At 43.6% G+C, this 72089-nt stretch overlaps 2 protein-coding genes across 2 annotated transcripts; one reads left to right on the top strand and one right to left on the bottom strand.

Moving 5' to 3' along the window:
• The first annotated feature begins 31385 nt into the window (after window positions 1-31385).
• On the top strand, window positions 31386-33008 carry LOC144693918 (actin-like). The gene has a single exon (XM_078564135.1). It carries the CDS (start codon window positions 31871-31873, stop codon window positions 32990-32992), a length of 1122 nt encoding a protein of 373 aa, XP_078420261.1. The 5' UTR covers window positions 31386-31870; the 3' UTR covers window positions 32993-33008.
• A 17216-nt stretch (window positions 33009-50224) lies between these two features.
• On the bottom strand, window positions 50225-63500 carry LOC144694084 (EEF1A lysine methyltransferase 3-like). The gene is made up of 3 exons (XM_078564445.1): window positions 63357-63500; window positions 55918-56029; window positions 50225-50637 (listed from the first exon to the last, which is right to left on the bottom strand). Exons 1-3 carry the CDS (start codon window positions 63498-63500, stop codon window positions 50225-50227), a joined length of 669 nt encoding a protein of 222 aa, XP_078420571.1.
• Window positions 63501-72089: the final 8589 nt, after the last annotated feature.

Genomic DNA, 72089 nt, shown 5'->3' with positions numbered 1-72089 from the left:
CTCAGTTTGGGTTCCGCCAGGGCCACTCAACTCCTGACCTCATTACATGGCAATAGAGCTGAACTCAAGAAGTGAGGTGAGAGCAACTGCCCTTGGCATCAGTTAGCATTTGACTGAGTGTAGCACCAAGGAGCCCTAGCAAAACTGGAGTCAATGGGAATCAGGGAGAAAACTCTCCACTGGTTGGAGTCATACCTAGCACAAAGGATAATGGTTGCATTGCTGGAGGTCAATCATCTCAAACCCAGGATGTCACTGCAGGAGTTCCTCAGGGTAGTGTCCTAGGCCCAACCATCTTCAGCTGCTTCATCAATGACCTTCCTTCCAACATAAGGTCAGAAGTGGGGATGTTCGCTGATGATTGCACAATGTCCAGCACCATTCGTAACTCCTCAGATACTGAAGCAGTCCGTTTCCATATACAGCCTAGACAACATTCAGGCTTGGGCTGAAAAATGGCAAGTAACATTTGCGCCATGAGTGCCAGGCAATGACCATCTCCAACTTGAGACAATGCAGCCATCTCCCCTTGACGTTCAATGGCACACCATCGCTGAATCCCTCACTATCAACATTCTGGGGTTACCATTGACCAGAAACTGACCTGAACCAGCCATATAAATTCTATAGCTACAAGAGCAGGACAGAGGCTGGGAATTCTGTGACAAGTAACTCACCTCCTGACTCCCCAAAGCCTGCCCACCATCTATAAGGTACAAGTCAGGAGAGTGAGGGAATACTTTATGCTCACCTGGATGAGTACAGCTCCAACAACACTCAAGAAGCCTGAAATCATCCAGAACAAAAGCAGCCCACCTGATTGGTTTCCTTTCGACCTCCACTCCCGCCAATGCTGATGCACAGTGGCAGCAGTGTGTACCATCTACAAGATGCACTGCAGCAACTCACCAAGGCTCCTTTGACAGCACCTTCCAACCCATGATCTCGACCAACTGGAAGGACAGCAGGTGCATGGGAACACCACCACCTGCAAGTTCCTCTCCAAGGTGCACACCATCCTGACTTGGAACTATATCGCCATTCCTTCACTGTCGTTGGTCAAAATCCTGGAACATAGGATCCTTCCCTATGCTGTCAGCTCTGTTTCTCTCTCAATAGATGTTGTCAGACCTGCTGAGGTTTTACAGGATTTTCTGTTTCTCTTTCAGATTTCCAGCATCTGCAATATTTTGCTTTTATCCTAGCACTGTGGGTGTGCCTACACTACATGGACTGCAGCAGTTCAAGAAGGTGGCTCACCACCACCTTCTCAAGGGCAATTAAGGATGGGAAATTAAAATGTTGGCCTAGCCAGTGAAACTGATGTCCCATGAATTAATTTTTGAAAGTGTGATAATGACCAGGCAATCTGTTTTTTGTGATGTTGATTGAGGGATAAATATTGGCCAGGCCACCAGGAATTACTCCCCAGCTCTTCTTCGAAATAGTGTCACAGGATCTTTTACATCCCCCCGAGCAGGCAGATACGGGCCTCAGTTTAATGTCTCATCCTCTGTGAGTCCCTTCAATTCTGCACTGGAGTGTCAGCCTTGATTTTTGTGCTCGAGCCCTAAAGCGGGACTTGAACTCAGAATCTTGCGATACAGAGACAAGTGTGCTACAAACCTAGACATGGAGAGGAACATTTTACAGTAGGTGCAATTTAAAGGATATGGCAGAAAAGGGGATAAATATCCTTTGCTCTTCGGAAAGGTTGAAATGCTTGGTGGCCTTTGCTAAGAGGGGTGAAAGTGGAAAGGATTAAATGATGGGGAAAGGCGAAATGAAAGAAAATCCATAATGTGCCAGCACTAACCTTCAGGGAATCGGTGGAACAGCCAAACACCTGAGCTCCTGTTTGAAGGCTGTTGAAGTGGAAATTGTGCTGATACATTCCAAAATTAGATGAACCTGTGCAGTAAATCCATGCTAATGTGTCAAGATCCCCACCAGGCTAACTCATACCTACAGCTAGTTCTTACAAATGACCAGGATGGAATTCATAATCATGCAGAATATGAATGATTTGCATGAACGTCCGACCACATATCTACGCCACCACTAAGATCACCTACTTCCAGCTCTGTAACCATCGCCCGATACCACCCTGCCTCAGCCCATCTGCGGCTGAAACCCTCATTCATGGTTATGTTACCCCTACACGCTAATATTTCAATGCTCTTCTCTCACTTTCCACCCTCCATAAACTTAAAAGTTCATCCAAAACTCTGCTGTCTGCATTCTAATTCATACTAAATCCTGTTCACTTATCAACTGACCTACACTGGCTCATGGACCAGGAACACTACAGTTTTAAAATTCTCAACCCCATTTTCAAATCCACCCATTGCCTCTCTCTCTGTAACCTCCTCCAGTCCTATAACCCTCCGAGATCTGGGCACACTGCCATTTCTGGCTCCTAGCACCTCCTTGATTTTAATCGCCCCAGCGTTGGCAGCCGTGCTTTCAGCTACCAAGGCCCCAAGCCTGGAATTCTCTCCCTAAATCTCTCTCTGTCTCTCACCTTCTTTAAGACGCTCCTTAAAACCAAACTCTTTGACCAAGCTTTTGGTCATCTGCCCTAATATCTCAATGGGCTAAATCTTCCAGTCTCCGGATCATCAGAGACTGGACGTATGACCGAGGATGTGCGTCGGGACTCTGTGGTCCCTGACACGTGGACCGCCATGAGAATTACTCAGGAAGTTTCAAGTTCCAATGGGCAATTCTCCTGCACGAATATCCCAGCGCGAATGTGATTCGGAGACTTCAGACAGTGCTTACACGGGTAGTTACCCAGGAAATGTTAGACAGATTACAACCTAGTCTAGCATCTGGGTAACTACACAACTAACCGCCCAATCACTGCCCTGACCCTGACCACCCCTCCTTGCATGCCGACTACCCCAACATCCTGACTAACTCCCAACCCAACCCCACTACACCCTCAGACCCAACCTGACTACCCCCTGACCCAACTACACCCCAAATACCCGACTAACTCCCCCCCACCCAACTACCCGGCTAGCCCCTCCATCCGACGAACCCCAACCCAGCCAGCACCCAACCAGCCCCCGACCAGCCCCAGCTGCCCTCCCAAACTGACCTGATTGGCCTAGAAGCCTGACATGACTACTCACTCACCTACCTGCCATCTCACCCACCTGCCATCTCACCCACCTGCCATCTCACCCACCTACACCTCAGCCACCCAACCCAGCTCATCCACCTGCGACCTCACCCATCCTATCTACTTGCCACCTCACCCACTCCTGCCCTATCCACCTACCACTTCACCCACCTGCCACCCCATCCACCTATCACCCAACTCACCTACCACCTCACCCACCTACCACTTCATCCACCCATTTACCACCTCACATACCTACCACCCTACCCCTGCCACCCTACCCACCTGCCACCTCCCCTACCTGCGACCTCATCCACCCACCACCCTACCCACCTATCACCCCACCCACCTGCCATCTCACCCACCCTACCACATCGCCCACTTACCACCCAACCCATCTGCCACCTGACCCCTCTTATCCACCTATCCCCTACCCTCTTACCTACTTCACCCACCTACCCATTCACTCATTCAGCAATCCATTCATCAATTCACGAACATTCATTCACTAACTTTCAAACTGGACCTTTAAACTTACGGTAAAGTGGCTAGTGCTGTCAAAAGGGGGCATGTCCTGTCTTCCCCCAACTTCTACTCCACTCTGACAGAGTTCCCAGCTGAGGGATGCTGCATTTCACATTTTGAAAAGCCAGGCTCAGAAGATCCTTGAAGAAATGTGGAGCATCGTCAGGTCAGGGGAATTTGCAAGCAAAGGAGCAATCCTTGGATCATTGCCGTTGCTCAGAAGATCCGGGCCACTAAGTTGCTCGGTGCCAAATTTTGTTTGATAATGCTCTTGTGAAGAGCTTTGGGACGTTTTACTCTGTCAAAGGCACTATATAAATGGAAGTTGTTGTTGTTGTTGTTGTTGCTGAGTGATCATTTCTTCAACGTTGCTAATGACCTTCCACTAAAGTTACAGCAGAAGATCAAAGAACCCCTGTGGGAATTCTGGGTGAGCAAGAGAACTCAGAGCCAAAACATAAATTGAATAAAAAGCCAAGCAAATCACAAAAGCAAAGGCAGACCTTATTATTCAAGATAAAACTGAATGCTGTGATAGGAGAATTCATGTACAAGTGAATTTTAAATGGCCAACTAGCCTTTTCTCATCTTTGACTTCTCTTATTTTTTAACAGGAAATCACTCACAGAGACATTTACATGCTTTCTGTAATCAGTCTGAGTCATCCAACCAATAGGCTTTCACCTGTCAGCCACAGAGCTGCTAAAAACATCTTCAGTTCTTTGAATGCATTAACTTGTGAAAGAAATGTCATAAATAATGCAAAGTACTTTCATAAATTTCTTGACATTTGTGGAAAATAATTTAAATTTCTTTTTTATTTAAGAAGATTCAAGTTTCCTTAGGGGTTAACCTGCTGTCACTTTCATGGAAGATGAGCAGAATAGCCAGTTACAACATATCTCCAGCGTTTGTTTGAAAAGAGATTGGAACAACCCCCATGGAAAATCTGTACCTGAGTCTTCTGTTCACAATTTAGTAGCTGGATGACAGGTTGTTTATTTATTACGTTATTTATTCATAGCATTTTTTATCTCCTTCCCCTCTGTCTTCATCATCACACACCACACTCCAAATCTTCATTTAATCTTGAGGAGTGCAAATTCATCACTATCTCATGACCTCTACTCATCATAGATGGCACTGTTGGCATTGGTCTGTTAGACAACCAAGAGATCAGTTCCTACATTCACTGCACTCCAGTGTGGTACTGAGGAAGCACTTCACTATCGGAGGTTCTACCTTTAAGATAGGAAGTTAAACCATGGTCCTGCCTCCCCTCTCATTGGACATTGTGATTTTGAAGAACAGAATGGCAACTATCGCCGATGTCCTGGCCAACATTTATCCCTCAACCTACACCACTATAATAAATTATCTGGTCAATTTCTCATTGCTGTTTGTGCGCAAATAGGCTGAGTGCCTTACATTATGATAGTGAATACACTTTAAGTGTACTTCATTGGCTATAAATCTCTTTGGGATGCCCCCGTAAAATGTCACATATGTAAGCCAGCCTTTCCTCCTTTCCTCCCTTCTTCCTTCCTTCCATCCGTCCTTCCTTCCTTCCTTTCCACCCTCTCACCCTCTCACTCTCTCTCCCTCCGACTCTCCCTCCCTCCTTCCATCTCATCCTCTCTCCCCTCTGACAGTTCTGCATCACACAGTGCTACTGTTCCACTTAAGAGTCACATTTTAAAGCAAACAATTGGTAAGTTTTTTTTCAAAGCCTTCAAAATCTCTGATTAAATTGTTTTGAATAGGAACTAAATAATTCGTTTAAAAAAAGGGAATAAAGTGATTTTTTTCCTTCAGCTTCCATTCCCTCACTGCACCTTTACTCAGGTTATTTGCCTCACATCAACTTTATACCATCTTGTCATTACTGAAAGCATTAAGAGTGAAATAAGAACTTTACCTTGAGGTCCGCTGCATGCCAGGACTTAATGAATTTCTTTCAAAGTAAACTCCAAAGAGGCTGTTTTTTTTTGAAAGCATGTTGTTTTTAGAATACAAGATTAACTGGTTGAGTACTTTCCCAATGTAGCATTGACGGGATCTTACAGCCTTAAGGTCATAGAGTTGAATCTTGCTGGTGGTTTGACATTAACCTGATGGAAACATGCATTCAGCCAAACAGCATAAATGTCAGAAGCTATGTAATACACAGTCTGCTCACCCATGGGGAAAGGGATCAGCATAGCAGGTAGGGTTTGTGCGAAAGCAAAACAAATGGAAAGTCCAACTGTGGTTTTCTGAGTTTATATATCATACAATTTTCCAATTATATCCTGGAACTATCTGATCTGTTCTTAGTAAGGTCCTTTGCTGTGCAAGGCCTTCCTATTCAGTCAAGCACTAAAGCCCTCTGGATAAGAATATACTATTGCAACCGAGAACTGAGCTGTAGCACTTTAGCTCTTTCACCATCATATGCTATAGCATTGCCCAGTGGACACCATGGAAGGGGGAATATCTGCATTATTCTTCATGGGAGGGGAATAATTGTACAGCCCTTCATTGCAGAGGTTGGGGTAGAACAGAGAGATAATCACACTGTCTTATGTAGGAGTAATTATGTTGTTCTCCATTGGAGACTAACAGATATTCTTTAATGGGGAGGAGGCAACCTCACTGTTCTTCATGGAGAGGAGATAAACTTTCTTTTCTCCATAGAGAAAACTTTTTTTTAATAGGGAAGGTATGTTGTTCTTTACAAGGGAAAAGGCAACACAACTATTCTTGAAATTTAGAATTTTATTCTTGATTACCTTGAAATGATGCTGTTGTGTGCAACAATTAAATGGGTTGGTCGGAAATCCCTCTGCTATTTTAGTGGCGGTGTTAACCCATTTGAAATGAGGGGGTGGGAATTGTGAGCAGCTCAATTTTGAAACAGGGGCTTCCACCCGACACTTCTTACACTCGAGCATAAAGAGGAAAACTTAGCTCTGCGTGTTTCTGCATAAATATTCTCAACCTATTATGATGCCAAGGACACATAAAATGTAAAGGAACTGAAACAATAAAAAAGTTCAAATCACAAAAACATCCTCCGCCCCTGTTTGAGCTCCTTCAGACATATAGGGCAGAATCTTGTGTTCTTGCAGGTGGCGAGCTTAGAGGTGGGAAGGGCATGTACTTAGGCAGGATGGTGGCGTACCCGAACCCTATCGCCTTCCCGTCTCCGCCTGAATTAAGTTCTGGGCGGTAAGGGCCATGGTCAACCTTCCCACCCCAATGCCTATTGAGGCCCTCAAGTGGCCAATTAATGAACACTAAGGGCCTCATCCTGCTGCCATTGGGATTAACCCAGCTGTAGGCGAGCTTGTCCCCATGCAGTGTGCATGACAGCTGCTACCATGTGGGCAGCTTGTCACGTCCAGAGGGTTTGGGGGTGGGGGGGTCCCTCGATCAAAGGCACTCGGTACCTAATCGAGGGACTCGACATCAGGCAGTGTGCCCGCTGGAAACCACCTTGCTGCCCTTTCTTCCGACCCTCCTGCTCCTCTCCCCCCTAACCCTGCCCCCGCAAAACCCCACTACATCCCCCACACCGCATCCCCGCCTCTCCAAATTACTTACCTTTGTCCTGGGTCATTCCATGATCCTGGGACTCAGGGGGTAATCTTCCAGTAGCAGCCATGCTGAGCACAAGAGCTGCCAGTCTCTCAATGCTGGCAACTCTCGCTAGACAGGACTTCTGCCCCCGCAGCTTTGATTCCAGGGGAAGGCCCACCTGATTGGTGCATGGTTTGAGGGGCCTTCCCGAAAAAGAGGCAGTGCGGGTCTCTCACTGGCTCTCTAGTCAGCAGGTGAGACCCCTGACACCACAATAAGATTCCATCCCTGGAGCATTCCTTCTTGCCTGCGCGCTCCAGGTAAATTAAGTGCACAGTACAATTCCTTAATTGTATTAAAATAGGACTATAGTTAAGCAATCATACACGTCCTTCACTGATTGGAAGTTCTACCCTTGTTGTCCCAGTTATGCGTTTTACCCTCCTGACTTCAAAACATCAACCCCACCCTCTCCATTGTATTATTGTATTATTATGACGATTTCATCATTTCAGTACAGCTTCTTTGGGATAGATTTCAACCCATTGACTAAGAGCAAGCAGAAATTTATTGCCAATTAGCAGAGTGGAACAATCTTGTGCTGTGGATTTGTGAGGACTAGAAACCGGATTGAAATTCTTTAACTCATTTCACCAGAACTCGTAAAACTGAAAGAAAAAGGGAATGGAATTTGTTTCCATCACTCTGAGCAGCATTTTAACACAAGTTTCAAATGTGAAACGTTATAACCTACATCCTTCTTGCTCTCTTTCACTTATTCATTTTTTTTTAATGTTCAAATTAGAGCTCTCGCTCACTGACTGGTTTGATATGTCACTCATCACATGGAGATTTTCCTGTTAATTCCCAGTGGAAGATAAAGTCAGAATTGGAGTAAATCATTTATGACATCCAGAAAATCTTGCACAGGCAGCAATTTTGCCTCTGACTGAATTTCTATTTCTATTTATTACAACATTACGATATCCCTTTCTTCTGGGCTGCACTTCATGATCTGCTGCACTTGTGAATAGCGGGCTCCAGCCACCAGTCCAAGGAGAAGCTGCTGCCACCAGGTCTGTTGGTGATAAACGTCACCATGTTGCAACCCCACATTCAATGGGAAAACTAAGGCTACTTTACTGGGACCCAGAAGAGTATGCTTTACCTATAAGGACACTTCAGATATAATGTTATAACCGACTTGCCTGAACTCTTATGGCTCACATTCCAGCTCCTGGCAGGTTTGGCCGAATGGAGAAATCACCACCGTTCCCCTGCACAGGCCTCCAAGTAAAACAGCAGGTTGAATCCCTATTTGTACATTTAAACAAGACCCGACCAACAAAAGAGCGTGCTAAGGACATGCCGGGAAGGTAGTGGGATCAGAGAGGGCCATGTGACTAACCTTATTTTGTCTGTGCCCCCACCCTCCACCCTTGCCTGCCCAGTTTCTGCCCTGTGCTGGGACAAGGAGTTAAAATCAGGGCCACGAGGTCAACGCAAACCAAATGTGTAACTGATGCTAAAGATAAATAGCTGCACTCCGTGCAAATGTACAACTACAATGATTGAGTTAAACAGAAATTTGTAGCATTGCAAATGTGAAGTGACTATTTTTTCAAATGCTATTTGTCAGCTGCCTTGTTACCAGTGACAAAGTGCAGTCATTTTGACAGTTGATGCATATGTTTTTATGTATATTTATGAGAGACCTAGTTTTATAAGCTTCTATCTACTGCTGGACTGTGAACACAAAAATATTTGCAACTGCTGCCATCTCGTAAAAGTGTGTAAATGGGTAAAGGCATTACTAGGAAGCAGCTGGTCAGAGTTGAGTAAGCTTTGCAAACTAATTACATTAATTCTGTCTGACAGATTCAGTCCATGCATTAGATATCAGCATGGCAGCTGTGACCGGACTGTTAGTTATCTCTGCAATAGCACTTCATTTTGCATAAAATAACTATCCATCATCTGTCATGCAACATGTAAATAAACAGCTTTTTACATTACTAAGGTCTCATCACTGACCTAATTTTTTCATTGAAATAAAAAAATCATTTTCCCCCAAATAGCCTTGTTTCTGAATGGAATCAGCCTAAGCTCCGAGCTCCAGGCGAGATGAAAAGAAAATAATCAATCTCATATCAGTGACTAGTGTAGAAAATTTCCTGGAGGTTTTTCCAGCTTGTACATCAGTAAAAAAAACACCCAAACACCTTTTTCCTCACCCCGTGCTCAAATGATAGAGTCCCGTGTCACAGGAGCTTCCACCTATTAAGATAAGTCATTTGTTCGGCCTCAACTGGAGTATTGTGTCCAATTCTGGGTGCCACATTTTGGGGAGGATGCCCAGTCCTTGGAGAGGGTGCAGAGGAGATTTACTAGAGCGGTGACTGGGGTACCAAGAAACTTCAGTTATGTGGAGAGATCAGAGAAGCTGGGATTATTCTCCTTGGAGCAGAGAAGGTTAAAAGGAGGTTTACTAGAGGTATTCAAAATTACAATGGGCTTTGATAGAATAGATAAGGGTAAAGTGTTTTCACTGGCAGAAGTATTAGTAGCAAGAGGTTACAGATTTAAGGTAATTGGCAAAAAAAAAGAACAGCGGGGAGATAAAGAGAAATTATTTGATGTTATGATTTGGAATGTGCTGCCTGAAAGGGCAATGGAAACAGGTTCAACAGTAACTTTCAAAATGGAATTGGTATATACCTGAAAGAGGAAAATTTGAAGGGCTAGGGGAAAGGTGCAGGGGAGTGGGACCAATTGGATAGCTCTGTCAAAGAGTTGTCACAGGCATGGTGTGCCGAATGTCCTCCCTCCATGTTGTATGATTCTACGATTGGGCCCCTTAGCAAAGTGGCTCCTCAGCAATCTAATCACTTTGCATGGTTGGGCAGTGACATCCCTATGTCAAATTGAGCTGTTTTTAAAAATCACCTTCTCATGAATCCAGCATGCTGAGGAAAACTGTAAGCAAGGTGCCTGGAAATCCCCTACAGCTCATTCAAAAGGCTGATATTGCTAGTGAGGCTTCCATTCCACCTTGCAAAATTCCCTCTCATTTCATCGTATTGTATCGTATGTTTATAATCAATGTCTACATAACAGTGGCAGAGGTCTTTTGCTGCCTTCAAGTCCAGGATTAGAATCACCTTATAGTTCCTTCATGTCTCTACTGTATACAAAATGAGACACAATACAGCTTCTTCAATCAAGGTATTCATACCAGTTCAATCAGCATAAGTAATGGTTTATGAGTGGGAACCATGTCTGGTTCTAAATAACTGGTTATTCTCATGCAATAAAGGCAGTAAAAAGCTGGATTTTCCATAGGCAGAGTCCCTACCGGCAGTGTGAGAGGGCAGGGGTTCTACTCGCTGCTGTCATTAGTGTTGGCCCATCACCATTTCTGGAGGCCACATGATTTACATATTTAAGGTGAACTTCCGGGCGTTGGAAAGAGTTGTCGTCGGGGGCTCGGCTGCTTGAAGAAAGGAAATAGTGCAATGCTGAAGGATGTAATGATCTGCAGTAGCTCAAACCACCCACAACACCAAACTTCATTTTACTAGCATCAATGCCATTTCCTTATGTGGAATAGTCATAGGTGGTGCTGCAGGGCTCTGAATCCTCCACCTTGCATAATCCAACGTTGAAGTTGTGCTTCAAGAGGTTTAAGTTGGAGGCAGCTCATTGTAACTGACAAAAGTGGAATGCAAAGGTTAACTGCTGCAGTTAGGAAGGAGATGGTTAGAGTGCTCCATGCATATTTTACTATTTGACATATGGGGCTAGGTTTTGACTTTGTGCGATAGTGTAAACCAAGTGACAATGAATCGGCACGCCATTTTACATCTCTCCTGATTTCTATTTCCGTTTAAATCCCTATTGCGTGACTTGTACAGCATCACAATGGAAGTTTATAGACGACAAATCATGGGAGAACATTCTCCCTGGTCTTATGCCAAAATCTCAGTGGAAGGTGAGGGGGAGCCCTGGAGAAACAATGTAACTTGCCATTTTTAATTATTTACACCATTTCCCTGGGGGATCCAATGAAGATGTGGTGGGGGAGTGGGAATTCCAGATGAAAATTTACAAGCATTGTTTTCTGGCTAGCTGAATACCCAAGCCACATTGCACTGGACATATCCTTAATCGAAAAGAGTAAAAAGACGAGATAAATCAATACCCCTTATGCAACATTAGGTTTGGGCATAAAAAAGCTGTAGATTGTGGGGGAAAAGGGAAGAATAAAGGAAATAAAAATTGCACTGTTTTAAAATCCTGGGGAAATGTAACTTAATGGGAAGAATTGTCCTCCCATCGGGGGGGTTGTGCAGGGGCAGGCGGGAGCGGGCGCGGACCCGATTGGCACCCCCGATCAGGTCTGCACTGCCATTTTACGTGGGCAGGCCAATTAAGGCCCACCCAGCGTGATGTGCCCCTGTAAGCGTTGAGCGCTCCCTGTGCAGGCGGGGAGGGGGTGGGGAGGGGTGGTTCCCTGAGTCGGGGCCTGCGCTCTTTCGCGCATGTGCATGAACGAGCGTGGAGATCTCCCTGCGGCACAGAGCTGCCTCAGGGAGATTAGATTCAGTTCCCAAAATTTTAATAAAGGGAAGAAAAAATTTTAAGACATGTCCCCTCATGTGACAATGTCACTTGAGCTGGGACATGTCAATGAATTTTTTTTTAAAATTTTATTCAGTTTATAAACACTTCATGAAACCTCATCCGCCCGTGGATGAGGTTCCATGAAAAATGTGAAGGCCGCCTGGGCTCTTCGCCTGCCCCCTGCCAACCTTAAAGTTGTATGAACAATTCAGTTTATTAGCTTAATTGATATTTAAATGGCCTTAATAGGGCTTTGACAGTTCGGCAGGCACGCAGTCAACTTGGCTGCGCACCCACCGAACTGAAAATCTAAATGACGCGCGGTGACGTCCGGACCCAATGTCACCACACATCATTTTACGCCCCGTCGAGCAGGCCCCGCCCCCGCTCGCCAAGCCGAAGATTCAGGCCAATGTAATTTTACGGGGGCAGGATGGCAGACTGGGGGGGGGGAGCAAAAAATTGTGTGCCATGGAGGTGACACCATACCCACCTGTCCCTGCCCACCTACCCCCTAGTATTTTCCCTATAGCAGAGGGGGCGTCGGGCAGCCCGCTCATCCATGGGCCAATTGATGCCCTTAAGTGGCCAACTAATGGCCAATTAAAGGCCTCCTCCTGCCACCACTTGATTTCCAGAACAGGGAATATCCAGTGTCCAGGTCGCCCAATAAAACCTGATAACCTGGCGTATGGGCCAGCGAGGGTTGGGGGGTGCCTTTTGTTTGGGCACCCAATGGAGGCTCCCCTCAAGGCTCCCCCCTCCCCTCCCCTCCAGCCTGGCCTTGGCAAGACCCCGGACTCACCTTGTTCCGAGATCCTGGCTACTCTTCTTCTTCACTGCAGTCCCGGCAGTGGCCACTGCTCCTGCTGGTGCTGCTGAGACAATAGGGCTGCTGCCCATTTGATTGGCCAACAGCTCTCGGAGGCAGGTCTTTCTCTTGGATGGGGGCGGAAGTCTTACCTCAAACCATTTGAAGACCCAAAGGCAGGTTCAGCCCTGACTTTTACTTTGGTGGGGGCCGCATAAAATTCAGCCTTTAGAGTAGGAAATGATGCGGTGAATGTTAATTTTAACTTGGCGAGGATGCACGGAGGAGGATGTGCATGAAGGGTGTTTATTTGGAGAGCATTTTTTAAACAACCAGATTTTGTTACATGGTTTATTAGACTGTACTCCATTGTTGCTGATTTGGAATATCACTCTTTTGTTTAATGTTACTTGACAAAACATCAAGCATCGGGTCTCCAGACCAACATTTTAATTTCCTATGGTTTTCTTTTATTGATATGTTCTATACTACTGCATGTTTTGCCAACTTCTATCAGAAACCTGAAATAATATGTTGATTATATCTTTTTACATGACAAAACACAAGCCTAAACGCAAAATAGCATCCAATGCTGCCCTGCCTGCTGCATGTAAAAAAATGCAGGTTGAATGATAGGGTTACTCTGGGCCTAATCATCCTGTCAGCACACTCACTACACAATGACAATAGCTCCTATTTATGTGCCCATTTAGCAAAGCAGTATTTGAGTTTATATAGAGGATAATGCATAATACCAGCATTGTCAGCTAGCAGGTTCTTTACAGGATTAAAAGTTTCTTTCTCTCTCAGCCTGCAGACTTGGCACTGCTCCATCATATTCAGTTAGTGTTGCTGTATAAACGCATTCAGCAAAGCACATACTTGCATTGGAATAGCTTGTCTAACAGAGTGACTGGTTCCGATGGGTAGACATTCAGCACTACAGCTGGGATTCTGCCTTTGCTGACTCCAGTGGACTCATTTGCTTCTTAGCATCATGTGGACTGAGCTAAATAAGCTGCAGCCTAAAATCTATGATGATGGTGGCTTCAGAGGAGGTCAGGTAAGATTGTCCACTTGGCACTTTTGGCTGAAAACACTTGAAAGCTGTTGTAGGGTGGCCGATTTGTGCTATTAATGATAGAGATGATCTGCAGAAACTTCTTGGGTGGAAACATTATGTTTATTTACAATATACTCAGCAGTAACTACATTTGTGCTTTCAACTCCAACTCTATTTCTACACTGACTGCTGAGGTAGCCCGCACTACTCTCCTATTGGTTACTCCAGATCATGTGATCTTGCCTAACAAGTATTATTCTAAAAGGTACATTACACACTAAATAAAACCATAATTACTACATTCCTCCCCCTTTAACTTGGCTATACATATTATATCTACAAGTACATATTTTTCAAGAATACATAATATTTACACAGGGTAAGGAATTTATAAGTTCAGTCTTTCAGGTGGTTTCCTGGTAAGTGTGGAACGTCGCATCTCCACAACTTCATATTTTTTGTCAGAAATCTCCATTCCTGGAATTGCCTGAACATTAGGTGCTTCAGTGGGCACTTGCAGTTCTGTGTCCCCAACTCTTACAGGAACATCAGACATGTCAGTCCTGGGCTGAGTATCCTCAACAGGAAACTCAGGCCCGGTCATAGTCACTGGTGGAACCATATCTTGATGATTTGTCTCTCTCTTCCTTAAATAGTCCACATGTTTATGAATGATCCACCATCCACCTCCACGTGGTAAGATAGAGGTCCAGTCACTGCACTTATTTCACCCGGTAACCATTTTGATCCTTCCCCGAAGTTTTTCACATACACAGCTCCCCCATGGTAAATTTCCTCTCGCGACTATACCAGTTGTGTCTAGTTTTCTGGTTTCCCTGACTCCTTTCCACCTTCCCCTCTAAATTCGGCATTATTCAGCTCAATCTCGTCCTGAGATGGCGTTTCATCAATAACTCCACAGGCGTGATACCTGTTGTTGTGTGAGGGGTAGTCCTGTAATGAAATAGAAAGCGTGCTAGCTTGGTTGCCAAGGAATCGCTAGTTAGCTTTCTCATGCCTGCCTTGAACGTTTGACCAGCCCTTTCGGCCAGTCCGTTGAGGGTCTACCTGGCCACTCCCATGGGTGGATTGGAGCTGGCACTGGCAACTTTTGCAGTTGCTGACTTGCAGTTGCAGGGCTTTACTAAACTCTCTATTTCGCGATCCACCCCAGGCCAGCAGAGATACTGCTATGGTCTTCTTTCGGCAAATTCCTGAATGGGTACTGTGTAGTTGAATTAAAAGTGGCTCCCTTCCCTTTGAAGGACCTATCACTCATGCTCCCCACAATAAGATGCCATCCTGACTGGTTATTTTGTGTCTTCTGTTGACGTACGGTTTTATTTAATCAGATACGGGCTCCTGTGACCAACCATGTAGCAATTGTCCTCGTACTTGAGATAGGACTGGGTCCCGACTTGTGCAGTCTCTGATCTGTTGAGCGCATACCAGTGAGGAATTTAAGAAATTTAACAGTAAAACAAGTTCCTGAGGAACTGGGATGTGCTCATCATATTCTTGTAAAGGCAAACGACAAAGTGCTTCGGCGTTTGCAATTTGGTTGCCAGGCCTATGTACAAAAGTGTATCTGTATGCTGCTAGAATTAAAGCCCATCGTTGTATTCTTGCTGAGGCTATGGGTGGTATAGCCCTGTCCTCACTAAACAATCCTAGCAATGGCTTGTGGTCTGAAATGATTGTAAAATGAGGACCATGTATGTACTGGTGAAATTGACACCAAAGATGATGGACAGACCTTCTTTCTCTATCGGTGAGTATCTCTTTTCTGCTGTGGTGAGTGTTCTTGATATGTAACCTATTCGCTGCTCTGTGCTGTCATCCATCCAATGAGAGAGCACTCCTCCCACGCCATAGGGAGGTGCATCACACGTCAGCACCAATTCTTTCACCTGGTCATAATGCACTAATTGATTGGATGAGTGCAACAATTATTTCACCTTTATGAAAGCTTCTTTCTGGGGTGCCTCCCAAGACAAACATTGGTTCTTTTTGAGTAGAGAATGCAGGGGCCAGCACTGTAGACAAATTGGGTAAGAACCGCCCGTAGTAGTTGATCATTCCTAGGAATGATTTGAGCTCTGAGGCGTTCTTTGGTGCAGGTGCGTCTCTTATGGCTCTCACTTTCTCTTCAACTGGGTGGAGGCCCTGTGAGTCTGCCCGGTGACCCAAATAGCTTACCTCCCTCACTTGGTACATGTACTTTTCTTTTTTAAAATGCACTCCAGCTTGCAAGAAACATTTTAAGACTTTTTCTAAGTCAGCCAAATGTTCTTTTTCAGTGAATCTTGTCACCAATACATGGTCTAAATACACTACAATCTGGGGCAGTCTGTGGAAGAATAAAATACATCTACAGGTCAACTAAGGGTTAAACAGTTAGCACCATAGTGGAATACTACAGCACAGTTCCCTCTCTCGTTAGCACCATAGTGGAATACTACAGCACAGTTCCCTCTTTTGTTCTAGCAGGCACACCTGCAGCTGCCAGCTAATTGAGCAGGAGGGGAGAAAGGGGAGTGTCATGGGCAGGCTTCCTGGAATCCTTGAGACGGGGCTGGGATGTCTGCCCCCAACACAAGGAGACAGGATCAAGCAATGGTCATCTGTTCTCTAGAGTGTACATCCCCTAGCACTAAAGATAAGGTCAAGCATGGTTATCGATTCTCTGTCTCACTTTTTATTACTACGTGAGCTTCCCCCAATATCCTGTATAGTCATAAACTTAGAATAGACCAATTGTGTGACAATGATTCTCAATGTAATTGATCATTGAAAGTTAGACAGTCTTATCACCTTCAAGCTCTTTGATATGTACAACCTCTACTATAAATATGTGTGTGCTCTGATGCTTCCTCAGAGTGTCAGCTAGCTACCTTGTATGCTACTGGGCTCTCCGTGATATCACGATTAATAAAGGCTTCCGAGACAAACCTCCTGGGTCTGAGTGTTCACTCCGATTTCCGCGACAAATTGGCGACGAAGGTGGGATCCGACTGATGCCCAGTAACCTCTTACGTTGGAGAGGTGATTGAAATCCTGGGCCGTCAGATCTCTAAAAAAGAACCCTCACGGAAAAAAGGGAGGAATACCTCTCCCAAGTTAGGGAGAGTGCGAACTGCATCCTAGCTGAAAAGGGGATTACAGTGAATCAGCGTCCCAGCTGAGAAGGGGACGGCGAGTGAAAGGGTAGCTACCGACCAAAGAGACTTAAGTGACCCAAAGAATCGGAGGACCTGTTCAGGAACTCTTAAACACCGGTGAGCGCATAGGGTAGGAAACGCGCCGCGCTGTTAATTGTGTTTTCTTTTCAGAAAAATGGGAGGTCGCAACAGCAGAGCGGGCTCTGCCACTCCCCCCGCTTCACAAAGTACTAAGAACAAACCGAAACCGGCGAAACCGGAGCTTAAATCAGGAACTTTGAAGATGGGCAAGAAAACGGAATGAAAAATGGATGGAGGTAAAAAAAAAAGTAGTAGTAGTATACCCAGGGGTTCGAGTCCCATGGAGGTGTAAAGTAAGTAATTTCTGTGTTTTCTTTTGTGTATATTATTAAGTAAAATGGGAAATATGACATCAAAGAAACTCTAGGTTCCCCCTTTGAAGGGAACGCCAAATGCTTATATGTATGTCCATTACGGTCCTGAAATTGTCCAATATGTTTCTGATTGGGTTAAATGGACTCAAAGTAAAGGAGAGAGTTTCCCACCAGCTGGAACTTTTAATCGGGACAGATTTGAGCGCTTATATGTTTTAAGGGAGGTAGATAGTCCGCTACTGAATTTTCTGTAACTTAAAAAAAAAAGAATGAATTGATCTAAGTTACAAGAGCTGTTTGTGCTGAAGAGAGAGAGAAAGGGTACCCCTAGGGGGTTAATGAGCAACTCACAAGCAGCAGCAGGGAAAATGTGAGCTTTCGTCAGTTTGAAGGTCCCTATAGGTGGAGCCTTCAAGATCCCTTTATTCCCCCACTGCTACTCAAAGATTTGTTTAGAGTTAAGTTCAATATTATAGGAGTATCAATACATACCTTTATCTATGTGTTTGTTTGTGTGCAATGAAGCATTTGTATGTGAGCTTTAATGTGTTTTCTTCCCTGAATTGTCTTGTGTGTGTGTAGTTGAGCACTTTAGAGTTGAAAGCCCCATATTAGATTAAAGGAAAAGTTTATTCAAATATTCCAAAGTTTTGAGTATAAGGTTTGAGTTGAGATTTCTGGCAAAAATCATAATTTGAAGGTAGTGTAAAGATAAAACAAGGCTTGCCTTTGTTTGAGATGAACCAACCCTTGTACCACCCCCTTGCAGACTAGTAGGGAATAACCCTCATCATCAGCTTCCAAGCTGATTGGGATTAATACATTCGAGTTAGTATTCTAAAATTCTGAGAAAAAGAAATTACTTGAAATTCAGAAAGATTCTAGGAAAACGAAAAGACGTAAACACAAGGTCTAGATGGTTCCAATGGATAAAAAGGGGTTTCTTAAGAAGAGATGAATTAAATATTAAAGGAAATCTGCTTTCCAAAAGCACTGGAATTTGAATTTGGGACAATCTTGAGATGTAAAATGCAGTATAATTTAACAGGTTACTTTTGAATCACTAGGATGCTATCTAAGATAAATAATGTGTCGATAAACATACGGAAATTATAACTTGGATACAAATCGTTACACATGAAAAAGAGGTTGTTTTAATTTTGATAGTGTAAATTACAATTCTTACTAAGTTCAAAAATTTGAGGTTTGGTTCTTGATAAAGTTTTCAAAAGGGAATTTTGATAAAGTTTTCAAAAGGCTTCCGAGACAAACCTCCTGGGTCTGAGTGTTCACTCCGATTTCCGCAACACAGTCCCCGCAATAAACTTTCCATTGTTCTCTGAAAGATGGCACAAGCGGGGGAGAGACCGAAAGACAATCATGTATATTGGTACAACCCTTTGTGGGTATTAATTGTGACAAATTCCTGGGAGGCATTATCCAACTCTAGGGGCAGAATTTTGCCGTCGGCGAGCAGGGGGCGGGGCCCGCTCGTCAATGCGTAAAATGACACGGGATGACATCGGGCGGAATTCCCGACATCACCCCCCCCCCATTTAAATTTTCAGGAAGGCGGGGGCACAGCCAAATCAGCTGTGCACCCGCCGAGCTGTCAATGGCCAATTGAGGCCATTGACAGGATCATTTAAACAATTAAAGGACCTGCCCGTCCAACCTTAAAGTTGGCGGACAGGCCAGGAGCCCCGGCGGGCAATAGATAAAACATGAAACCTCATCCACCGGCGGGATGAGATTTCATGCAGGGTTTTAAACAGTTTAATAAAGTTTTACTGTAATTTATGAACATGTCCCATCTCATGTGACATTGTCACATGAGGGGGACATGTTAGGGAATTTTTGTTTTCTATTTTTAATCTTTTTAAAAGTGTCAGTGATCTCCCTGAGGCAGCACTTAGCCTCAGGGAGATGTGCGCTCTTTCGTGTGCATGCATGAAAGAGCGCACTCTCGCTTTTGGGGAAATCCCCCCCCCCCCCGCCCGCACAAGAAGCGTATAGCGCTTCCCGCCGGGCGTCACGCTGGACAGGCCAATTAAGGCCCGCCCACATAAAATGGCGGTGGGGCCCACTTCTCCGGCAGGGATTGGCTCCCCGCCCGCCGGAGATTGAGTCGGGCCCACCCACCCGGTAGACAGAAAATTCTGCCCCCAGTTGTTAATAAGCATGATAAGCTTTGTGTACGTTGTCCCACCTGCCAGCTTGGCATACAGGTCTTCGATTTTTGGAATGGGGTACCTGTCTAGCTTAGCTAATTTAGTAACCGTCAGTTTGTAGTTTCCTCAAATTCAGATGCCTTGAGGTTTAAGGACAGGGACGATGGGTGCTGTCCATTCTGAGAACTGAACAGGTTGTAAAATGCCCAGTTTCTCTAGTTTGTTTAGTTCAATGTTGAATTTTTCTCGCAGGGCATATGGCACCGGTCTCGCCTTCATGAAGTGACGTGTTGCTTCTGGATCCACATGAATCTTGACCTGCAGGCCCTGGATTTTCCCCAGTTTGTCCTTAAAGATGGCGATGTACTTTCTAAGTAGCTCTGGTAGCCCACTTGCTCTCAACTGGAAAATTTCAGCCCATTCTGACTTAATCTCCTTTAACCAGTTTCACCCCAGGAGCCTTGGCCCTTCACCTGCTACCACCATCAAGGGTAGCTATGGCAATTGGCCTCCATAATGGACAGTTACTCTGCTTATGCCTTTTACTTGAATGTATTTAACCAATCTATGTTTTTAGCTTGGCATCTGTTTCTTCTAAACTTAATGTTCACCATTATTCAAATATCCGAAGGTGTGTTCCCCAACTACTGTAGGGGGAGTTCCCATGTCCACTTCCATTCTAACAGGTTTGCCATTTAATTTCACTGTGACAAATATTGGTTCTGTCTTTCCAACTATCAGATTAAGCAATGAGTAAATGTCTGAATTTGTTGTTTCAGGCTGTTCTACGTTGTAGATTTCATTGGGCTTCTTCTTCTGTTTACAAGCCTTCTTGAATCTTTCCTTGCATTACCTCATCATATGTCCATTTCTTTAACAATAGTAGCATTTGATTTTTTAAAACTGCCAATTGCTCAAAGACTGATTGTTTCCACCTCTACTAAAATTATTCTTCAATTTCGCTGCTAAATTATTTTTCTTCACTCTTCGGCTAGCGGGGGCTGTTTGCCGCTTCTTGGTGGAGTCTCGCTTTTTCGCGCCTCCTTCAACTGAGGCTTCCCATCCAATGTGGAGGACAGCACCATTTTGCGCACCCTGTACTCCTTTAGAATCACTTACTGCGCTTTCCATGGTCAGCGCTATCTCTAGCGCCTTCTTGAAATCCAAATTCACTTCGGACAATAATCTTTTCTGACTAGTGTGTTCATTCACACTACATACTAAACAATCTCTGAGCATGTCGTTCAGTGTCGTACCAAACTTACAATGTTCCGTTAGCTGCTTCAAATTTGCCACATAGCAATTGTCTTACCTGGGGCTCTATTTCGTGAATTAAACCTGAACCTCTGCATCGTGACTAAGAGCTTTGGTTGAAAGTGACCCTTCATGAGGTCCACCAATTCATCAAAATTCTTTGAACCTGGAGCACTTGCCTCTTCTCTTCCCCCATAATCTCGTTTGCTTGAAAAAAGAACATGAGGCGTTCTATGTATTGAGACCAATCGTCTGTAGCTTGTTCAAACAGGTCAATTCTCCCAAATTGCAGCATTTTGAGAGAGGATAACTTCTTCAATTCCAATGGAGCTTGCTACTTACAATCACTGGGTGAGGTACAGTGCTGATTTCTTTCTAACTTTATTTCTTCTATTCAATTCTGTTTTACCCTCATCGCCAGTTTGTTGCACAGTGGCCAAGTTGTGCTATTAATGATAGAGTTGATCTATAGACACTGCTTGGGTGGAAACATTAAGTTTATTTACAATATGCTCAGCAGCAACCACATTTATGCTTTCAACTCCAACTCTATCTCTACACTGACTGCTGAGGTGGCCTGCGCTCCTCTCCTATTGGTTACATAAATCATGCGATCTTGCTAACATGCATTATTCTTATAGGTACATTACACACAAAATAAAATTATAATTGCTACAAAAACATTTCAGTTTTGTCTCTTGCACTCACCTTCAAGGCCCTGGCACGGATGAATTTGGGAATGTTCTGGCAGCTTCCTCTTTCTATTAGTTGCCTGATTGTCCGCAACCATTCTCAACCAGATATTGTAGGTGACTAATCCATTGGATGTTGGGTCATTTACCTCTTGGTTAATGCCTCCAACGTTTGGTGTTTGGCATTCAGATAGCTTCATTAGGCTGGTGCCTCATTTTAACGTATGCCTGGTGCTGCTCCCAGCATGCCCTTCTACATTCCCCTACACTTAGAAAAATAGGCCTGATATTTCATGTAGCCTATTGTGTTCCCTACATAGTCCATTTATCCGCTTGTTTAATAGTTATTCTCAAATCTTGAATATCTCAATTCAGATCTATTTAGACTTAATACATTCTAGGATAAGTAATCCAGCAATGGATTTAATCAAAGGACATTGATATCTACCCTTATTCCACGTTCCACACCCAAAATAAAATAAAAATGGCTGCAAGAAATAGTCACAACATGAATAAATCAAAAGTTTATATCTGACTGCTTAGTAGATAAATCTGATGTTATACTAATCCATGTAGATTAAGCAGGTCTGAGGTTCGATCTTCATTCTGTGCTGTAGTTGATATTGGTTGGTGTGACATTAAGAGCACTCTAATTGACCTCAGTGTTATGGTGGGTGTTCCTAACATTCATAGCCTAATCCCAAAATTCAATATTTTAAGAATATTCAGTCAAAAAAATATTCATCTAGTTCAATTTAAGCTGCAATAAGAATGATTATATTCATATGTTTGTGATTTTTGTTCAGGCTCTGCAATGCCCAGCGGTGCAGGTTCAGAGTTCTTATGGGAAATAATCATCTCCCATCCAATTCACAGATCCAACATTGGATTTTTCTCCTGTATCCTGTCCAAAACAGGCAGGATAGCAGTGGAAAACAGAAAGATCCAGCGAAGTCCATCACCAACAACAAACTTAAGTTTGCTCCCATGGCCCTAACTACTGGATGCCAGTTTGCCATCCACTGCACACAAATGTCATTGGGGAGGCAAGGCACTGTTATTTTGGCCAAGCACAGGGACTAACAGGACAAGGATGACTGTAGTCCCTAAGGCAAATCATTGGATAGAAGGGAGGGTCCAGTGAGGGCCTCCAGTCCTTTAACACACGTATATTTTTAGGCCTCAGGCTTAGCTGATACTTTGGGCTCTTGCACTTTCTTTAAATAGCCTTACCTTTTCAGGTGCACCAGCACAATCCAAATTTTCCAGCTTTGCAGTTGCAAGCTTTCTCTTGGTAGTGAAGATCCCACCGGAGCCAAACTGACAAAAGGCATGCATTTATACAGTGCCTTTTATGACCACCGGACCTCTCAAAGTGCTTTACAATCAATCAAGCACGTTTGAAGTGTCACTTTTGCAAAATAGGAAACAATAGTAACCAACTTGTGCACAGCAAGTTCCTACTAACAGCAGTAAACCGGATAATTTGCCTTTGAGGTGTTGGTTGAGGGATAAAAAAATATTGGCCAGGGCGGAGGTAATAACTCTCCTGCTCTTCTTTGAAATCGTCCCATGGGATCTTTTACATCCGCCCAAGATGGCAGACTGGGCCTCAGTTGAACATCTCATCCAAAAGGCAGCACCTCCAGCAGTGTAGCAATCTTTCAGTACTGCACTAGAGTGTCAGCTTTGATTTTTGTGCTCAATTCCTGGAGTGGAGCTTTAACCCAGAAACTTGTAACTCAGAGGCAAGAATATTACCAGCTGAGCCACTGTAGGTGTAAAGGTCTCTTAGACAGGATCTCAGGTGGACATCTCACTTTGCTGCAATGCTGCCAAGAGAAAAATTGAATGTGCCAACAAAAAAGTGATACATTTTGTCAGGTCTGGCCTGAAATATTGCATACAGTGAATGTTCACTCAACAGCTGCCGTCGATTTAATTCAAATGATTCTATAAAGCATTAATATTAGGCTCAGAGCACCCTCAAGTGTTAGAAACATGTTTGTACTATCAATTCCAAAGTACAAATAATACGACAATTCTGAACAAATACCAGAACTCGCAATCCATGGGAATTTATATTTAGAAGACAATAACTAATAATTTGAACTATTCTCATTTAAATAATTTGGTTTTTTTTCCCAGTCCCTGTTATTTACAAGATTAGAGTTTCAAAGTGTAGCAAAAAGATCAGTGACAAACCTTTAAAATAAAAATGAATTAAATTGATACACATATTTTTTGGTTCACTTTCCCTCATTTATGTATATTTTTTTAGAATTCATTTGCAACTCTCCTCTTCCTTAGTTCCCTAGTAATTTTGATAGTTGTCTGAAAGGGAAACTTGCATTTATATTTACAAATTTGGGTCTGCTTTATTCTACTGCTGTCACAACTGAATTCACCTCATGCAACCTGAATAGCTTCTCTATGCCTGATAATGTAAAGAATACACCACCCGAGGCCACCTTAGTGGGTTGGCTTAAATCAAAACAGAAAGTGTTGGAAATACTCAGCAACTATGGCATCAGAAACAAAAGTTAACATTTCAGGCAGATGAATTTTCAAAGGGTTTTATTTCAGATCTCCATGATCAGCAGCATTTTGTTTTGATATCAGTGAGCTGGCTTACTTGACTTAAACAGCATGACTTCTAACTATCCGACAGCATTTCTATCCTCTTTTCCTCAGCACAACCCCTTGCAGCTTTCCCATTAACAAATCTTTGCAACCTTCCTGTGTCAATTAGCTCCTCTGCTGGTAACCCTGTCTGGCCCTTTTTATTTGCCTCTTCACAGACTGACAGGGTGAAAGGACTTTCCAACATAATGGGTGTTCCTTCGATTGTCCAGATAAGCTTACAAATTGCATCTTGTTCAGTATCACAAGAAGCAACTTCCATTTAGGCATGTTAACCACCTTTCTATTAGATGCCAATGTTTAAAAAAGCTTGTAGAAACATAATTTGCTTAAAGAAACTCTTATTTTCAAATTGTTTCGGGAGGAAAATGGTCAAAAATTCTGAAACATGACAACTGCCTTATGAGATCTTTCAGGAAGAGCTGCATGGAGTTTTGTATACAATGAATTATGCTGAAGTGCAGTCATGTTGTAATATAGGCAACATCCCAACCAAATTGCACACAGCAAGATCCACTGTTTGACTGGACTTTATTTTTATTTTTTCACAGAATGTGGGCATCGCTGGCTAGGGCAGCATTTATTGTCCATCCCTAGTTCCCCATGAGAAGGTGGTGGTGAGCTGCCTTCTTGGACTGCTGCAGCCCATGTAGTGTAGATACACCCACAGTGCTGTTAGGAGTTGCTGAGGATTGGAGTGCCTAAGCCCCAGGTGCAATATTCCATAACATAGATCATTTTGAACTGTTTCACCTACATCAAAATGTGTTCTGAGAATGTTGAAAAGGCAATAGTTACTATTTCACTTCTTGGTAAGCTTTATATGTGATCGATTTACCTTACTGATCACGGGTAAATGTAAACAGAAGGGATAAAAGTAAATAATGGAAAATTGATAGAATGGATCAAACAAAGAATAACTGAGGGGATAAAAGAAATTAAAGACGAACAATGAACATATAAGCCTCTGTGATCCATTATGTGCATTTGACTTTGCCAAACAATTACAGGCAGAGTGAACTACTTGGCTTCAGAACCAGTAAACCATTAGTTCCTGCTGTTCACAGAATACCGCCTTTGCTTTGTGTAAACACACCCTCGATTCCTGAAATCACTATTCTTCAGAGGCCTCGACTACCCTGTACCACACTCATTGGCAGTCAAACTCTCCTATATTTAAAGGTGGATGCATTGTGATGGGACTCTCTTGAGCTTCATCACCCCAACATATCTAAATATAAGACTGACTAAAGGAACAAAATCCAAAGAGCAGAGATTAAACTAGAACCACCATAACAGAAAAGGAACAAAAGGAAGCAAAGGATTGGAATGAGGATAGCAAAATGAAAATTCCAGCATAGGTTTTGAATACAGGGTCTGAAATTCCTGGGATTTGCCTCACCTTCGCAATGTGGTAGAATGGGAGCCCTTTCCTGCCCAAGCATTAACACAAAGAGCCTGTTCTTAATGCCAGGGATGGGGTGATTGGCATGAGTGCGATGGGCACATTGTGCCTGCAAGGGGGCCTCAGGGATGCCCACCCCAATTCGGCTTGTCAAATGTCAGAGCGGCCCAAAGCAGATGCCCTAAAGGAATCTTGAGGCTCATCCTGAGTTCAGTGGAGCTCCGAGGGGAGCCCTAACACTGAGAAATTCCTGGGGTCTTTCCTAAAGTGCCAGCTGTCCTCCAACCAGATCTCCTCTAGACATAATCACTTGACAGCGTAGTTGTTGGTGTTGGTGTTGGGGCGGGGGGGGGGGGGGGGGTGATGATGGGTGCAAGATCTGCCCACTGACCCCTACCTGAATTTACGGGACCCAACTTAAATCAGGTTGCAACACAAATTCTTGGATCTCCAGGTGGAAATCTGGAAAACACTAAAAAGATAGGTATGAAACAGCTACCCCATTCCTCTACTGGGTAATACAAATGTATCAATGTGTATCTATCTCAGTGTCAGATGGTCTTGTGGGTAGTGTCCCTGCCTCTGAGCCAGAAGCTCTGGGTTCAAGACCCACTCCAGGACTTGAAGGTGTGTTTGTGACATGGCCAAACAGGCTGTGTAACAACTTGTAATCTGTCCAACATGTGCCAATGGTAGGTGGTATGAGTGGGAGAGATTCCTGGTTGGCCATATGATGAAAAGAAATTGAAGCCTCGACTGCCCCTATCCACAGCTCCTGTGAAAGTGTATGGTGCCACAGCAACTCAAACTCCTCAGGAGGCTGGTTGGCTGAAGTGGATAATTATAGTTCCAACAGCATGGAGATTGATCCCTGTTCTGGCTGGGGTGGATTTGGGACCTGTCTGACCTATGGTGGTGGCTGTGGCACTATGGGTTGGACATGCCTTTGGCTAGGGGAAAAAGTCATTACATCTGAGTTTAGAAACCTTTCAATCTGAAAGTGAAAACCTCATTTTTTTTTGAGAGGGGAGTAAAAATCCCCACAAACCTCAAGAGTAATACCATGATTGCTAATTATGTATTTCCCTATTTCCTCACGCAGAATATTGGGCTGTGTTGCATATATAAGGCAGATCAATAGGACAGACTCACTGCTGTCTTTCTCCTTGCCCTGGAAGATAAACAGCTCCATCTACTGGTAAGGTGCTGTATTGCTAGTAGGTCTCCAATTGGCTGGAAGTTGTTTATTTTGCAAAAATATACTTTATTCATAAAATATCTTCAACAACATTCCAAGCCATTTCAAAATCACCATCACAAAGTACAATCAGGTTCAACTTTTACAACATGTATCACAAGGTGCATCAGTACAAACAATGAATATTATATTATATTATATTATATTACATTATATTATATATTATATTATGTTTCATTATATTTCACCTCTCTCCTAACTATGCTCCAGTTCTGTTGAAGGGTCATGTGGACCCGAAACGTCAGCTCTTTTCTTCTCCACCGATGCTGCCAGACATGCTGAGTTTTTCCAGGTAATTCTGTTTTGGTAATGAATATTATAATCATTTTCAGACATTCATTTTGAGCTGTACAGCCCGAGGGGCTCTACACAGTTCCCAGCCCCTCGGTGCACTGTGGCAGAAAGGTCTTAGGCAACGACCCTTCCCCATTGCACCTTTGCGGCAGCTGCCCCAAGCTTTAGTGCGTCCCTCAGCACATATTCCTGGACTTTGGAATGTGCCAGTCTGCAACACTCGGTCAGGGACAACTCTTTGCGCTGGAAGACCAACAAGTTTCGGGCAGACCAAAGAGCGTCTTTCACCGAGCTGATGATCCTCCAGCTGCAGTTGATGTTTGTCTCGGTGTGTGTCCCTGGGAACAGCCCGTAGAGCACAGAGTCCTGTGTCACAGAACTGCTCGGGATGAACCTCGACAGAAACCATTGTATCTCTCTCCAGACCTTCTTGTCCATTTGGCTGGAAATTGTTTCTTAAGCTACAGAACTGTAATACACAAACTCAGGAATTTACTTTCCTCTGTGCTTTACCTTTATTGCGCCAGTTAACATGTTTAAATTATCAACTATTATTTTGATTAGTTGCTAACCTGTTTAAAATAAATTCTCCTGTCTCCGTCTGTATTGGACCCACATTTGTCCAAGCCAATCTTTTCTTTTTCCCATACCTAAAGAAGCTTTTACAGACCGTTTTTATGTTTGTTGCTAGCTTGCATTCATATTCTCTTTTCCCTTTCTTTATCAGTTTCTTGGTCTTCCTTTGCTGGATTCTAAATTGCTCCCAATCCTCAAGCTGACCACTTTTTCTGGTAACCTTATAAGCCACTTCCTTTGATCTAATGCAGCCTTTGACTTCTTTTGTTAGCCATGATTGATTCACCTTTCCCATTGTGTGTTTGTGCCTTAGAAAAATGTAGTTCTGTTGTAGACTATGTAGTACTTCTTTAAATACCATTGCCTGTCTACCATAAATCTTTTAGTGTACTTTCCCAGTCCAATAGCCAACTTGCCATTCATACCTTCATAATTTCTTTAGTTCTGATGAAGTCATATGGACTCAAAACGTTAACTGTATTCCTCTCCGCAGATGCTGTCAGACCTGCTGAGTTTTTCCAGCTGTTTTTGTTTTTGTTTCAGATTTCCAGCATACGCAGTATTTTGCTTTTTCCTTCATAGTTTCCTTTGTTCAGATTAAAGATCCTAGTTTCAGAATGAACTGTATCACATTCAAACTTATTGTGAAATTCTATCATATTATGGTTACTATTTCCCAAAGGCTCCTTTACAGCAAGCTTATTAATTGGCCCTTTCTCGTTACATAATACTAAATCTAAAATAACCCAATCCCTGGTTGGTTCTTCAACGTATTGCTCCAGAAACTCAACGCGTACACACTCCAGGAATTCATCCTTCACAGCATTAGTACTGATTAGATTTACCCAGTCTATATGTAAATTGGAGTCGCCTATTATTACTGTATTACTCACGTTGTATGCATCTCTAATTTCCTGATTTATACCATGCCCAACATAACCACTACTGTTTGGTGGCCTGAAATCAACTCCCACCAATGTTTGCCGCTCCTGCTATTTCCTAGCTCCACCCAAACTGACTCTACACCTTGATCCTTCAATCTAAGATGCTCTCTATGAATGTACTGATCTTGTCCCACCTCCTTTTCCTTTTTGCCTATCCTTCCTAAATGATGAATATCCTCGGATATTGAATTCCCAATCTTGGTCAGCCTGTAGCCATTTCTTTGTAATGATAATTAAATCATATCCATTTACCTCTATTGGTGCCTTCAAATCATCAACCTTGTTGTGAATGCTGTGTGCATTTAATTCTGCCTTTTTAACATTATTCTGCATTCTGATCCTACTTGGTGCTTGCCTTTGTCTGTCCTCTAATCTTGCTTTTCTACTTCCTGTTACCAGTTTTGCTTCCCTCCAATCTGAGCTCCCTCTCGGGTTTGTATCCCCCTGCCAATCTAGTTTAAACCCTCTCCAGCAGTAGTAGCAAATCTCCCCGTGAGCATATTAGTCCCGGTCCTGCAAAGATGCAGCCCGTCCATCTTGTACACGTCCCACCTGCCCCACAACTGGTCCCTGTGCCTCCTACCAATACTGTCATGGATAGATGGAATGATGATGGGTAGGTTGGTAAGGCTGAGGTCTAGTACTGTATCTTTGGATGTAAAAGGTCTAGTAGGTTTTTCCCCTGTGTTGGCTCTCTCAGCACTTGCCAGCTTGGCAGCTATGTCCTTCAGGATATTGAAGTCCCCACCCAGAGTACATTCTGTGCCGTTGCTACTCTCAGTGCTTCTTCCAAGTGGTGTTCAACATGGAGGAGCACTCATTTGTCAGCTGTGGGAGGCCAGTGGGTGGTAATCAGCAGGTTTCCTTGCCCATATTTCACCTGATGCCGAAGGCTTCATGGGGTTCACAGTCAATGTTGAAGACTCCCAACTATATACCACTGTGCCATCAGCTCTGGTGGTCTGTCTGTTGAACAGGATGCACAGCGATGGTGATGAGGAAGTCTGGGATGTTGGCTGAAAGGTATGATTCTGGGAGTATTGACTATGTCAGGCTGTTGCTTGACCAGTCTGTGGGATAGCTCTCCCAATTTTGGCACAAGCCACCAGATATTAATGAGGGGGGCTTTGCAGGGTCAAATGAGCCTCTGTCATGTCCAATACTTAGATCGGTTCCAGTTGGTTCATCTGGTTTTATGCTGAGTGGTTTGCTAGGCCATTTCAGAGGATGGTTAAAAGTCAAGCACATTGTGGTGGGTGTATGGTCGCATTTAGGCCAGACCAGGTAAGGAAGACAGATTTTTCTTCCGAAAAGAACATTAGTGAACTAGATGTTTCTACACCAATGTATGGTCACCATTATTGACACTTGCTTTTCATTCTAGATTTATTTAATTGCCCCAGGTGGGATTTGAACTCCTCTCTCTAGAGATCATTAATCCATGCCTTCTGGGTTAATGGTCCAGTAACATAACCACCATACTACAATTACCAGTTGGCTTCCTGGTGTTTAATGAAATGGTTGACACTGTTGTTTAGGTTCAACCCCACGACTTCTACCATCTAGAAGGATAAGGGCAGCAGATGCATGGAAACACCACCACCTACCTGCAAGTTCGCCTCCATGCCACACACCATCCTAACTTGGAACTATATCATCATTCCTTCACTGTCGCTGGGTCAAAATCCTGGAACTCCCTCCCTAACAACACTGTGGGTGTACCTTCACCAAATGGATTGCAGCGCTTCAAGAAGGCAGTTCACCTCCACCTTCTCAAGGGCAATTAGGGATGGGCAATAAAATGGCTGGCCCAGCCGGGAAAGCCCACATCCCATGAAAGAATATTAAAAAAGGGTGCTTACTGAAATTACAGAATGTATGATTCATGTATTTACATGGCCACATTGTGAAATAATTAAGCCATAAGTTTTGAGATAAAAAGTAGAACAATAGAGACAGGACGAAAGCAAGTTTGCATCTGTTGCTTTTAAGGAAATACTTCCTTTCTGGGGTCTTGTTTACAATAACACTTGTCATGCCATCATTAATCAGCATTGACAGTATTTATGAAAAGCAGACTATAAAGAACCCAAACTTTCCTTAGGTTGCACAAAGCGATGGTTTTGAAAAGGAATGCCGCAGGTTGCCTGTCTATTTCTCTGTAGATCTCCTGGTTAAAAAAAGATTACATGTATATGGGCTTGTAAAAAACACAACAGATTTGTCATTGAAAGCCACATTTTGGTATTGAAATCAAACTGCTTACAATTGGCATGAACTGCCAGAATTCCTGTAACAGATCAACTCGTCCCAAGATAATTCAGGTTAACCATCCCTTCCATCTGCAGGTTATCGCAATTTGAACTGAGGGCTAAATGCTTTATTCCCATCGGCTTCATGTTGTTAACAAGTCTATTACGTGGCAATGTCATTGTACAGTTGTTTGTGCTGGATATCAATTTTTGCTTCATAAAGTTCCCGTGAAGGCATTATGTTGTTGCTGAAGCTACAGTTTTAATAAAATTTACATCCAAAAGATACAGTACTTGTATCCGGATCGAGGGATTTCCTTGTGAACATTTTGTTTTTGCAAATACTGGGAATAGAGGAAGCTGATAATTGTCTCCCCTTTAAGTGGCATCTCACGGGCTCTTTTGCCTTATAACTGGCGGTCTCCATGTGCAATAGAGATAAGCCCTATATGTCAGGAGACACAACTGGTGGACACACCAGAAAGCAACTTATTTTTCCTACTGAAATATTCTAACTAAAGAGGTTGAAACATCAAGTCCATTAATCTTGTAATAATAGAATGAATAAAATTGTATGATACTCACCTTGTTAAAGATAATCAATCAATCTAGTCTGACAAAAGCCAGTGACATATTTTATTAATATGAAACATCAATTATACTCGATTTTAGACAGAAATTCATTGGGTAAACGATATATTAAAGCTCTATGACTTTTAATAAATTTATCGTTGGAGGATCGCTGTTTAGCTAATAAAATTCCAGAGTGGTTGGAATTACAAGTTGCTTTTTGAGTTTGTATAAGGTGTAAACTCTCTTAATACCGGAGAATAATGGCAATTCAGCGGCAGGTGCTGTTAAAGGGACCACCCTGAATGGTTGTCCAGAGGTTGCTAGCTGACGCGACGTTGATCACCAATGATTATTTCCTCATAATTCTTTCAAATTGTCACAATTGGATGAGGGAGACCTCACAGCAGAAATGTTAAAACCTGGGCTGCAAGTCTGACGAGTTCATTGGCGTTTGAGCGGCGTTGCCAGGCACACCTTGGGTGCAGTTTGTTCGCGTGTGTTCAAGTGTTTCGCCAGCTACTTCCTGGGACCTGGCAAGGATGGTGGATCTCCAGCCCGCCATAGTGATCGACAATGGATCAGGCCTGGTCAAAGCTGGCATCTCAGGGGATAAGGAACCTCGCTCCATCTTCACCAACGTGATCGGCAAACCTCGGCAGAAAGCACTCATCATCGGGGCCGGTCAGAAGGACTTCTACATTGGCGAGGAAGCTCAGGCCAAGCGGGGGGTGCTGACCATCAAGTACCCGGTGGAGCACGGCATTGTCACCTCCTGGGATGACATGGACAAGATCTGGAGGTACGTGTATGACAACGATCTGAAAATCAAGTCCAACGAGAGGCCGGCGCTGCTGACCGAGGCTCCCCTCAACCCTCTGGCCAACAGGGAGAAGATGTGCCAGATCCTCTTCGAGGGCTTCGAGCTGCCGGCCATGTACGTGGCCATCCAGGCGGTGCTGGCCCTCTACGCCTCGGGGAGGACCACAGGGTGTGTGATGGACAGCGGAGACGGGGTGACTCACACCGTGCCCATCTACGAGGGCTACTGCCTGCCCCACGCCGTGCTGAGGCTGGAGCTGGGAGGCCGGGACCTCACCGAGTACCTGGTCAGGATCCTGACCGAGAGCGGGGTCTCCTTCGTCAGCACGGCGGAGAAGGAGATCGTCAGGGACATCAAGGAGAAGCTGTGCTACGTGGCCGTCGACCTGCAGAACGAGATGTGCAAGAAACCCTGCGACGTGGAGAAGGACTACAAGCTCCCCGACGGCCAGGTCATCAAGATCCAAAACCAGAGGTTCCGCTGCCCGGAGACCCTCTTCATCCCGGCCAACATCGGCATCGAGGCGCCCGGCATCGACAAGCTGTGCTTCAACGCCATCATGAAGTGTGACATCGATCTGAGGCGGGACCTCTACGCCAACGTGATCTTGGCGGGAGGCTCCAGTTTGTTCCCGGGCATGGACGAGCGGATGCTGAAGGAGATGACGAAGATGGTCCCCACCGGCACCCCGGTCAAAGTCTGCGCTCCTGCCGAGAGGAAATATTCCGTCTGGATGGGAGGCTCCATCCTCTCCTCCCTCTCTGCTTTCCAGCAGATGTGGATTTTAGCCTCTGAGTATAAGGAAGTCGGAGCTAACATTGTGCACAGAAAGTGTTTCTGAAAGCTTTTTTTTAAAAAAAAAACCCCCAAAACGACTGTATTTTGAAAAGAAAAAAAATACTGACAAAATAAAAAGTGTGGAATGAAAGTGAGAAACTGACGGTTTTATAATTTTTTGCAAAGAACATAAGGACACTAGGAGCAGGAGTAGGCAATTCAGCCCCTCGAACCTGCCCCCGCCATTCATTCAGATCAGGGCTGATCTCATTTCGGCCTCAACTCCAATTTCCCGCCCTCTCCCCATAACCTTTCAACCCGTTACTAATTAAAAATCTGTCTATCTCCTCCTTAAATTTATTCAGCGTCCCGGCATCCACTGCACTCTGAGGTAGTGAATTCCACAGATTCACGACCCTTTGAGAAAAGTAATTCCTCCTCATCTCTGATTTAAATCTACCACCCCTTAACCTAAAACTATGGCCTAGAATGCTCCACAAGGGGAAAGATCCGCTCCACGTCTACTTTGTCTATCCCCTTTAGCATCTTATATACCTCAATTAGATCTCCTCTCATCCTTCTAAACTCTAGCAAATATAGGCTTAAACTGCTCAATCTCTCCTCATAAGACAAGCCCCGCATCTCTGGAATCAATCTAGTGAACCTCCTCTGAACCGCCTCCAATGCAACTACATCCTTCCTCAAGTAGGCCTGGATCATTACAGGGGGCAGAGTATGTGGTTGGGTGGTGGAGGTGGGGGGAGGAGGGAGGGGTGCAGAGGTGGTGTGTGCTGATTTGGGAGGAGAGACCTGGAAGTCTGGGTTTCCCTATATACCCTTTGGGTGGGTCCCATCCAGGGGGTGCCTTGGGGGCGGTGTGTCTGATGCTGGAGAAGCTGGGGGCCAGAGGGATGAACTGTTGCCCCTCATTGGCCATAACTAGTGCTGTGAAGGCCCTTGCTCATTCCCCAGAGTTGTCCTCATCTCACTGCAACAGCCGTGGCCTGAAAAACCCACCTTCCCAGTTAAAGCCACAAAACAGGTTAACTCAGAGTCTCCCAACCTCATTAACATATTTAAAATGGCAACCTGCTTCCCGGGGGGTGAGTTGACTGCCTGCCCCTTGACCCGCTTTAGTAGAACCCAGGAAGTCCACAGGCTGGAGCCAGCTTACCAATGAGCTTGGAATATTCCCCTATTTAATACCATCACTCACCCCACCCCCACCACCACACACGTCTAATTCCTGCACTCACCCATGTTAAAACATCCCACAATGGCAACAGCACTATTTATATATCCAAGTTACTATAGTTTCAACACAATGGGTAGATCCCAAGGACAGGCAACAGAAATAGTCAAATTATTGATAAACATCTTAGACCTTCAATAAAGATGGTCATTTTTGTCTCCATACAATATTGCTGAATTAACTATTCTGTTCTGGGAGAAGTTCATAGTAGGTGTTGTTCTCTATTTCCCTTTGTGACTCAGTCTGAGTATCTAATCTGTCTCTAGTTTTCTTTAAAAAACTGAACCTGATTAGCTTCAAATGGTTGACCAAGAAAAGATGAGCCCCTGTTTAGAAAAATAGTATGTTGGGTATTTGTGGTTCCTTGTAGGGGAATAAATTGTCCTCACTGTGAAAATTGCATGTTCTCATTCATGTACTTTATTTAAATAAACCAGCAATTGGTTTGAAGCTATGCCTATCTTCATAGAATGCTTTCAGTCCATATTGCATTAAGAGAGATTCATGTTCTGGCATATGTGATATTTGAGTAGCTGGTCTATGGAGTAAGATCTCTTATGGTCATGTTATCGATGAACTAGGTAAGTAGTCCAGATCATAGGGCTGTGAAGTTCACTTACAAGAGTGACTGGAGACATTGAACTCAAGAGAAGACAGGTACCTGAAAACTTGAAGATTGTCACAACCACATACCCAAGACCTGACTTAATGAAAAAGCATTGACATGGTTGAAAGCAACAAGGTTAGTCTGTTATAGTCAAAGAGGACTTTACAGTTTGCCGTTATTATTATGACAATTCCAACTTTTAATTTACTTTCTGTGATAAAATCAGTATGCCTTAATAATTATGGTAAGAAGAGCTGTCATGTCATTTGGAGAAAAGATTTGGGCATTTGTTTAAAACAAAACTTTACAGCCCCATACAGAAACTGCTTGTACAGAGGATGAATTTATATGTTAATGGGCCACAGTAGCTGCTAGAAAGAAGAAAAACTTACATTTATATAGCACTTTTCACAAAGCACTTATGAACCAGTTTTCACTTGTATTCCCTAGAACAGTGCAGGGAATTTTCACACTAGTCAGACAAACAGCAATGTGCTTTTGGCTGGATAATCTGTTGAGGGATAAATATTAGATTACGCAATTGACATTACAACCGATAAATATTAGCTAGGAGAATCTCTCCTGTTTAAAATAGTGCCATCTTTGTCATCTACCTGAGAGGAAAGACTTGGTTTAATGTCTCATCTGTATGGCAGCGCATCTCACAATGCAACACTCCCTCAGTATTGCACTGAAGTTTCACTTAAAATTTTGTGTTCAAGTCTCTGGAAGAGGACTTGAAACCACAAGCTTTTGACAGGTAAGAGAGTGCTAGCCAGTGTTTACATAACTTACAACTAGAATGATTAGAGACAGTAGAGGAATCCTTATCTCAGATGCTGCTAGCAAACATTCACAGCTTAGGGTGCAGGAATGTCCCATTCTGCTGAGTTCTGCATGGAGAGTTTCAAAGGGGCATGGTGTAGTGATAGGTTTGTTGGCAACGCTTCTAGCCAATCCCCAGGTAGAATGATTTGGCAGGAATCAAGTCATCAACTTTGGCGAGGCAGAGAATAAAGGCTCACAGGTTGGAAGCCAGATGGTTGCTGCTGAACAGAAAACAAATAAAGCTTAGGAATAAACCTGAACCTAGAAATAAACCTAGAACCTTAGGAATAAATCTTAAGAACAGAGCTGATGAGACCAACATAAATTGTTTCCAGTTCTGGTGAAAGGTCATCAACCTGAAATATTAACTTTGCTACTCTCTCTCTGCAGGCACTGCCTAACTATCTGAGTATTTCCACCACTTTCTGTTTTCGTTTCAGATCCTCAGCATCTGCAGCATTTTGCTTCAGCGTACACCTTGGTCCAATTCAATGTTGACTGAATCAAATCCACCCTGCTGACTGATTATAGGGTGTATGCAGCTTATTATTTTTCTTGCTTATGAGGAGGGAATTGAAGCTGAATTGGAGTCAGTGAGGTTTGTTCCAATTGTGTACACTTACCACATGTAAAATAAAGCAGTTTGTGATACATACCTGGCCTCACTCAAGTTCATTATAGCAGGAATGGAGAAGTATATATCGGCATGTGCGAAAAACATGCAATTCAATTCTTCACTTGACCTAACAAGATGACTTCTAACCACTCCTCAGTATTTTTGATCTCTTAGGGCTAAAGCCTTAGGCCTTTAACCTATACAGCTCATTCTTTATAAATCCTACTGTACGCGCTTCCTGTCTGTTTTAAAAGGAGTCTCTGTTAGCACGTTGCCTAGCCTCTATTTTACATATGCTGGAAATCCAAAACGAAAACAAAAACAAAATTACCTGGAAAAACTCAGCAGGTCTGGCAGCATCGGCGGAGAAGAAAAGAGTTGACGTTTCGAGTCCTCACGACCCTTCAATACATATCTCTGTTCACAACAAGAGTAAGTATCAAAGACTTTCCAACAAAGTGATTTTGATCGTCAACATGCTAATAAATTGTTTATTTAGTGTTTGTAGGAAAATAACATCAAAGCTAACAAATTAGCATCTCAATCACAATAGTCCCAGCCTTTTCTTAAAATTTACTGAATACTTCATGCTTTTAAAGCCCCAACATTATAAGTAAATTTATCCAAATCCTTGTGGTGGAAAATTGTTTAAAAATATTTAGGATGGCTCAAAACAGTTCATATCCAATAAACTATTTTATGAAAGTGTATTCTCTTAATGCGTAGACATGCCGGCTGATTTGTCTTCATCAAGGTCAACCAAACAGCAAATGGCCAGCTAGACTCTTTCACTGGCATTGACTGAGTGAGTAATGTTTGGTAGAACACAAAGAGAACTCCCTATTGTTGGCCAAATCATGCCGGGCTGTTCATCTGAACAGGCAGATGGGTTTCCAATTTTAACATCTTATCCAACAGGGAGAATGTCCACTTTCTCAACATTGAAGTGTCAACCTAGTTTAAGTGCTTAAAATTTTTCCAAGCTGCCATACTGCTCTCCTGCCACTGACCTTCAACATCTTTATCCTTCTAATTCAATCTTCCTGCTCCTCTCATTTATTTCCTTTGTAAGCCGTCTTTGCATTATCGTGTTGGGCAACCTCAAATTGGGATAACTTTGGTCACCTTTCATGAGAAGAATCTTTCCAAAGTGACCGAAACATATAAATACAAAAGTTAATAACTGCTTTTCAAATCTATTCTTCCTTGAATTAGCTACTTGTGTTTCTCTCCCTCCTAATTTAGTAGCCATTAATAAACAAGCTTCTCGCGAGGTTTAAGTTCTTGTTCTTACCAGGGAAAGAGCTTCAGCAAGTGCCGTAGTATTGGAAAGGGATGAGCTTTAGCAAGCAAACAAAAGAACACAAGAAAAGTCAGGAATGAGAAAATATTATTTGACATATTGAAGGTTGCCTTTTGAGCATATTAATTCTCCCATCATGCTGCTAAATGTGGAATGGCTATTGGATAGCTTATTTAGATTTATTTTCCACTATTCTGCTTATATATCCAACAAACCTATTTTTAATTGTTTCATTATGCTGTCTGGGTTTTGAAAGCGGTAGCTAAGATTTTCTACTTTAATAAAAAGCTGGTGTAAAGTTGGTGCTTGGGTTTCCAGCCTGCCTTGTCTTGGCTACCATTAACCCCTGGCAAATTTTTACAGGATCTAAGGAGAGACTTGAGCTACTGAAATTACTTTCACTAGACCAGGGAAGACGCGGCAGAGATTTGATAGCACTTCGTAATACCATCAAAAATTTTAAAGATTATTTCATTTTTGAGGAATGATGTTGGATGAGGTGTCATCAACTTAAAATTGTCACTAAAAGGGTGATGAGAGAGGAATGGGTTGAGACAGAGGCCATTAAATCTTTTATGGAAATTGAATCAATATTTTAGATAGAATAAGATTCAGGATTATGGGGAGAGAGAGAGCATGACAGAAGGATTTGTTTTAAATAGCTTGAGCATAGGCCCAGCACAGGTAGGGTGGGCTGAATGGCCTTCTTCTGTGTTGTACGCCCTATATCATCTAGACAAAGAATGATGAATTTGTAACTTGCTTTCAGATACATTCTTACACTTAATAAATATACTGATCACTCTCAGCCATCTTTAATTCTACATATCACCATATGATATTACAAGCATGCATGTAGACTAATAACATATTGCATTGGCATGTAGTGTGCATGGCAAATAGCTGGGAAAGGATTCCATGACTAAGTGTGAAGTGAGAAAACTACTCGAACATTACTAACTCAAATGAGCACATACATACAGAATAAAAACTGAGCTTTTAATAAGATTGGGCTTTAGAATCACTATAATTTTTTTTAATGCATTGAGCCAGCTTCAAAACATTAACAAAATTGTCCATTTTCCCTTAGGTAACATAGTATGTTTTCAGGAAGTCAGTTTCCTTTTTATATTGAATAATACATAAACTGATGTTTATGTACAAAACATTCTAATCATCAATCCTCATCCATAAAAACTACAATTAAAGTTACAGTGAAAAAAACAAGAGAAAACATCAAATGAAAATGACTTCTTGCAAACATGATAAAAGAATACAAAAAACATTTGATATCTGAAGTGGGTAAGCATACCATGTTGTGTGGTCTAATTCAGTAAGACCTTGGCTTTGATGTTTGGTCTGTGCTACATTAGCAGATCTTCGTAATATGGGTGATACAGATTCCTTTGGTGCTCTTGGACTTGGGATTGAAATAAAATTAGCCTCAGTCCTGGAACTTTATTACTGTCCAGTGGCTCCTGTTAAAAATCTTTTGTGTCTGAATGGACCATGGTTGAGTGATCAGACATTTTCTGCATAAATGAGATGATCTCAAATGCACAAATTTTCTGATATGCACTACAAAACAAGAAAAGGTGACGTGGACATGCATAAATTGTAAACCCATTTTCCTCTACAATGGTGCTTAAATTCAAGGCACCGTTTTTGGAAAGAAAATATAGAAAAGTTGTAAAGTTCAAAGAAATTCAGCTCACAAAACTGATTAACAAACATTGCATAAAATAATAATTCAGCGCATGAATAAACATCCTAGTGTAGTAGATAAAGAAAGGTTATTTGTAATTCATTTCTCATCCCTGGATTATGTGAATGGACCCATCGCAGCTTCTAATTATATTTTCAATAATATTAATGTGGTTGACTTTATTATCTTGATGGTGGATTATTCCAAACATTTGTCACTTTGAGAAAATAAATTTTCTGACATCTGTTCTACATCTATTTTCATTCATTTTCACTTTAATCCTCTGGTCTGAGTTGACACACTTTGCAATAGTAATCCAGGTTTATTTTTTTAAATAATTTAATATATTATATTATATATTATAGACTTCGTTGAATTCCTCATTGAGCACCTTCTTTCTCGACTATCAGGCTTAAATCTCTTATTTTACTCAGACATTGTCCTCCTTATCTGATGTCATCACCCATCTCCTCAAAAAATCAAACCTTGATCCCTTTGTCCTTGCAAACGACTGCCCCATTTCCAATCTCCCTTTCCTCTCCAAAGTCCTTGAATATGTTGTTGCCTCCCAAATCCATGCTCCTCCTTCCCAGAACTCCATTTTTGAATCTGATCAACAGGTTTCCATCCTGCCACAGTACCAAAATTATTTTATTCAAAGTGACATATTAGTCCCTATGTGATCGTGACAAAGGTAAACTATCCCTCCTCGTCCTTCTCAACCTGTCTGCAATCTTTGATGTGGTTGACCACCCCATTTTTTTTCAACTCATCTCCACTGTCATCAGCTGGGCAGGACTGCACCAGTTCCATTCTTATCCATCTAATCACAGCCAGAGGGTCACTTGAAGTGGCTCCTCTTCCCACTCCAGCACAATTATCCCCGATGTCACCCAAGGATCTATTCTTGGTTCCGTCCTTTTTCTCATCTTCCCCTCAGCAACATCATCTGAAAAGGTAGTGTCAGTTTCTACATGTACGCTGGTGACAAACACCCAACTCTACCTCACTACCACCTTGCTCAACTCTTCCACTGTCTATAACTTGTCAGACTGTTTACTCAATATCTATGACTTCATACATAGAAATTTCCTCCAACTAAATTTTGGAAAGACCCGAAGCCATTGTCTTCAGTTGGCAATACAAACTCTATTCTCTAACCATCAACTCCAGCCCTCTCTCAAATTTGACCCTTACTTGAGCTTTCTACCACATATCTGTGCTATTACTAAGACCATCTATTTCAATTCCCGTAACACTGCACAAATCCACCCTGCCTCTGTTCATCGGTTGCTGAAATCCTCATTCATGCCTTTGTTACCTCTAGACTTTGCTATTCCAAAGCACTCTCAGGTGACCTCCCACGTTTTATCCTCTATAAACTTACGGTAATCTGAAGCTCTGCTCCCATATCCTAACTTGCACCAATTCCTGTTAACCCATCATCCGTGCTCACTGGCCTACATTGGCTCTTGGCTAAGCAACTCTTTGATTTTAAAATTGTTAGCTTTGATTTCCAATCCCTACATGGCCCTGCCCCTCCATATCTCTGTAACTCTCCTCCAGCCCTACAACTTTGCGAGGTATCTGTGTTGCTCCAGTTTTGGCCTCTTGAGCATCCTGGACTTAAATCACTCCGCCATTGACAGCTGTGACATCTGTATTCCATTTATTCGTTCATGGGCTGTGAGCTTCACTGGCAAGACCAGCAATTATTGTCCATTAAGATAAAAGCAAAATACTGCAGATGCTGGAAATCTGAAACAAAAACAGAAAATGCTGGAAAAGCTCAGCAGGTCTAGCAGCATCTGTGAAGAGAGAAACAGAGTTAATATTTTGAGTCCGTATGACCCTTCTTCAGAGCTGAAGAGAAGAGGAAATGTGATGAAATGTTTACTGTTTAAGCAGGGTGGGGCAGGTGGGGCTGGATAGAAGGCCAGTAATAGGTGGGGACAAGGGACAGATTGACAAAGATGTCATAAACTAAAGAACAAAGGGTGTGTTAATGGTAGTAGTTAGTGCTAAAAAAGGTGCTGATAGTGGCGTAAAGATAAGAAAGCAGAATGTGATAATAACAGAACAAGGGTAGCATTGTGTGAAAGAACAACATGCAACAAGTAACAGATGGACCTGTAGGAGATGGGGTTGATGGAGGGAACAGTGATGGGGGAAGAAAAGGATAGAAAATGGGGTAGAAGGGGAGATAAAAAAAGGGATAAAACCACCAATACATGAATAAATATAAAAATTAAAAATAAGTGGGTAAAAAATAAAAATGAATGTAGAAAAAAGGGATTAAAAATGGGCATTCAGGATGGAGCAGAGTTCATGGTCTGAAGTTGTTGAACTCAATGTTAAGTCCGGAAGGCTGTAAAGTGCCTGGTCGGAAGATGAGGTGCTGTTCCTCCAGTTTGCGTTGGGCTTCACTGGAACATTGCAGCAGGCCAAGGACGGACATGTGGGCATGAGAGCAGGGTGGTGTGTTGAAATGGCAAGTGACAGGAAGGTCTGGGTCATGCTTGTGGACAGACCGCAGGTGTTCCGCAAAGCAGTCACCCAGTCTGTGTTTGGTCTCCCCGGTGTACAGGAGACCACATTGGGAGCAGTGAATGTAGTAGACCAAATTGAAGGAGGTGCAAGTGAAGCACTGCTGAAAGGAGTGTATAGGACCTTTGACGGTAAGGAGGGAGGAGATAAAGGGGCAGGTGTTGCATGGGAAGGTGCCGTGGGGAGGGGGTGAGGTGTTAGGGGTGATGGAGGAGTGGACCAGGTTGTCACGAAGGGAACAGTCCCTACGGAATGCTGATGGGGGGGGGGCGGGGGTGAGGGGAAGACGTGTTTGTCGGTGGCATCATGCAGGAGTTGGCGGAAATGGCAGATGATGATCCTTTGAAAGCAGAGGCTGCTGGGGTGAAAAGTGAGGACAAGGGGGACGCTATCATGGTTCTGGGAAGGAGGGGAAGGTGTGAGCGCAGAGGAGCAGGAGATGGGTCGGACATGGCTAAGGGCCCTGTCAACCACAGAGGCTGGGAAACCTCGGTTTAGCAAGAAGGAAGACATGTCAGAAGCACCATTTTGGAAAGTGGCATCATCGGAACAGATGCGACAGAGGTGAAGGAACTGAGAGAATGGGATGGAGTCCTTACAAGAAGCAGGGTGTAAGGAGTTGTAATCGAGGTAGCTGTGGGAGTTGGTGGGCTTGTAATGAATATTGATGGACAATCTATCATCAGAAATTGAGACAGCGAGGTCAAGGGAGGGAAGAGAAGTGTCAGAGATGGACCATGTGAAAATGCTGGAGGGGTGGAGATTGGAAGCAAAATTAATAAATTTTTCCAGGTCCAGACGAGAGCATGAAGCAGCACCGAAATTGTCATTGACATACTGAAAAAAGAGTTGTGGGAGGGGGCCTGACTAGGACTGGAACAAGGAATGTTCCACAGACACCATAAAGAGACAGGCATAACTGGGGCCCATGCAGGTACCCATAGCCACACCTTCTATTTGGAAAAAGTGAGACAAGTTTAAGGAGAAATTGTTTAATGAGAGAACAAGTTCAGCCTGGTGGAGGACAGTAGTGGTGGATGGGGATTGTTTGGGCCTCTGTCCAAGGAAGAAGCAGAGAGCCCTCAGACCATTCTGGTGGGGGATGCAGGTGTAGAGGGATTGGACATCCATGGTGAAGAGGAGGCGGTTAGGGTCAGGGAAGTGGAAATTGTTGATATGGCATAGGGCACCAGAGGAATCACGGATGTAGGTGGGAAGAGACTGGACAAAGGGAGAGGGAACAGAGTTAAGATAGGAAGAAATGAGTTCCGTGGGGCAGGAACGGGCTCAAACAATCAGTCTACCGGGACAGTCCTGTTTGTGGATTTTGGGAAGGAGGTAGAAGCGGGCTGTCTGAGGTTGGGAGACTATGAGGTTGGAAGCTGTGGAGGGAAGATCTCCAGAGGAGATGAGGTCAGTAACAGTCCTGGAAATAATGGCTTGATGTTCGATAATGGAGTCATGGTCCACGGGGAGGTGGGAAGAAGTGTCTTAGAGTTGGCGCTCAGCCTCTACGAGATAGAAGTCAGTACACCAGACAACAACAGCACCACCCTTGTTGGCAGGTTTGATAACAACTCAGAGTTGGACCTAAGAGAACAGGGTGCAGCAAGTTCAGGAGACAGCTTAGAGTGGGTGACAGGGGCAGAGAAATTGAGAAGGCCGATGCCACGCCGACAGTTCTCAATGAAAAGATCAAGAGCAGGGAATAAGCCAGAGGGAGGGGTCCAGGTGGAGCGAGAATACTGGAGGCGGGCGAAAGGATCCATGGAACCGGGGGAGGACTCCTGCCCAAAGAAGTGAGCACGGAGATGAAGGCCGCGCAAGAAGAGTTCAGCGTTGTGCCGAGACGAAATTCATTAAGTGAGGACGTAAGGGTATGAAACTAGTCCTTTGCTGAGTACAGGACATTCAGCATCAGAAAGGGGGAGATCAGAGGGTATGGTGAATACACAGCAAGGGCTGGGATTAGAAGATAGGATCAGGTCAAAGGGACGGGAAGGGGTGGAGTGTCCTGGATGGGCGTTGGTATCAATAAGTTGTTGGAGCTTGTGTTCCTTAGCACCTGAGAAGAAGAGGAGAAGTTTATTGTTAAGCTGTCGGATGAGGCGAAGAATAAGATGAAACTGGGGACAAGGACAGCTTTGAGATAGGATGAGTTGGTGCTGCTGGAGGGAGAAGCCAAGTGTGTCAATATGGCGGCGAATGGCACTGAGTGTGGATCTCAGGATGCAGCGAGAACAGCAGTCCGAGGAGCGTTGTATGTCGTGGGGATACCTGTAATCCTGGGTGGGTTCAAAATGTGAGGGGTGGAATTTCAGTTAGAATCCACGTGAGGTAAGTCAGAGACGGAGACAGTCACTGAGGAAGGAAATATGGCTGTGAAAGCGAGTTTTTGTAAACGCCTTGTCAAACCAGGGGGGAAATGGAAAGCAATGAAGGTGAACAGGTCAAAAGAGACAAACAGAAATCCTGTTGGAGAGAAGAGCAGTATTTCTTCAAAGTAGGCATTTCTGGAAGAGAAGTGACAGTGAATTGTACAATAAGATAAAAGCAAAATACTGTGGATGCTGGAAATCTGAAACAAAAACAGAAAATGCTGGAAAAACTCAGCAGCATCTGTGGAGAAAGAAAAAGACTTAACGTTTCGAGTCTGTATGACCCTTCTTCAGAGCTGAAAAAAAGTGGAAATGTGATGAAATTTATACTGTCCAAGGGGGTTGGGGCAGGTGGAGCTGGATAGAAGGCCAGCGATAGGTGGGGACAAGGGAGGGATTGACAAGGATGTCATGAACTAAAGGGCAAAGGGTGTGTTAATTGTAGCAGTTAGTGCTAATAAAGGTGCTGATAGTGGCATAAAGGTAAGAAGGCAGAATGTGATAATAGCAGAACAAGGCTACGTCATATCAACAATTTCTAGTTCCCTGGCCCTAACCACCTCCTCTTCACCATGGATGTCCAATACCTCTACACCTCCATCCCTCACCAGGATGGTCTGAGGGGTCTCCGCTTCTTCCTTGAACAGAGGCCCGAACAATCACCATCTACCACCACTCTCCTCCACCAGTCTGAACTTGTTTTCTCACTGAACAATTTCTCCTTAAACTTGTCTCACTTCCTCCAAATAAAAGGTGCGGCTATGGGTACTCGCATTGGTCCCAGCTATGCCTGTCTCTTTATGGGGTATGTGGGACATTCCTTGTTCCACTCCTACTCAGGACCCCTCCCATAACTCTTTTTCCAGTACACCGATGACTGTTTCAGTACCGCTTCAAGCTCTCACTTGGACCTGAACAAATTTATCAATTTGCTTCCAATTTTCACCCCTCTATCACCTTCACATAGTCCATCTCCAACTTTTCCCTTTCCTTCCTTGACCTCTCTGTCTCCATTTCTGGTGATAGACTGTCCATCAATATTCATTACAAGCCTACCGATTCCCACAGCTACCTCAACTGCAGCTCCTCACACCCCGCTTCCTGTAAGGACTCCATCCCATTCTCTCAATTCCTTGCCCCATCACATCTATTCTGATGGTGCTACTTTCCAAAGTGGCGCTTCTGACATGTCTTCCTTCTTCCTTAACCAAGGTTTCCCACCACTGTGGTTGACAGGGCCCTCAGCCGTGTCCGATCCATCTCCCGCACCACTGCCCTCACACCTTCCCCTCCTTCCCAAGGGGGACAAGGGTCCCCCTTGTCCTCACTTTTCACCCCACAGCCTCCACATTCAAAGGATCATCCTCCGCCATTTCCGCCAACTACAGCATGATGCCACCACCAAACACATCTTCCTCTGTCAGCATTCCATAGGGGCTGTTTTCTCTGGGGCACCCTGCTCCACCCGTTCATCACCCCCAACACCTCATTCCCTTCCCACGGCACCTTCCTATGCAATTGCAGAAATTGCAACACCTGCCCCTTTACCTCCTCACTCCTCACCATCCAACGGCCCAAACACTCCTTTCAAGTGAAGCAGCACTTCACTTGCACCTCCTTCAATTTGGTCCACTGCATTTGTTGCTCCCAATGTGGTCTCCTTTACACTGGGGAGACCAAACACAGACTGTGTGACCGCTTTGCAGAACACCTCCAGTCTGACCGCAAGCATGTCCCAGACCTTCCTGTTGCTTGCCATTTCAACACCCCACCCTGCTCTCATGCCCATATGTCCGTCCTTGGCCTGCTGCAACGTTCCAGTGAAGCCTAACACAAACTGGAGGAACAGCACCTCCCCTTCCAATTAGGCACTTTACTGCCTTCTGGACTTAACATTGAGTTCAACAACTTCAGACCATGAACTCTCTCCTCCGACCTCACCCCCTATTTTTAATCCCCTTTTTTCTACATTCATTTTTATTTTTTACCCACTTATTTTTATTTTTATATTTATTCATGTATCTGTGCTTTTATCCCCTTTTTTTTATCTCCCTTCTATCCCATTCTCTATCCTTTTTTTTCCCGCCACTGCCCCACCCCCCACCCCATCTCCTACAGGGCTATCTGTTACTTGTTGCATGTTGTTCTTTCACACAATGCTACCCTTGTTCTGCTATAATCACATTATGCTTTCTTACCTTTATGCCACTATCAGCACTTTTTTCAACACTAACCATTACCATTAACACACCCTTTGTTCTTTAGTTCATGACATCTTTGTCAATCTCTCCCTTGTCCCCACCTATCGCTGGCCTTCTATCCAGCTCCACCTGCCCCACCCCACCTTAAACAGTAAAAATTTCATCACATTTCCTCTTCTCTCCAGCTCTGAAGAAAGGTCATATGGACTCAAAACATTAACTTAATTGTCCATTGTTGATTCCCCTTGCAGGCGGTGGTGAGCCATTTTCTTTAACAGCTGCAATACATGTACACCACAGTGCTGTTAGGGAGGGAGTTCCAGGATTGTGACCCAGTAACAACGAAGGAAAGGTGGGATATATTTCCAAGTCAGAGAGTGTGACTTGGAGAGAAACTTGCAGGTGGTAGTATTCCCATGTGCCTAATGCCCTTGTCCTTTCAGGTCATGCATTTTAAAAGTACTGTTGAAGAAATCTTTGGCGAGCTTCTGTAGATGGTACACATTGCAGTCACTCTGTGCTGGTGGTGGAGGGAATGAATATTCAAGATGGTGGATGGAATGTCAATCAAGCAAGCTGCTTTGTCCTGGATGGTGTCAAGCTTCTTGAGTGTTGTTGGAGTTGCACTCATCCATGTGCTCCTGTCAAATCCAAACTGAGCACTGGTGGCCAGGTCATTGGTGAGTAAGGGCCACTTGATAACACTGTGAAAATATCTTCCATTATCTTCTTGGTGATTGATGTAGATTTATGGGGTGCTCATTGGTTGGACAGGATTTGTCCTACTTTTTATGATCAATACACACCTGGGCATTTTTTTTACATTGTCAGGTAGATGCAAGTGTTTTAGCTTACTAGGATAGTTTAACTAGAGGTACAGTTAGTTCTGAAACATTATCTAAGATGCTGTCAGGGCCCATTGCCCTTTACTGCATCTAATGGGCTCAGCTGTTTCTCAATATCACATGGAGTGAATTAAACTGGCTGAAGGAAAATGGCATCTGTGATGCCGGGAAATTCATGAGGAGGTCAAGATGGATCAACCAATTGGCACTTCTTGGTGAAGGTTGTTGCAAACGCTTCAGCTTTATCTTTGGCACTCCAGTGCTGAGTTCTGCCATCATCGAGGCTGGGGATGTTCTTGGACACTCCTCTTCCCGTTGTTTAATTTTCCACCATCATTCATGACTGGATATGACAGGATGGCAGAGTTTTAACCCGATCCATTGGGGTGGGGTAGTTTGCTTTTGTCCAAAGCATGCCGTTTCCATTGTTTTGAATGCATGTAGTCCTGTGTTGTAGCTTCACCAGGTTAACACCTCATTTTTAGGCATGTCCAGTGCTGCTCTTGGCACGTTCTTCTACACTCCTTATTGAACCAGGGTTGATTCCTTAATTCTATGAAGAGTCATACGGACTCGAAACGTTAACTGTATTCCTCTAAGATGCTGTCAGACCTGCTGAGTTTTTCCAGCTATTTTTGTTTTTGTTTCAGATTTCCAGCATCCACAGTATTTTGCTTTTATCTTTATATTAAAATGATTGAGTCTGTCTGTAGAATGTACAGTTTCCCAATAAGAGACAGGGAAAGTATGATTCAAAATGACTAGGCTGCATATTTTTGATTGTATTGCTAAACTCTGGTTGTAATTGTGTTACCAAAGGTGTTACCAAGGAACAATTTAGACTCTAAATTATCTGAATGCTTTAAACTTTGTTAATGTAGTTCAGGATGTAGTTATTGATTGTGTATCAATAGTCTTTTGATGTAACTGTAAATAGTGTATCGATGGTCTATTGATGTAACTGTGAATGGTGTTTCGATGGTCTATTGATGTAACTGTAAATAGTGTATCGATGGTCTATTGATGTAACTGTAAATAGTGTTTTGATGGTCTATTGAAGTAACTGTGAATGGTGTTTCGATGGTCTATTGATGTAACTGTGAATGGTGTATCGATGGTCTATTGAAGTAACTGTGAACGATGTATCGATGGTCTATTGAAGTAACTATGGATGGTGTACCGATGGTCTATTGATGTAACTCTGAGTGGTGTATTGATGGTCTATTGATGTAACTGTGAATGATGTATCAATGGCCTGTTGAAGTAACTGTGAACGTTGTATCGATGGTCTATTGGTGTAACTGTGAATGGTGTATTGATCATATTGATTGTGTTATGAATCATGTGAGTGAATTGCTTTGACCAAATAAGGTAGGCGAAAGATACCAGAGCTAGAGAGGGATAAAAAAGTGATCTCCAAAAGGGTCCGGCACGCAGTTGTACAGGTTCACAGAAGAAAGAAGATAGAAGAGAGAAGAAAAGAAACAGAAGAAAGTGTTGTAGGGTGCTGGATACCGTTCGGCAGGTCTTAAAGCCGTCATTGTCTTAGTTAGGTTAACTGTATGTATTTATTACCTGCAAGAATTGTGTACATATATACAATAAAGGGTTCAAGTTAGGAGCTGTCTCCAGGCTTGCTTGTGCACATGACTCTGTCCAACACTAGACAGACTCCTAGGTGCAGGTCATGTGTTCTCTTACATCACTGTTTCAGTGGTACCGTACTCAGTCCCACATTAACCCTATACGTGCTAGACCCTTATACTAAAGAAAGAAGTCAGACCAGACCAGAACTAGTGCTGACCTGTGTCCAAGTTGCTCTGGAGATAGAGAGCGTATGACTCGTAACTATTGCCTGGTTGTTAAGTGTTGCTTTATTACTTAATAAATCCTTTTAATTTGTCTATTGTCCGCCAACTTTTTGTCTTGTCAAGAACCCAAGTAAAGGTTCAAGTAATTTACAGGAACCATAAAAATTGGCACTCCAGATGGGACCATCTTCCCAGCAAGTGGAAATAATGCTCGACATCTACCTCATCAAACTCTTTCATAATCTTAATGATCTCTATCAGGTCCCTCCTCAATCTTCTCTTCTCTGGAGAAAAGAACATCAGGCTGTTCAATAAAAACAAAATACTGTGGATGCTGGAAATCTGAAACAAAAACAGAAAATGCTGGAAAAGCTCAGCTGGTCCAGGCAGCATCTGTGGAGAGAGAAACTTTGAAGAAGAATCGTATTGGACTTAACAGTCCACCATAATTACGCTCCACCATAACGGCCTGGCGGAGAGAGAAACAGAGTTAATATTTCAATGACTTGAAACATTAACTCTGTTTCTCTCTCCAACAGAGCGTTCAATCTTTCTTGTTGAGTATAATCTCTCAGTTCTGGGATAATCCTAATAAACCACTTTTGTATCTTCACCATTGCCTCTCTAACCTTTCTTATAATACGAAGACCAGGACTTGTGTAGAGTTTTTCATTCTATTTTTTAAAAATTTAATTACAACACCACATTGTCAGATGTTCACTGATACATACAAGTCAATAAAGCCCCAATTTCAGGCCATGGCCTGTAATAATTTAGCTAATCTCAACCAGAGCAATAATTAGACTGTAATAGTGAGCATCAACGCTCCTGGAGAAAAAATAAATCAGCTTGGATTCCCAGTACCAATCATATCTACTGACTTCTGCTGGTACATACTGATGTGCAATGACAATGTTAGATTAGGGTAATACTTAGTTTGGTTAATAGTCAAATGGCCCACCAACTCTCACAGCCTATTTTCACACATGAAGAAAGGGCCTTGAGGGAGGCGCCTGGGGGCTACAGTTATGAGCCATCAGGAGAGAAGGGGAGAATAGTCCACAATCCAAACAAAAAAATACCAGTGAAGTAAAAAAGAGATCAAAGTAGTGTCTCTTCAGACTGACCTTTTCAACAGATAGTGTTAGAAAACATCATTCGGAATCTCAAGAGCCACATTACATAATACATAAATCTATCTCTCTATGTTAACAGCTGATTTTCAGAACTTGGACTTTTTTTGGTCACTTTGTACACGTTGATATCACTCTCTTCATTTCTGTTAACTAGTTGGCAATTAAAATGTTCAGGGAGAATGACTTCATAGAATTTGTTGATTTGAAAGTCCTGCCACATTTTGGAAGAAAGGTAAATGATAGTTCTTTCACTGCTGAGATGTTGTAGAGTTTTTATTAGTAAGGGATAGGTCTTTGAGAAGTAGACAATTTCTCCACCAAGGATGAAGTCATAGTCGCTTGGAAACTGAGCATGGTCACGACCCCAGGAGAGGGCATGGATATTTACACGATCTCTACAAGACATGGGGACGTTGGCTGTAACATTATGTTGTATTTGCTTTAAAACATTTGGTTGGTCTGTAATTGTCACATTTCCCCCTGAAAAAAATGATATATCTCAATTTAGGATTTGATCTACACAATAATCCACTCTTGAATCATGGTCATGAAGGCAGAGTAAAGCAATCATCTAAGAACATACTGAATGTACGAGTAAATACTACCTCGGATATATGCTGACCCATGAATTTCACAATTAAATCTTTGAGCCTGTTGCATCTAGTTACTAATCCACACATCTTGCCACAGGCACATACTGACCTACAGATCCTCTTGCTGGCTGACACCCACCCACAAAGGCCTTCAAAGATACATTGAAAGGGAATGCATTGACAGAATATCCACTGTATAAAGACTAGCCCATGTGAGCTTTTAAAGAGATGTTAAGTTTCCAAAACAAAATTTAATTTGAAAAATACTAATATGGGAGGAACCATAAGGTCAAACTTCAGTCTGTAATAATGCTTATTCACATTTCTCATCTCATCCAAGGAGATTACTTTGACATCAAGTGTCAAGTTCTTTCATTTCTGGATAAATAAAATGGGTCAACACATTAGTTTAGAAACTAAATATGTAAAAAGGTTCTGGTTTCAGAAGTTATTGGGTAAAAATACTAAGGTATTGAGTTCTACCTCACAAGGCCTTTAATATACATAGAAATGTCTACCATTGACAGTGAAGAACCATTTTATTTTATACCACAGATTTCAAATTTTTCTGAATATTTTTCCTTCTGGTTGTCATTAGAGCAATGCTATGATTTTGGATCTGTAGGACACTTCAGCATTGTTTTATCCAATCATTCTTACCAAGCACACAGAATAATCAGCAATCCAATCTGCATAATAAATGATCATAACTGAGTCTAATAAGGTGGTTAAGTATAATGCAACATTTTCAATGCATAATACAGTTATGATTTATTTTAATTCTTCACACAATATGGGCATTGCTGGCTAAGCCAGCATTTGTTGCCCATCCCTAATAACTCTTGTGAAGGTGGCATGATAAATGCTATGGTGATATAGAAACAGATGATATAATATTCCCAATATTTTTAATTCTAGAACACATAGTGGATAATTGAAGAACTTTGTGTCAAATTTTCAGACCCCAATGGTTGATGCAAGAACCTGGAAATAAATATAATGGCCTACAGCATATTTTGCAATCAGGATACATTCTAGTGTTCTCAATAGTGCTGGTAATCAGGGTGATTAACTGTCCCATATTTTATGGGGTCATCCCGTAATAGAGGCTATTATCCCATGTCCTGGGTTGCAGCTTGCTGGAAGCTGCTTCTCACATAATACAGCCCTTTAAATTTCGCTCATGAGAAGTATGTATCTGCATGTTTGGAATGTTCCTGGCTGCTCAATTGGACAGGCTCACCCCCACCTTTCCCCCTAACACCTACCACCTCCCCCACATCCCCACCATTCTCATAAGTTCGGCAGCACTCTCCACCTCCACCCCCCGCCATCTCCCCAGTCTCACAGGTTTCAGCAGCACTCCTGCCCACTTATGCAGTCCCCCACGCCAAAGTACCCCTCAATTTTTTCCCTGAGAGTTGGTCACCTTGCTTGTAATGTCTATTGGTAAAGCATTAAGAGGAAAAAGAAAAGAAATGCATATATACCAATTTAATACATCCCCAGGACATCCCAAAGCACAGTCAATCCAGGAAACACAGTCATTGTTGTTAGGAGAGATAGGCAAAAGGGAAAAGGAGGAGGGGCAGCCCTGATAATAAAGATTGGGTTAAAGACAGAAGAGAGGAAGGGTTCTTGCTTAGAAACTTAAGAAGTAGAATCAATTTGAAGCTAATTGTTGTATATTTTATATGTTTGATTTGCTCCAGAGCAATGCAGAGATGACACTTGTTTCTAAATGTGCAACAGGTTTAGTTTTAAAATATCTCTGTCATCACAAAATGTCTGTGCCATGTTTGCCCCAAATCTAGCTTCTTGGTCTTTCTGTGGTTTCTGTTTACTTATCGTTGAGTCCACACTCAGGCTTAGCCAATCAAGCATAGTGAGCATAGATCAGTTACCAGACACACATAATCAAATACAGAATAATTGAACCATTGAGTGCTCCTCTAAGAAAAAACAAGGGACAAAAAACATGGTGGAAGTTGTTTAACTGCAGCTGTAGTGTGCAGAGTATAAATCAGGAAATTAGAGCTGTTACATTCTTCTTCTTCTTTGATGTAGCTGTGCCAATCATAGGCAAGGATTGGTGAAACAATAATGTGTATTCTTCATTTGAAGATACATACAGATAATATTCACTGGGAGCTAAGTATAGTAAATCTCACTTTTACTACTGATACTCATGTGACTAATACAGCACATCATGTTGAGATATGTAATGATTGACAGTAGTTTAAGATATTCATCCTTAAAGGTGCATGCACCACATATCACAACATTCCTCTTTTTTTCTAGTTAAAAATTTACCTTTAAAGAATAAAACAATTTGTATGAAAGCAAAACAAAATAACATTGTATCTGAATGTACTTCAACAGAGAGCAATAAATTTACAAGTCTCTGAAACATCGTTGGTTTGCTTATCTGTCCAGACTTAGTGACAGTGATCTTTGCTAGAGGCTGCTGTACGTCTTCAGAATGCTGGTTAGGGGTGCTTTGTTTGTGTTGCATTTTAAACCATGTTCTAGTCACAATAGGATTATTTGGTGTCTCTGGTTTTGGTATTGTTCTGATTTGGCATTTGTTTTGTCTTGGTTCTGGACATGTGCTGACGATTTCTGTTGGATTCCATGTGCCATCAGTTGGGTGTCGTACTTAAACTTTCTGTCTATTGTTCAGGTTGGGTAATTCATTGCCCACAAGCCAATTGTGGGCATCTTTCATCTTCCCCTGGATTTTGAGCAATGCATCATGTGCTCTTGGAAGTATCAACGGATAACAACTGGGGAGGTTTGTCCACACTTGTCTGCTGAGTAGTAATTCCACAGATGAGGGAACAGTCACACTAGAGGTGTTGCTCTAAGATGCAACACAGCCACATGGAGATCATCTTTTGTTGTTGGCACTTCATAATTAGGGATTTTAAAGTTGAAACTATACATTCTGCCATTTCATTAGATGTGGGGTAATGCGGTGATGAAGTGGTATGGTTGAATCCCCACCTCTCCCACATCTCCTTAAAGGGTCATCCAGTATATTGGGGTCCGTTACCAGAAACAACCTCTGGTGGTGCCCCCAAGAGACTAAAGATCGAACTTAATGTAACAGTGATGATTGCACTAGATGTATCTTGCAATTGACAGATATTTGGAAATTTGGAGAAGTAATCTGTTACAATCAAGAAATCATCTCCATGGACACTGAAGAAGTCAGTTGCAAGTCTGGTCCATGGGTGTGTGGGTACTTCATGAGGCAATATTGTTCCTTTTGCTTGCTGGGCATGAAGGTTTGACATGCTTTGCATTCCTTCATGACTTTTTTGATGTCTTGCTGGATTCCTAGTCAATATATGTCTCTCTGGCCACTCTTGTAGTTCGATCAATTTCCACGAGTATGTGAAGCATCTTTTGGAGGATAATGGTCATGCCCCTTGTCTCTACATTTACTTATGAATCGGTCAATGGTCTCTGTTGGTTGTTGCCTAAAAGACATGAATTTCAGATGGTGTATTCTGAAGTTGAGCTTCAATCATAGTTGATCTTTGAGTACTGACCATATTGTATCTTGATTTTTAAGAAGGTTGTCAGAACTACCTGGTGTGTCACTCTGTGGAAGCCTACATTGCCTATGGCAATTTTAATTTTAATGGCTTGTTTCTCTGCTTTGAAAATATTCAGGTCCAGAAAACACAGTTTGACCCATTATCAGAACAAAGTAAATTCAAATAGGAGATCCATTTCCTTTCAATTGAGTGTTGGGAATTTTATGGTCATCTTTTAACTTTTTTCAAGGATTTTTAATGTTATCTGGAGCTTTTGTTGGCTATGCAAGTTTCCTTCAGTACTTTTAGAGTTAATTAACTCTGAGTTGCAGTACTTTTAGTGGCCATTGCCTTAGCTGGTCATAGGTTACTGTTTGACTGCAATGGTGGCACTGTTGAGCACTTTCTGATTTTTGACAGGTTTAACTTTAAGCTCCACCCACAAATCAGTGATTTCAGTGGGAAAATGGCTCCAGACCTCAGAAATGAAAACAAGCAGCAAAAAAAAAAACTCCCAAAGGCCTCTTCCAGCCATTAGGAGCTGCCACTGGACAGATTCCTCCTCCTACTCCAATCTGCAGTATCTAGCCTCAGTAGAAATGAACATTTCCTGTCAGTAGAGTTATCCCTAAAGTGAGACCACCTGCAGTCTGCTGTTTAATTTCTGTTCCTGCTTAAACTTTGCAGCAGATAGACTTTTACTATTTATTATTTAAGCTCTGCCATATTCAAACAACCTGCTGGCTGGAGCAAGGTGCAGTTCCAGAATGGGGGTACAAAGCTGCAGAATCACGTACACAATGTGAATTTTGATAGTGGTTTCACTTTCACAGCAGCTCTTTTCTTCTGCTGTGTGTGAAGGATTGAGGCTTGTATATTTTGCAGTCATCCTTCAAAAACCATGCTGCCACCCTGCCACCATGTTACATTCTTCTTTTTTGATGTAAATGTCCCCATCATACAAAAGGATTGGTGAAACAATAATGTGAGTTCTTTAATTGAAGATAAGACTACGTGCAGATCATATTCACTGGGAGCTAAGTACAGTACATCTGACTTCTACCCTGCTGCTGATAGAGTGCCTACAAGTCTTGGGATTAACATATCACATCCTGTCGAGGTAGTAATGATTGACAATAGTTTACGATAAGAGGCCATGTAACAATGAAGTCCAATAATCTTTGGGGACTTTCTTCATATAGGCTGGGCAAACCAAACTTGCAGTAATAGTGTGGAGGTCAAGTTTCATGGAACGTGTAAAAGATTATTTTTCTAAATCAGTAAAAAAAAAACCTTACTGCAAACTAAGAAGGGGAGAAGAAAATATCTTGCACTGAAAGCATTCACCATTACCCCTATCTTTTCCTTTCATTCAGTGTGAAAAAAATGAATGGTAACATTAACAATACAATACAGCTAACTAATATAAACTATAAGAACTTTAACAGAACAAAAACATGCTATATAGCAAATGGTTGAGTGACTCCCAAAGTTTGGCTGCATTTTTTAACCATGTAAACATCATATTCTATACTCAGTGCTCTACATTGGCTTTTCTCATTCACATTTACAAAGTTCTGCTTGTGATGCCTCTTAATTTCATGTGAACTTTTTAAACTTACCCAGTAGAACTGCTAAGATTCCTATTATTCCAGTGCCTGCACCCAGTTCAATCACCTTCATGCCATCAAAGGTTAAATTCTGTTTTTCAATATACTGACATAGAGCAAGACCCTGAAAAATAAGTCCATGTTAAAATTAATTCATTTCAAAGCTGAGGTGAAACATTTCAGAGCCAACATGGGCAACAGAAAGGTGAGAGGTGAGACATGGGTTCAGCCCCTCACAACAGACAGGAAGAATTGGTTGGAGTGGTGGTTATTAGGACTCTATCATATCTCCTATTAGCCAGTTCAAAGTAGTGGGTAGATCGCCTGCCCTTTACCTCAGCCTCTGTTAGTTCATAGCACCCTCGCCTTTGAATCAGAGGGTTATGGGTTCATGTCCCACTCCCGGAAAACCAAGAACTGTGATTGTACTCGAAAGAGTTGCAATCTGTGACTGTTGATAACTCGAAAGAGTTTCCACAGAGGAAAAAATAGATAAATGGAATAAATAGGCCTTAGGAGCTCTGTCCTCCACAGTTTCACACCCCCAAACCCACTCCCACACTGCCCCACCCCCAACCCCATTGTTAATTCTTTGCAACTAATTAAATTATTTGTTAGTGTTGGAATCTGGAATATCTTGGCCTGCTCGTTGGTCCTTTTCCATTTCCTACTTGTCTGGAGCCACCAACAATGCTGACAAAAAATCCTGGCTGTGGGGAGATCACAGACATTTTCCACCACACTTCTGTATCAATTATTGTGAATGCAATAAAATCAGCACTAAAATGTAAATGGACAGACTAAGTCACAGTAGCTGCTCCAGCATGTTAAAGAGGCATCTCAATTTATAGCAGTTCCCTATTGCAAAAGGATACGCATTGCTATACTCCACATTCACAGTGCATATCTACATGGAAACTGTGGCCTGAATTTTCCAGTTGGCAGGGAGTGGGGGGGGGTGCGGAGCGGGAGCAGGCGTGGGTGGGCGCGGACCGGATCGCCTGTGTTTGGGTCCGCGCCGCCATTTTACGCGGGCGGGCCAATTAAGGCCCGCCCAGCGTATTTCTTGACTCCCGAGGATAGCGGGAGTGGGCAGGCGGCGGTGGGCATCCAATAGTGACCCGGCAGCCTGTTTAAATGAAGGCCTGGCAGCCTTTCTAGGCTGCTCACAATGGCAAGTGCAAGGTCACGGCAGAGGACTTCTGGTGAGCAGGCCAGTCCGGAGGGTAGGTCAGCGGGACAGACCAGGCCAAAGGGTGGGGCCAGTGTGCCCCTCATTTTTCAGATGACTGCCTTGCTGCCCTCCTTGAGGAGGTGGCAGCACGGCGGGAGGTGCTGGTTTCCCAGAATGGGAGGTGGAGGCCCCCCCTTTATGATGAAACGTGCCTGGGAGGAGGTGGTGGAGGTGATGAGCTCCCTTGACATGGTGCAGCGCACCTGGATCCAGTGTTGCAAGCTCTTCAACAACTCATTGTGTTCTGGCAGGGTGAGGACAATGTTGGCACTGGTCACATAACCCAGCAGGTCGGCTTTCCCCCCTGCTGCCCAACCACCACCCAGTCTGAGTGTAGTGACAGCATTGAATCATTGATGGCATTTGTCCTTTGCTGGGTGGGCAAGCAGATACTGCCCATGCCGAAGTCAGCCTGAGAGGGTGATGAGGAGATGGATTTTGCCCCCGCAGCATATGTTACACTAAGACCCACATGACTGGTTTGGGGGCAACCTGGAGGGGCTGCACCTCAGCGCTGTGTTTGAACTGCAGGACATGTCCAAGTCAGGGTGATGAGATGATGGGAGGGGAGCTTCGAGGTGGCAATGAACCATCTGCTGCCCTCTGAGCTCCACGTACTTGCACCTCCTTGCTATGGAAGGATATACCGTGTGGAGCCTAATGTGATGTAGGCAGCATGTGTCCAAGGGTGGGGGGGGAACAGGCCCAGCATCTTTGTGTGAGTGTTTGGCAGCAGTGGGGTGAGGAGGCTCTGGAGCCCTGATATGTCCCACTCTGGTTGGAGTGGGCCGTACGCGAAGAGAGTCCATGTACAATTTGCACTAATCAATGCTCTTCTCTCATTTTCAGGAGAAGAATGATCACAATACAGCACAGCGTGTGAGGACTGGTGGTGGCCAGGCGCAGATTTCCATTCTAAGCCATTTCGAGCAGGAGCCCTGGAGCTGGAGAGGCACCATGCGCCCAGGTGCACTGGTGTCGGTGAGGCTGGGGTGCCATGGCCACGTATTTATGCCCAGCAGTGAGGTCAGCATTGTTCTCCCAACAGCTTAGCACTGCTGAATGTTAAATGATTTAACTTTGCAACATGGTTTAACCATTGGTTACAGAAGGATGAGCGCGTAATGATCTGGGGGACAAGGATGAACTTTATCATTGTCTCCACGCTAAGTGATCCACTGTCCTTGTTCTTCCTTTCAGCATCATCGGAGCAGGGCCGGGAGGAGGAGCGGCAGATGCCCCCTCTCACACCTGAGGGGCCTGAAGTCTCACCAGTGTCACACCATTTCTGCCAGGCAGGCACCAGCGCAGATACTAGCACCTCGGTGTGAATTCAAACAATGGCTAGTGTCCCAGGGCACAGCGATGAGGGCAATTCACAGTCGCTGGAGGAGCTGGCAGAGACAGAGAGTGACCATGGCGCCAGCAGTTGGAGGACTGCAGGGGACCAAGCACATGCTCAGTTGGTGCCTGATGATGTGCCTCTGGAGTTGTCCGCGACACAGCAGGTGCAGGAAATGCGGCCGGGTGTACGGGAGCATCTGGATGAGATACATGAGGCTATGCTTGGCTTGGTCTCTGTGGTGGAGGAGTCTACGCAGACGCTCACCGAAGCAATGAGCCACATGTCCGAGCTCCATGCATCTTCCATGGAGAGAGTGGAGATCCTCGTGGAGAGGCTCCTCCAGGAGACCCATCAAGGCTTCCTGGGGATGTGCTGTGACCAGCAAGCCCTCACATCGGCATTGACTTCAGATGGTCAGTGCCAGTGTGGGAGATGATCTGGGCACCAGGTTTCCCAGCTGGGTGCCCATCCATCCATCGTGAGCAGGGAGGTCCTTAGTGACCTCACATTGGCGCAGCAGCTGCCTGTCATCTCTTTGGGCTCCTTTCAGGGCGCTCCGGATGAGGGCGATAGCTCCTTTGCCCCTCTCCCAGTGACCACATCTTCCGGTGAGGCTGTGGCGACTGGGAGATGCCAGCTGTGGAACTGGCATCTCCATCCCAGACGGGACAAGCACAGGCTCCACGGGTTAAAGGACAACCGCTAAGGTCATCAAGGCCAACAGGACAGCAGAGTCAGCAGGCTGTCTCAGATGCCACTCCCAGTGATGGGGTAGCACCAAGATATAGCACCCGGAAACGTAAACATAAAGCACCTTAGGCTCACCACGGGTTTTTCACTGGTGCTTTTGTGTTGGCCCAAGATGAGGCCCTTATGATTTTATTTGATTTGTAACACTATTGTCTTTTTTTTTGTAATAAGTAGCTTTGCTTGACACATTAAATTCAGATATGTCACCATGGCCTCTTTTCTTCTGCATGTGTATGGTTTCCAAAACTGTAATGAGTGCTTTGTTGGACATTCAGCTTTATTAACAAGGCCCTTAGTTACTGTTCCTAACCTGGCAGATTTGGCACTTAAGTGTCGAGTATCGAGCCGACTGCCCAGGCTTGTCCTTGTGGACCATCTGTGGTGTGCTAGCTGAAGGTTCGTTGGATTAAAACCTCCTGGGTGTCCCTGCCTCCCTGCAGTATGCCCAGGTCAGTGTCTACCCCCTCAGCATTTCCCTGTGCTGCTCATACTCGGACTCACTGCTGGACTCATTGTGTGCAGCCACAGCCACTGCGTCGACGTCTTCATCGTCCACTGTGTCCCCCCTTTCCAGTGCCAGATTGTGTAGAGCACAGTATTCAACCACTATCACTGAGACACAATCTGGGGGGTACTGGAGTGCGCCCCTGAGCGGTCCAGGCATCCGAAGCACATCTTGAGAAGACCGATGGTTCTCTCCACCACAGCCCTTGTGGAGCTGTGTCTCCTATTGTACCGCCGCTCAGCTTCTGTTTTTGGATGGGGGAGAGGCGTCATGAGCCACCTTCTAAGGGGATAGCCCTTGTCACCCAGCAGCCATCCATCCAGCCGGGCTGGAGCACTGAAGAGCCCCGGCATCTGGGTGTGTCTGAGGATGTAGGCATCATGGGAGCTGCCTGGGTACCTTGCACAGACTTGTAAAATCAGCATCCTGTGATCACACATTATCTGCACGTTCATGGAGTGGAAGCCCTTCCTGTTGATGAAGGCACCGGGCTCACCTTCTGGCGCCTTGATGGCCACATGTGTACAGTCTATTGCACCCTGGACATGGGGGAAGCCAGCAATGGCCGCGAAGCCTCTGGCTCGCTGTGTCTGGCTTGCCTGGTCGTAGCAGAAGTAGATGAAGGTCAATGCACGCCTAAACAGAGCACCTATAACCTGCTTGACACAAGTGTGGACAGCTGACTGGGAGACACCGCAAAGATCACCCACCGAGCCCTGGAAGGAGCCATAGAAGTTGAGGGCATCTGTGACCTTCAGAGCCACTGGCACGGAGTGTCCACCCACACAGTTAGGGGAGATCTCAGGCCCAATCATCTGACAGGTATAGTTGACTGTCTCCCTTGAGAGATGGAGCCTCCTTCAGCACTGCACCTCAGACATATTGAGGTAGCTGCTTCGCCGCCTGTATACCCTGGCAGCAGTATAGTGGCATCTTCTGCGGCACCTTCTGCCTTGGACTTCCTGTTGGCCCTGCACCACTTATGCCTGCCCCTGTCCTCCCAAAGGTGGCTCCCCTGGAGGCTGAATGTGCACTCCTGGCGTCCTCCTCCTTCTAGCCCTCCCTTCCTCCTCAGAGGAGCTGCCTCCAGTGGACAGTTCAGCTCCAGTTCCCAGGCTAAGGGAAGGCTTCGTGAAACCTGCAAACCCAGAAACAATTCCTCACTGCAGAGTGCTGACCTGAAGGTTAAGAGCCCAGACAAAGGCTGGTATACGTTTTGAAGTATTGCAGATCACACAGGCAAGTTTGAAAAACTTTCAAAAATAAATACTTGACTGTGCACATTCACAACCCCAGTGAGCCCTCTTATCCCGTCCGTGGATGAGGTTAATGCAAATGCGTCCTACCCGCCTGCCCATCGTGCCTGTGCGCTGGCCCAAAGATTGCATGGGCGCTGAAAAATTGGCGTTGATTGAACACTCAAGGGCTTTAAGTGGCCTGTTAATTAATGGCGGGCTCACGTTGGACATCATCGCGTGCCCGCCCAGCGAAATATCGCGATGGCACGTGGTGATGTCAGGACACTCGCCCGACATCACCGAGTGTCATTTTACACCTGCACAACCTCGGGAAAATTCTGCCCTGTATTTCCATATGCAATCCCAAATTCTTGTTTTCTCTCCCCCTATTGATTCTTAATTCCCTACCCACCATTGGCAATCTCAGCTGTTGCTAAACAACCATTGCTTAGAGAGTAACAGAGGCTGGATTTGGTGTGCCCTATGGTACACCCTCCCTAGCACCCTATAGGGAAAGAATCAGCTCTCTAATTGTGTTTTCCAGATGTAAATTTGACTGCAGGATTACATTCATTAATGAGAGAAAATCACATCAGAATGTTTTTCAAATCCATGATTCTAAAGCTTGGGGATAATTAATATGTCCAAAAAGCAGGAGTACATTAGGTTCAACGACTGAAAGTGAAATCAAGATTGTGACAATAATGTTACTAAAAGTTACCGACATGCTTTCAGAGTATGACATGCTGCAATACTTAGTGAAAATGCTAATGGTATTAAGTGGCAGAGCTTTACCAGTAAAAAATAAACATTGAGTTATCCAGTGAGAAATAAACTTTTAGTTAGTATTGGCAAATTTTCAAGTTGAACAGCCTTTAATCCTTCCTGGGTTGTCCAGCTGGCCCAGAATAGTTCAACCATCAACTTTTCTTGGGAAATGCCTCATTGCTCCTTCATGTCCAAAGCCTCGCACCTCTTTCCTTTCCCAGTTTCCCTTCCACTTTTCCGACCTCCCGCAACCAGCAACTCTCTAGTACCTCACTCAGATAGGCATTTTATTTCTGTGAATCTAGGTGGCAGGTTATTTGAGTTCATGGAGAATCACGTTACAAGCCTGATTCTGCCCTTGCATATGTTGCATTATGGGATAATGTAATAGAATTGTTTAAAATTCTGAAAGACTGGGATAAGGTAGATAGAAGCAGACTGTCTCCGGTAGATGAGAGTTTCATAACAAGTGGCTATAGATTCAAGTTTAAATATAAGAGGTTCAGAGCAGCGAGCAGGACAGACTTCCTCACACAGTGAGGCAGTGGAATTCACTTACGGAGTTATTGTTGAGACAGAAATTGTCAACATTCAAGATTAGATTGCATTGGTGGATCAAGGAAAAGTGGCTGAAGCGATATGGGAACAGGGTGGGTAAATAGATTAGAACTTGTCCTTGTAAGGAGGTTAAGTAGTGACACAGATTGATTGAGCCCAGTGACCTGCTTTGAGTTGTAACTTCTATGTAATTCTATGTACTTTGCAGCAGGGTTCACTGTATATCAGTCAGGAACTCTCATCTGATTTTTCCTTTCCTAGTAGGAGGTGTCAATAACAATTGAAATATTCCAATTACCACTCCAAGTGAAATCAATTAACTTTGTATATGATGGACATTAAACCTGAATCCAAGAGAAAATTAGGACTCCTGCAATACATTTTTGCTGGTGATGGTGGAAACTTGGTACAAGAATAATAATAGAGATCAACCAAAAACATCGATTCAGCTGCTGTAATTCCAGCAAGGCCAGCTTATCCAGTACTTTCATACTAGAACCTGCACAGTATTTTATAAAATAACTCCTTCCATTCCAAACCAAATGGCACCAAACTCTTTCCAGGACAGAAACCTTGTCCCAGTAAGTAGACTTAATTGTGTGTGCCCAAGTTCCTCTGAAATACTGAAGCACCACCACCTGAGTGTAGGCTGCCTGCACATTCCTGAGGAAAGCTCCCCAGCCCTAAACAATATGACCAAAGCCAAGGCCGCATAATTCACTGAGCTTCACTCACCCAGATCTCGTACTAAAACAAAGGCATGAAACAAGCCCAAAATAAAAAGAATTGTCACTAACCCATATTGTACCACTCCATGAACTAATGCTTTTGAATATCTGGTATACAATGATTTTGAATAGTTTTTCAAAGTGCAATGTCATTTGCAAAAACATGTAATATAGATCGCAAGCCCACTGTAATATAGAGTGATTCTTGAAGCACATACTGAACTAGGTTGATTTTTTTATATATATATAAAAGTGAAAGAACCAACATTACATGAGCCATGCAAGCTTCGCAATTATTGCTTCTGCAGCAAGTCGCTATACTTACAGCTTCCCATATGAAACCGGAAGTCCCAAGCTGGGAATCTGAGCTCTGACTCATCCATAAATGATGTCCACAAAACTCATAGTTTCTCTCCAAAATGTAGTCAGTCTCAGAGTCAACGTAACTCTTCTGGGGGTCGGTTTCCATTTTCCTGATTGATATTTGGTTAGATTTCCTTGATCACCTGTGGATTCCTGTTGATCTCTGTACAGTTTCCTTCCTAGTGTCAGATGTGGATCTTAATCAATCTTAACTTCTAGTGTCTAAAGTTTTTCCTTTGTTAAGACAGGTGTGGGTTTTCTGGAAAGTCTGCAGAATATGTCAGCATAGGCCTTCAACACAAATCACAACTATCTGACTTTTAGACTAATGAAATAGATTAACAAATCACACAATCATTTGAAGTTTCCTGAAAAATTGTCTTTGAACTTAAGAAACATCCGTAGTGTGGAAAATCTGGCAACAGCAATACATTTTGGCTAAAAAAAAACCTGTTTTCAAAACTCACAGAGAAACTACTGTACAGAGGAAGGTTGACTGGCCTATCGTGCTTCTGCTGATGTATCTACTATAATCTTATTTCCCTGTAACCTCTTACATTCTTCCTTTTCAAATATATTCAAATATTCCTCAAATCCACTTTTAAACTATGTTGTAATTTCTCCCTAAATGGGCACCTGTTGTAAACCATTTTGGACTCAATTTTCCTGCCCCTACCTGGAACATCCACCAAACCCCCCCATCCCCGCCAGCCCTGACATTACACAGGAGCAGTTCACCTTATCCATACTACTTTTTCTCTAAGATAGGTAAACACAGGACCTCTAGTACACATAGAAACATTAGAATATAAAAGGCTGAAAGAGACAGTCTGTTTTTTACTAGTTCCGAAGTTCATAAAATGCTACCTACTACTCGATTTCACATACCACTTGATCTACCAAATGTTTATTGCTTCCTCTTGAATTTACAGATATTATTCTGTAATCCCAATATTATTGTTACAGATTGAAACATAACAACTCACAAACTTACAGCGGCGGATCACCATTCCAAAAAGTGAATTGTTCAAAGCCCAGCCTTAAAAATCTATGAGGAGCAGCAAGTCTTACATGCCTCCCTGCTTCCTTTCAAAACCAATGTCAGGAAGTTTCCCTATTTAAAGTGCTTGTGTAGCCTTGGGGAAAAAAAAATTGCTACAAATTACTTTCAATAATCCCAGCTGCAAAATGAAAATAAATTCTTTCCTTACTTTAGCACTGTCCAGCGGGACAATTCAGCAATTCACATTTTCTTTAGCCAACAATTTCCTCCAATAATAACCCCCCGCCGACCCAAAATTGTAATAGAAGCAAAACACTGCAGATGCTGAAAATCTGAAATAAAAACAGAAAGTGTTCGAAATACTCCGCAGGTCTGGCAGCATTTGCGGAGAGAGGAACAAAGTTAACAGCCCGGATTTTCACAGAGTCATGGAGACTTCACGCTTTATCCGAAATGCCGCTGGGTTCCTGGATCCAAAAGACCCCACCGCCATTTCTGACAGATCCTATTTTCACCATAGGGGAAAGGGGAAGGATGTGATTCACATATGGGGGAAAACCCGAACCCAGCAGTTCCATATGAACTCATTGTTGAGTTCAAAAAGACCCCATTTTCCCTGGAGCGAGGTCCATTTCACACAGTGTGTGACTTATGATTTTTAAGAGTAGACATGAATGCTGGGAAAAGATGGATAAGGTCGGTGTAACTCTCAAGCTGTCAAGTTATCCAAATCCCCAACTCATTAAAATTTTAAAAAAAATCCTACTGTGCCTTTGAGTTGACAAAAATTGGTGCTTGCTGTTTCAATAACTGTTTGTTGATGTATGCCTGAGGGCTATCATTATAGCATTATGAATGCTTGACTGCTTCCACAACCTGTCATTGTCACAGTGGGGTCTGTAAGTCCACGTTTTGACAGCTCCAAAATGTTATTAAGGGATTAGCTGTCTTTGATGTGGGGCTATGACTACAAATGTTTGTTTTTATAAGGAATTAAGTATCTGAGGTAATTTAATTGTATTGAAAGGGGTTTTTATCCATGAGAATTTTTAAAAATATAATGAAGTCTAATACATTCTTAGAACTTTATTTTATTTCATCTCAGCATGGGTCCTGAGACCTGCCCATGGTGGATACTGAGTGAGTTGCCATGGAGGGTGTAAGGGTTGATGGGGAAAATTGGTTGACATGCGTGAGCACTAAGTTATCATAGCTGTTATAAGTGGTTATGGAGGTGAATAAGGAGTTATGTATTAGCAAGAGTTAGCACTGTTGGCATAAAGGATTTGTTGGCACAAATTGACACAAAGCTGTCAGAAGGGCTATAAGGGACTATGGTGATGAGTGGGGGCATAGGTTGGCATGAGCTGTAAGGGACCATAGAGATGAGTGGGAGACATAGGTTGGCATGGTGGGTATGAGGGGACATTGGGGGTGAGTAGAGAAGCATAGGTTGGCATGGGGGCATGATTGGCCATTAGGGCTGGGTGAGGGAATGGGTTAGCATGACTTGGTATGGATGGGGTATGGGGAATGGGTGGGGAGGTGAGGGGGTGTGAGGTTTAGAGGGCCTAATTTTCAATCGTGCAGCTGGGCTGAAGTCCCAGGGAACCAAGGTGAGCCTTTTAACCAGCCCTGCTTCAGCACTCGGTGGTCCCTGTGGCTGCCTCTGAACTGTTTCTGGGGGCAGCAGGCCTGACTCCAACAAGCACCCACTCCTCTGGAATGAAGATCCTGTTATTCAGGGCAATTTTCTCTGAAAACGTTTCAAATCGAGTCTGATTCTTCTTCGGAATCCAAAAAATTGTCCTGGTTTCATTCCTTGAATGATGCAGGGGCTTTGACAGCTGTTTTCAGTTTTGTAGTGGCACTGCGAGTTTCATACTTTATTCAATCCCCCTTTAACAGTTGCCAAGTAATGTTTGCCAAATCAGTTGCAAAATCCAAACACAAATCATTTTTCTCCAACAGCTCTGCGCCAGCAGGAACAGGACTGGCGTCTGGAAAGCTAGGATTGGACAAGCCTAGATTCTCAGCTCCATTCCCAACTGCGGCAGATTTTATAAAACACAGCTTCTGCCCAACCTAAGCCATTCCGGAGGATGCTCAATAATTATTTAGGCTTCAGTTCAAAGTGAAGAGATTCTTCTGAAGTGCACCTTTTTTTTCAGTGCAACTCGCCCAAGATTGGTGTAATTGATGCCAAAGACCATGGAATTTTAAGCTAAAATTGCGTTCAGTCTCTGTGATCTTTTACACGAGTTGGAAAAACATATTGTGAGAATTAGGACCTCCCTCACAAACTGGTCATGAGCCCAGGGTGAATCAATCACCACTGGGAGTTTTGACAAATGAACCTCTTTGCCAGCCTTTGAGGAGGCTCCAGAAATTAAGCTGTATCTTTCAGGCACAAGGACATTAAAGGGTACGTCTGAAAAGCTTTTGACTTTTTTTTTATTTACTAAGGAACTGTCGACTATACTCCAATTTTACGTTAAAGTAGTTTTGTACATTTTCAAAAGTCATTTGCAACAATTAAAAATTTGGTTATTCAGAGGTGGCAGATTGACATCAAATTAAAAATGTTTATTTTTGTGATAAACCCGTTTACAGTTGCATTAATCAAACTTTACCATGTTAGTACTCTTAAGCATATCAAGGAATATTATTTAAAGCAAAATTATTATTTTTAAAATTACATTCCTTTATTATAGCATTGATTACTGGAATGAACTCTGATACTTACCTTGAGTTTAGATTGGGAGTTCAGAGTTTTGGAACTACAGTTCCAGGCGGGCATCGAGACTTCTACAAATGTGCTGGCCAGGAAAAGGCCGCACATCCACTGTTCATCCATTCTTTTGTCTTTAGCCCAGGAACCGGCCTTGCGCACGTGTGCAGAAGAAAAACAAGAAAAGTGAAACAGCGCGAAACCGTAGGTCAGGTGACCTGAACAGGAACCATTAGAGGGAAGGTGTCACAAGGAGCAGGACACAGGAGGGGGACAGGGAAAAGGCCCCATATTAAGAAGAAGGTCCCAAACAGGGGATGGGGGCAGAAAGAGGTCCCAGAAGACAATCCCAAGTAAAGGGACAAGGACAGTAATCTGAAACAGGTCCTGGTAAGTAAAGTTAAAAGTAAGTGTCATGAAAATATAATAATTTTCATAATATTATTGTAATTTATTGTAAAAGGAGGTAAATAATGGGTTTTGGATTAGTTTCTCTGTGTGTAGGTGTGTGTGTTTGGGTTTTAACTGAATTACAGACAGCTGGTCTGGGTGCTTTGATGTACTAGAAGGGAAACTAGGTTTGAAATGCTAAATACATAAACATGGTTGAAGTTTTAGAATGGGAGGTGTGAAGAACATTTGCATTTTTAGATAAACGCGAGTAGTGTATTTCAAATAGATGCTAAGTTGTACACTTAACCAACAGAGGCTAAGCCAAACAGTGTGTTTATTTTTCCCAAAGATTACTGATAATATGACTGCTATGAAAGATTTATATTATGGAAAAAGTAAAGTTGCAAAGACATATTGGGACAATGGGGTTTATATTAAAAAGGGAGAAACATGTATCAAGGAGATGAGGTTATGTGTAAGGAATAAGGAATTCTAAGATCTAACAAGTATGAAAAGCCTCCAGCCTCTATGTACCAAGTCGCTGTCTACAGGAACCGAAGCTAAGAGAATTCATTTTAAATATCACTGTCCAGGGTAATGTGTACTTTGCCTTGGTCTGTTGAAATCTATGTTGTTTTACTGTTGCCTTAATGGAGGTATAGCTGGGAACTAGATTAATTAGGGGAGCTAGGAGTTATCATAGTAGTAATCTATAAACCTACATATGTGCTTAAAATCATTTATTTTATCAATAACTGTTTAATTCAGTTTTGTAAAAAACCTCTAAGACTTGGTGGTCTTATTACTACTGAATTCAAAGCACGAATCTTGAAATAAAAATACAAATTGCAAAACAGTTGTGGCAGCTGTTTCAAGTATCCTTCTGGGATTTGAGCAGCTCAGCATTTACCATCCGCTGTGCCACAACAGTAAGAAATAGAGAAATAGGCTCAAAATTAAAGACAGAGCTGCAGGAAGCAGACTTAAAGCAAAATGGACTCGAGAGAAGCCCACAGGATCCAAGAGGGCAGCCAAAGGTTGGTGACTCTGTGCTGCAGGCGGTAAGGGCAAAGGTACCCTTTTGGAGCAGTGGTGGCCAAAGATCTGAAAGTGTGCTTGGAAGGTGAAGCTTGAGGATACGTGGAGATCCAGGAAAAAAAGAATCTCAGCAGGGGAGATTGAAACCCTGGGGTGAATCCTCGTTGAAGCTGTCAGAGTGGGAGCAATGTTTGGAGAGAATTCCAAGGTGAGTTCTTCGAACGTGGAGATTAGAAACCCTTGGGAAAAAGACAAGAGTTTCAATGAAACTGGTTGGCTCACAGTGAGAAATCCACAGAATCTACTTTGGTTGCATCTGTCATTTACTTTGGAGTTTGGCGAATCTGTCCACAGTTCACCAGTTGGTTCACATGTACCGCATACTTACCCTGAATATTAAAGTATAAGAGAGATATGGTAAATTGTTTTATCTTTCCAAATTTGTATGTATCTGTAAAGATATAGATGGGGTGAAGGAATGGTGAATATTTGAATCATTTTCTTGTGTTTATATTGAGGTCCTTCCAACCTTTTTTTTTGTGTGGTGTAATATAGTTCATTTTTCCTGTTTAATAAATGTTTTATTCTTTGTGTTCAACGTTCTTCAGCAGACTCCTGTGAATTTGTTCAGTAACTTACCCCCATGGTTTCTAAACAAAAAGTTAAGATCTATTGAGGTCTGGGAGTTCAGTTGTCCGGTATTAACATCAGCTGGGACCATAAGAGTTACACCGCAAAAGTACTTCATTAGCTGTGAAGCACTTTGAGAATCTTTCCTTCCCCTCTTCCTCCATAAAACACTACCCTGTTGTGCTGGTTTCTGGCAGACTTTATGTTCATCAATATGCGAATGAGTTTGCGCAAATGCTTGTGGGCACAGTTTGCCCTGTGATCACCAATTGTGCCCAAAGTGAAACTCAAAACGGGGCAGAATTTTCTGGCAATAGGTGTGATAGGTGGCATGCGCAGAAAATATGGCGGGAACCACTTCACGACGGCGTGAAGGCAGGTCGCGATCTTCCACTCAGCCCGCTAATGGCGGGCTACATTTCCTGCCATCGGTCGGCGGGAAGCGAATTGTAATACATTAGCATATAATTAAAAAGCCATCCCGCCAGGCTCTAGGAACCCCGCCATATCGTCCGTCCACCTCGGCGGGAAAGCACGCTGACGTGTTTCACAACAGCACGCAGGCGATGTGCGCTTGGCGGCCTTCACTTTGGGGGAACTGAGGTGAGTGAGCAGCAGCGTTCTCCACAGCTCACCCGTTGTTTACAGGCCTCAGAGGCACCGGGGGAGGGGGGGGTTGCAGGGGCAACTGTTGCCTGGCCCCGCAGGCGACTGCTAAGGGCTGGGGGTGTGTCTGGGGGCAAGTGCTGGCCAGCCTCGGAGGCAACTGCTGGGATTGGGTGTGGGGGGGGCGGCTGTCAAGTGCTGCACTGGTGCAGCATCCCACACACAGGCAATCGAGGTGGGGGGCAGGGTAAGTGAGGGGATTGGCCATGCATTAGGGACACCTGTATAAACTGACCATACCTCTGCAACTGAGACAGATCAGGCACAGCCACAGTGATATGATTGGGGTCAGGCTCCTAGCCTGCCCGCCCATACAAGCAACACAGAGGCACCAAAAGGGCCACCAAGCGCTCTGTCCCTAACCACCCCCCCAGCACAGACTTGGAGTCCGCCATTACTTTATTGGACCACGGAGCAGTTGGACTGCCCAAGTTGTATAATTTCCTCACCAAAGCTGGCTATGTAGCAGTCACTGCTGAAGGTGCTACAGTCAGTGGACTTCATCACCTGCAAGGGTTTCCACCTTTGTGAGATTTGAACATGCAGCTGGTGTGCAACCACCAGAAACACAACCTGCAGGTATGCGCATGGTTTCCAGGGAATGTGCACAACACCTATACCCTGAGTCACTCGCAGATCCCTGCAGTCTTCCAGGGTCCATGGAGGATGCAAGGTTGGCTCCTTGGGGACAGGGGCTACCTGCAGAGGCCGTGGCTGATGACACCCGTGCGGAGGCCTCAGACTGCAGCAGAGAGGCACTATAATGTGGCTGGAAAGGGTGGATACCGGTAGGATATTCCCTCTTGTGGGGGGAAACTAGTTTAAGAATAAGAGGTCTCCTTTTTAAGACGGAGATTAGGAGATTTTTTTTTTTCTCCCAGAGGGTCATTAGAGTTTGGAGTTCTATCCCCTGAAGGTAGTGGAGGGTAGGTCTTTAAGTTTATTCAAGGCTGAGTTAAATAGATTTTTGTTAGGCAAGGGAGTCATGGATAATGGGGGCAGAAAGGAAAGTGGAGCTAAGACCACAACCAGATCAGCCATGATCTTACTGAATGGTGGCCAAATAGCCTATTTCTGTTCCCAAGACCTATGTTCCTAAGGCCCCAACTGCCCCCTCAGATGGACATAAAAGGTCAAATGCTGCTATTTTCGAAGAAGAGCAGGAGAGTTATCCCCAGGGTAACCAACTCTCGAGGAAAAAATTAAGGGGCACTTTGACCTGGTGGAATGTATGGCCTGAGAGAGCAAGGTGAGGTGCTGGTGAACCTATGAGAGCAGGAGAAGAGAGCAGAAAATGGTGGATCGAAAATATGGGACAAAAAGCGTCCAGCAACAAACAATCTGAGGCACAGGACAAAAGTTCCAAATATGGGACGGTCCCTTAAAATCTAGTAAGGTAGGTCACCTTGGTTATACCTGGTACCCTAGCCAAAATTTATCCCTCATTCAACATCACAAAAACAGATTACTTGGTCATTATCATATTACTGTTTGATGGTGTTTGCTGGACACAAATTGGCTGCTGCTTTTCCTACATTACAACAGTGACAACACTTCCAAAGCATTTGTTTGGCAGTATAAGTGCTTTGGGATATCTGGCGGTTCTGGAAGGTATTATATAAAAGTCTTTCTTTCTTTCTTTGGCCCAGTCACATCAAATACACATTTTCTGGGTTCCCCACAAGAACTAATTCCTACTTTTGGTCAGTACTAGATAATGGTGGAGAGCTTTGTGAGATTATTGAATTTATGGGCAGGATTTTTCGCTGAGCGGGTGGGCATGTGCTCAGCCCACTCGAGTGTAAAACGACGCGCGATGACGTCGGGTGAGCGTCCCGACGTCATGGCGCACTCGCGCGATATTTTGGTCGGCGCGCGCGCACGGGAGTCGACAGCGCCCTCGCCGACAATTAACAGGCCTATTAAGGCCATTAAAGTCACAACTGAATGCAAATTTTCAGTTAAATTTCGGTTCAACCTTACGGTTGGCGGGCAGGCGAATTGGCCAGGCGGCCTTTGGATTTTTTGTGAAACCTCATCCGCGGGCGGGGTGAGGTTTCCAACAGGAATTAAAAATGCAATAAAAATGTTGTAACATAATTTATAACATGACCCTGCTCATGTGACAGAGTCACATGATGGGACATGTGTTTAACATTTGTAAAATCTTTATTTGCGTTTTCAAAAATCCTCAGGTCCCTAAGACAGCTCTGTGCCTCAGGGAGCTTCCATTG

Source organism: Cetorhinus maximus, chromosome 19, assembly GCF_964194155.1.
Source record: "Cetorhinus maximus chromosome 19, sCetMax3.hap1.1, whole genome shotgun sequence".
NCBI lineage: Eukaryota > Metazoa > Chordata > Chondrichthyes > Lamniformes > Cetorhinidae > Cetorhinus > Cetorhinus maximus.
Note: the sequence above shows the minus strand (reverse complement) of the source record. Positions and strands in the feature narration are given on the sequence as shown.

What these genes read in the sequence shown, in the direction of transcription:
- LOC144693918 (XM_078564135.1), top strand. Translation starts at nt 31,871, where the DNA reads ATGGTGGATCTCCAGCCCGCCATAGTGATCGACAATGGATCAGGCCTG.
- LOC144694084 (XM_078564445.1), bottom strand. Translation starts at nt 63,500, where the DNA reads ATGGAAACCGACCCCCAGAAGAGTTACGTTGACTCTGAGACTGACTAC. An exon ending in CCGGTTTCATATGGGAAGCT is followed by an intron (nt 56,030 to 63,356) that starts GTAAGTATAGCG and finishes CTTATTTTTCAG; the next exon opens with GGTCTTGCTCTATGTCAGTA. An exon ending in AATCTTAGCAGTTCTACTGG is followed by an intron (nt 50,638 to 55,917) that starts GTAAGTTTAAAA and finishes CATTTTTTTCAG; the next exon opens with GGGGAAATGTGACAATTACA.